The sequence below is a fragment of the Lissotriton vulgaris genome, chromosome 7 (genome assembly GCF_964263255.1).
Source record: "Lissotriton vulgaris chromosome 7, aLisVul1.2, whole genome shotgun sequence".
In the NCBI taxonomy this organism is placed as follows: Eukaryota; Metazoa; Chordata; class Amphibia; order Caudata; family Salamandridae; genus Lissotriton; species Lissotriton vulgaris.
Genome location: NC_141695.1, coordinates 431051044 through 431123132, shown reverse-complemented (window position 1 = coordinate 431123132; position 72089 = coordinate 431051044).

Genomic DNA, 72089 nt, shown 5'->3' with positions numbered 1-72089 from the left:
TATTACAGATATTCACCGCCTTCAGATTGCTTATAACATGTATTCGAATACCTTCCCCTATTAGATCGGGTGCACAAAAATGAAGAGTCTTACGTGTCCGTAATTACTCCTCCAATTGTTTGCTTCTTGCTGGCAAGATAGCTCGGAGGGTGCATTTCCTCCAGGGAATCGATCTGTGTAACATGGTGTTCGAATACCAGCGCGGTCGAGCAAGTATTTCAGAAAAAACTTGTGTTTTCCAGTGAGTAATGCGTGTTAATGGCAGTGCATGCCAATACAGCGCCTAGGGACTTCAAGTGCTTAGACCTTCTAAGTACAAGACATTATTAATGTGATCCAACTCATGGCCAAGTTGATCTTTCAGTTTAGTGTGCAGAGCCTCTGTCTTTTCTCTCACTTTCATATTCTTTCTCTAAAACACTTGCATAACAGTTCCCACATTGGTCATCAGTGTTTCTGGACTAATCCTCATCTCTCGTGCTTTTATGGTTTTTAAGGGCGGTGCACGCTGCCGCACCATTACTGTCCTGTGCTCGTGTCGGCTAGGACAGTGCTTGGGTGACGCATTGGGGAGCAGCTCATAATGGAGAATGCAATTTTGCGATCACACATTACGCAGATCACATCATTTAAACTGTTCATGGTCCACATGTAGCGCGCTAAAGGCGACCACGGATAAAGTACAAGTAGAGGTAACGTACTGCAATACAGGTTAGACACTCAAACACAAGAACAAACGTTACGTAGGCAATGCTGGTGCTTGTGCAAGTATCGAAAGGAAACACAATGTAGGAGGTAGCAAACAGTGTGTTACAAGAAAAAAGTGACGTGTGCATGTTACAAAAGAGTACCTAACACAGGGAAAAGGGTAATACGGCAATAAGTGGCAGACTCTCAAACAACGAGAACACACTGGAAAGACACTTCCATAGTCAAGGAGTATAGAATTTTCTATAATAAAAGGTCTTACTTCAGATAATAGAGAGGGCATGAATTTCATTGGGAAGTGTCCTTGAAGGACGAGAACTTTGAGGTCAGTTTGGAAGGCCTGAGAGGAGGAGGTGGTTCTGGGAGGAAAAGTAAGGGAACGAGCAGAGCAGTGGTGATCAGCTTGTAGTTCCCTAACGTGCACAAATTTCTGTTGATGCGGAGGAACCGGGTTCGAGTCTAGTATTGACGCTCCGCATCCCGCTGCAGTTCACAATCATGTATTCACTCTTATTCATGCCTTTAGATAGCGTGGACTTTACCCGAAGGTGTCGGAGCGCTTCTCAATAAAAACAGAACGGATACATGAGGGCACGATAAGGGAACAGTTACAAAAGCAAATGCACATGAAGCAAAGTGACAAACGTGAGCAAACACTAAGAGGTAGCAAACGGGGCATTACAGGAGTAAAAAGTGACAGGTGTGCAATTTACAAAAGCGTTTAAGTACAAGTAGAGGTAAAATACTGCAATACATGGCAGACAGTCAATCAAAAGAAGGAGGAGAACTTTGAGGTCAGTTTGAAGGCCGGGGAGGAGGAGGTGTGTGTAGGTAGAATGGTAGGGGACGAGTTAAGATGTGGTTCTAAATCACACGCACCAAATTGCAATGGTCATTATCGGACTGTGCATTTGAATAATTGACTTAGTTTCAAGCCACTACACTACTGCATCTGGCGCTGGAGGTACGCAAGTATTTGCCCCACCCAACTCCTTACGAGAATGTAATGTGGACAATCTAGTTTTCGTAACTGACAAACAGGCTTGGCCTTGGTAGCGTGGGAGGCATTGATGGCCCCTGTCTCATTGCAGAGAATACATATTGGTATATGAGTGGGGCAGGGCTTCTAATGGCTGTTTTATGTCTCAAATGCAGAAACCGCGTGGAGCACCGCCCTACTCACATGGGGGGCCACCTGAACTATCAACAGGTATAAGGGTCATAGCACACTGGGGGCAGTGTGCTAGGGTCTGGGACACTCAGGTTCTCCCCAGGTGTCATTACTGTCCCTGTTGTGGGGCACGCAGGTTACACCCCATGGAAGTAATACATTGGTAGTCAACTGGTGAGTCTGAGCACAGCAGGTAGCTCCTGTGCAATAATGGGATGTTTTCTCTTGTAAAACAACTGATGAGTCTGGGCAATTTGTTGATTTACTGGGCAATAATTGGGGTGTTCTCTCAGTAAGCAGTGGCAGAGTAGGGGCAAATCTTGCATCCCCTGTGACAAAATTGAAATGCGTTTTCTTTTGAACAAACGGTGTGCCTGGACAGATCATGCATCCCATGTCTGGGCAGATCATGCATCCCATGTGCAGTAATGGAATGTGTTCTTTTGTACAGCAACTGGGGCGCAAGTAAGGGGCTCTGATTCTGGCAACCGAGTTAGCAATAGGCTTGCCTGCCAATGCTGTTTCCATGGGTTTGTTCTCTATTCCAGATACGCACGGGTTTCGTTCTATAATGGTCAAACCACGCCTAGAATGCTGGCCTGCCAGGGCTTGGAGCAGGTGCAGGGGAAGAACACACTGGGACCAGGGCGTGGGGTTCTGGGTCAGCACGTCCAGGATTGGCGTGTAACCTTTTTCTAATTTCAGGACAATCGGATCAAATACACAGACACCACTCTGAGAAGGACAGGTGGGAACGGAAGCAGGAATGGCCGGGGCATGCTCCTGGGCCGGAGCCTGAATGCTGTTCCTGGTTAAGTGCTCTTGCGGGGCAAGGTGGCAACCCGGTTCAGACTTCTTGTAGGGGAGAGTAGAAGCAGTGTTAAGTGTAGCGGTTGTGCAATTACCATGACATCCTTACACATCAGCCCCAGTTGTGCTCAATTACCTTATGCATCTACTGGCCTCAGCGCTTAGGTGGCAGGAGGGGTAACCACAAGGGTAGATGGGCAGAAGACTGGTATGGTAATCATCAGGGGGGGTGCCCAGGTGTCTTTCCAGAAGTTATCTGAAGGTCAGTACTTATGACACACTATAGGATTTGCAGACAGCAGGGGAGAGGGCCTGTCCAGGTGGTAAGGGGCAACGGTATTATCAAAGTCTGGATTTCCGTAAGCACGGCTAGGGCCCGCCCAAAACAATTTTTAACCAGGAGTTCTCCTGTGATATAGTTAGCTAGGGGGTTGAATCAATGTTGTTCACTCGGTAAGTCAAGATCATGGAGGACAACTGCCTTCGGCTCAGGGCATCCTTTTAGCCTTAAGGTGCCTGGTTCGCTTCTTCTGACACCCTGCGAGTTGGACACAGATGGGTCAGTTCTGTTGGGTGAAGGCTGCGTAATTAAGTGAGCTCTTTAGGATAAGGCGTGTGCAGCAGGGACCTGGGGTAGCCAGCTCAGGCTTGCTCCTGGGCTTGTCAAGTTGATGTATTGGACCAATTGGTGCTGCACCATGAGTGAATGATATAGTACAGCATATCGTTTACCGATCCTGGATGGGACCATCATTAGCAACAGCAGCTGCGCACCTGGGTAACAGTATAACTTCTTTTAGTTCACCCAGGGTTGGGGCAGGCAAGGTCATCAGCATGGCGGCCGGAAACGGAGTAGGAAAATTCATATCCACGAAGGTGTAATACGGACTCGCCAGTCAAGAAAGCTAAGTTTCAGCAGAACCCTGATATATTGTCGGGAATAAATGAAAGTTTATGGGCTACACATAGATAGGCCTTTCAGTGAGCAGGGTGTGTGAGGGAGCCATTCTCAGGAGGGTGCGACTGGCCTTGATGGTGCTGAAATGGAAGGGATGGAGTACTAATACGGACAACTCCAGAGCATAGTTTACAGTCATAGTTGAGAGGAGCAGGGACAGTACTGATACAGTTCACGGCCTGTAGAGCGTGATCAATTTGCACAGAATTTGGGCCTGCTTTAGCCACATATACCTCCTCCAGTCTGACCCCATTAGGACCTTCTAGTCTGGCTCCGCTTCGGGTCTGGCGGATACAATAACGCCTCTAACTTGTCTAATCTCTCTGGACACAGGTTGGTGCGTTTATGGCCATGTAGGCAATTGTTTTGGCTGATTTTACTTGAAGGGTCCGGATGTGGGCAGGCAAAATTTTAGCAGTCAAAAATTCAACAACTTGGGTTGACACGCAGTGGAGGGCTTTTAGCTAAGTCCACTGGTAAGCTTTCAACTGGGCAGTATTTTATTTGATGGTTAGGTACTAAAGTAGGGGTTTCCTTTTGCTGTTGTCACATGCCAGGAAGTACGAGTGATAAAGTAATAGTTCCCCTAGTTCCCCTAGTTGCACAACATGTATATACTGTTGTATAGGGTGCTTGCTAAAAGCTTCATAGGGTCCAACTAGTGCCAGGCAAAGGGGGACGACTTGTACAAGTGATAAACATGAGGAGATACTCTACACAGTGTTAGAAGGGATGTTGCCTAAGCATACCTCAAACTGGCCTTATACTCATGATGAAAAAGCTTGCGGCCAGGCAGTGGGCTGTCCAACTGATGTAATATGTTAAAGGTTGCAAGCATGCACGAAGAGATGGATACTCGAGATCATCCAAGACAGACAAAAAAGACCCGCCCTATAGCCAGGCTTTTGTGGGTTGCGGAGCCATAAGGTGAGGGGAACATGGGGTCAGAGCTTTTATTGGCTACAACGATTGAAGAAGGATTGTTTTGGCGTTCCCACTGCTCAAGAAGGGGCAAGTATTTGTTTATGTTTTCCCCCCTCTTACATGGCAGGTACACAGGGACACCCGTGCATGTGTCACATATCCCATGGCAAGACAGTCACCTAAAGGTGGGAACGGCCATTGACATGTCTAGCCAGGACGGGGATAGCCGCTAACAATAACTGGCAACTCTAAGGAAGATAAATGTTACAAACACTGACTGGATGTGCTGGGCTCAAAGCTTTTCACCAAAGCTGCGAGGGGGCATCAGGCTGTCAGATGTCTTTGAGGGACGAGGAAGGGCATCAAAGGGCCATAGTGCGTGACGCAGTATTTGCAGGGATACAGAAGGGTCCCAGCGGATCCACCAAATGGACTACCGCGAAACAGGTGACACAGAATCTGGTAGTCCGACACCATTGCTGGTGGAAGTATCAAAGCACTCACAGGTGGATAGCAGGGTCCGGGCATCGGGACCGGTCGAAGGTTCAGCAAGCAGGGTAGGCTGCGTGAGTTGGCTCTTCTTGAAAGATTGCAGGGGCATTTTACCAAGGAATAGCGATATTTATCTCAAAATGCGCTTAGCGCATTTTTTTAATGCTGCCTATCGCTGGATATGTTAGCGGAGAAAACATGCTATTAGCAACGTTTTTCTCCATTGTACTAAAATATCCAGCGATAGCTGCGAAATGCGTGAATATCGCTGAAAATACAGCGATATTCACGCATTAGTGATGAAATGCTCTTAGCCAAGTTATCCACCTCCCATTGGATAACATGGCTAAGAACTGGTCTGGGCAGGTGTTAGTATTTGGAGATATTCGCGCTTAGCGTGAATATTTCCATCGCTAGGCCTGCCTTGCTAATAGGCGATAGCGACGTTAGCGACTGCTTTCAGTCCCTAACTGGTTGGGTACACCCACTTTGCATGTCATTCGCGATAAACATCGCTGACATGCAAAGCGGGCCCTAAACCGCTCGCTATCGCCTAAAAGCGACAGCTTGCTAATAGGGCGATAGAATTATCGCCGCTTAGCGGCCGAAAACTGCTGCTAAAGCGGCGATAATTGCCTATCGCCCTGCTTGATAATATGCCCCGCAGTGTCTATTAACAGGCACCATACACTCATTACCTCCAACAGGTTGTGACACCAGGCTATGTTCGCCAGGGATCAATCGAAAAGAACTGTGAACTTGTCTGGTCAATGGGGCAAAGTAATGCACCCTAGAAGAAGACCACAAGGTGCAATTGGCAACCAGTTGGGGACAGGTGAACTTTAGTGGTCTGAAGTCACCCCCTGCTCCTGTGGCATGGAGCTCTGTTGGGGGAGGTGAGGCAGTCAGCGCGCAGGAGGTTCATCGGTGCGATACGTAAATTTATTGAGAAGAGATTTGGGATTACTAGACATGAGGCTACATGCCAAATTCGCAGGGTGTTTTCAGGATGAAGGGGTACAGCTGTCCAGTACATGCATGGACCTGTTTCTTGCTAGGATAGGGGTGAGTCCCTCGAATTAGCACGTAAGAAATAGTAAGGAGGAATGCCAGCCTTGGTGGGGGGCCCTGGCTGCGACGGTCCACACACCCAGGGCTGTGGCTGAGTTACAGGGCGATCCAGAAGCGGAAAGGTACTCAGGGGTACCCTCTTCAGGAGCACAAAGGGTGCTGAGGCCTAATATCCCCAGGAAGTCTGAGCGGTGGACCCTGGGGTGCAACGGCGCCCTGTCTGTCCTACGGGCAGTTGGAAACCTCTACAACCGGGGGTCGCTGGAACGCTCCGCCCCTCGTAGGGGGGGCATGAGCAAGAGGGTGGACCGAGGGTTCACGGGAAGTGGGAGTGGCTATCCCCTCACCACAACCGCTAAGCACCGCTTGGCTAAGGCCACGATGTAAGTTTGGCCCATCAGGTGGTAGGCCGCGAGGGGTCGCTTGCCTTTGGATCGCCTGTAAGATAACCCACCATGTTGGCATATTTGTATGCTAATAAACCTGCAGCAATTTTCTCCACCAAACAAGTTGTCTTGTCTGCTTATTTATGCTACATGTATGTTGCTGAGGGAGGGCCGGTCAGTGGGGCCGATATTGGCACTATGCGGGCTGACTGACACGTCCCCGCAGTGGACCCTCATAAGAGGGCGGCCCCTTTAGTGCCACAGGATGGCACACGGAGCAGCCTAGTGTTCCGAGATGCCTGTAGGGTCCCGCTCGTCACTTCCAGCTGGGGTGGGGGGCGGGGAGAAGTATAAATTCCTCCCCGCCCACCTGGCGGCCTCTTTGTCCCCTCACCCTGACGCCGTTTTCCTCCCCACCGCTTACCAGGCGTTTTCAGGGTGGGGGGGAAATATGTTCTAATCTTTCTATTTGTGTTGCAGGTGGAGTTACAGGGCGATCCAGAGGCGGTAAGATACTCAGGGGTACCCTCTTCAGGAGCACAAAGGGTGCTGAGGCCTAATATCCCCAGGAAGTCTGTGCGGTGGACCCTGGGGTGTGACGGCGTCCCGTCTGTCCTACGGGCGGCTGGAAACCTGTACAGCCGGAGGGCGCTTGAACGCTCCGCCCCTCGTAGGGGGGGGGCGCGAGCAAGAGGGTGGGCCGATGGTTCACCGGAAGTGGGAGTGGCTATCCCCTCACCACAACCGCTAAGCACTGATTGGCTAAGGCCACGATGCAAGTTTGGCCCATCAGGTGGTAGTCCGCAAGGGGCGGCTTGCCTTTGGATCGCCTGTAAGATAACCCACCATGTTGGCATATTCGTATGCTAATAAACCTGCAGCAGTTTTCTCCACCAAACAAGTTGTCTTGTCTGCTTATTTATGCTACATGTATTTTGCTGCGGGAGGGCTGGTCAGTGGGGCCAATATTGGCACTAAGGATGGTGGACAGACTGTGACACGCCTTTTCACAGCCTCAAAGAAATGTTCCATCTTCTGGACTTGAGGTGTATAATCGTGGAACAACATGCCTTCTGCGCCTACTTTTTGGATAGTTTTCCACCACATCCCTAGCTCTATGAATCAGAAGCCAAAATATGACAGCCGCCGGGTGCGCCCCTGGGTGTGGGGTGCATGCAGGAAGCCTGTGCAGACTCTTTCTCTGACATTTCAGGATCTTCGTACGCCATTCAAGGGCTTCAACTAGCCCCCTCAGAGTCTCCATCGCCCCATTCATTCCCACAGCTTTGTCTTCCCCCCATGAGACTCTGCCTGTCAGATTGCGTAGATCCGCCTGCACTCGACCCAGATCCATGGCCACCACATCTACCTTTGCCTCGAAGGAAAGTCTTGGGTCCCTGGTGGCTTTGATCACATTGAGGAGCGTGGGGGACGCCAGAGCCAGCTCATCCCCCTATAAGTCCATTCCCTCACAGGGCAATTGATTGACATACTTCTCTGTGCTCAATTGGGTGGTTGCAGAGCAGTGATGTCTGTCCTTTCCCATGGTGCCGGTCAGGACTCGAGTCGGGGTACCACGTGGGTGGACGGCGTCCCCCCACTTATTTTACCGGGTTTTTACCGTGTGGACGCTGTCCCCCCTGCCTCACTGTTTTTTCCTGGAAGAAGAGCTGGATGCCTAAGGCTCCGGAGCTAGTCCGGAACAACCCGTGAGATGGAGAAACACCAACAAATGCATCCATGCCACAATTGGTGAGATCGCGACCTGTAGGGTGGGCAGAATTTGCGTAATCGCGTTACGCAAATCTTCGCGAAACGGTAAAAAATCTCCGCGAACATGCAGAAATTCCGCGAACATGCGGAATTGCTTGTTCGCGATGCTTTTTACTGTTCGCAATCCCTGCTTGCGTGCTCAGGGGAAAATATCTTACGAACACGCATTTGAGAACGCGAACAAGCAAAAAATTTCGTGAAGTCGCGGAACGCAGATTTTTTGGGCAATTTCGCGCACTCCGCGAAACGCAAAATTACCCAAATTCCGCAAATTCCGCGAACGGTACGGAATTTACCGCCCAGGCCTAGAAATTATGCAAGAGTTATAAGGCTGCGGGTGCTAATTGTGGTTTAAAACCAATAGCATAGAGCAGAGAGGTGCCTGTCGCTGTTGAAATGGGTGAAGCTAAGAAATCACAAAGGGCAGCCGGGCTAGCTCAGTGTGACAGAGGGTCAAAGTGAAGGACTACCTGTAATGAGGGGACTACCTTTCATGACATCACTTGATATCGTGACGTCACTTCCGGTGACCACCTAACTTGGAGCGTCCCCCCACTTCTTTTTTTCAGGACTTGTGCCCTGGTGCAGGTCACCAATGCCACATGGGGTATGTACTGCAGCTATCCCATTCCTCTCTCCAAGTGAACGCATAGTGCAAGTCAGTGTGGTAAGGGAGGATGAAGTTAGGCTCCGCCGTCCCAGGGCCCCCCACCATATACAAACCTTTTACCTACAACCTGCTGTTACCAATGCTTCGCCTAAATCTAGCAGAAATAGATCCATGCCCACTTTGGATAGTTGTATCCCATCGACTTCAAAGCACTCCGTGCATTTCGCATGCAGCAACCCATGCCTGACAAAACCAAAACCTCTGTGCCCCGTGAATTTGCGCATCGCGCTGTTCACCCGCCTGCGCGAGGTCTTCATGGCATCCCCTGACCGTGCGCCCCGCCAAACCAGCCTGAGCGTAATGTTAGACCACCATAGTTCACAGGACCCCAGCATGTTACCCAATTCACACAAGATGCCCCTCATCTCTTGAAGCAGGATCCTACTCCCTAAGGGAACCAACTCATCACCTCCTAGGTGTATCACTAATAAATCAGGTGGCGAGTCCCCCCGCTCAGTCTCTGAAGAACTTTCCGCTTCAAGCTATTCCAATGTAAGTCGGGTGTCCCCAGCCAAATTATCCTCATTGTCGTGAACCCGTGTTTCCATTTTCTGCTATCAGCCCACTGAGATACCCTCAGGATTCCAGAATGTCCCATCACCAAGACCGTTTTACCTGGTAAATAAAGATGCAGAAGTTTGACACATTGTTGATATGATATGATATGAAGAAAGCTTTATTCGATTTTGTTTGTTAAAATCATAAAAGCGTACAAAAAATGACAGTCATTAAAAATAAATATATACATTCAACAATAACATAACTTCACGTTCAAAAAAGACGTAACCCCAGCCTCAGAATTCAGTGGTGACACATGTTATTCAAGGGGTTTATCCCTATCTGGAGTAAAGATACACGGGTTTGTCCTTTAAAATGAGTAGACTCAAAAATTACGACAGTTGTGCAATGAATCAAATCTGTTGGCAGCAGAGAAACTAATACCACTGGGTACCTGGACTTCCCCACCCAGCGGGTGGTGGTAGGCTATTGTTGTTCTTGACCGGGGGATATTTGGCATACAGGGATAAAAATCATGTAGATCCCAAATCTGTATTGGCCCATCCCCTTCTTGGGCTGGACAAGATCTTAAATATGGAGCGATGTTTCGGTTCCTGAATCTAACCAGTACCAAGTCCCCTGAAATGTTTTTTGGTAGTGGACCCAACCAGCCCACCCTTCTCACACTCAGGATTCCGCCGTCATTGTCCGGCGGTAGGGGTCTATTTCTTCCCATCCAGAATATAACTTTGTTCATTAGGTCCTGCTGTCTTTCAGCTTTTTCCAACGCAGGTGGTGGTACTCCTGAGAGGACGGACACATATGGCGCGGCTTCTGGCGGGAGGTGTATGTATGGTGCATTGCGTACTGTCTTGACCTCTGAGGGCCTTGATATGACAGGTTTGAAAGGAGCTTTGGAAGTAGTTGAAACTGGGATTGTAGGGGATTGTGGAGTGACTTGCTTGCTTTTGAGGATGGCAGTTAGCTTAGCTGTTGGGAAAGTGGTGGTTGGCTGGGGTCGGTTCGATGTTACAGGATTATCGGTGGGTTTCAGGATAGCCGTGATTTTGTTCTCGAGACCCAAGAGCCTTTCCCCTATAGCGTTGATTTTTTCTGTTAGTGGGGAAATGATGGTTTTAACAAGTTGTTCAATCTGAGTCAGAAGAGAGATCTGGGAATAAGATGTTGATTCATCCAGTTTGACATCGGTCTCCATGGTGGTAGGGAGATTATGAACAGACAAAGCGGGGCTTACACTTGATTTGTGAGATTTGGATTGAGTCATTTCGGCATTGTACTCATCATGGTCTCTATTGGCGGGTAATAACCATGAAAGTACAGAGGCTTGTGTGTTGACTTTGTTGACTTTGTTCAATAAAAAGGGGGTTTCTTGTGTACTGCCTTTAGTATTTGTAGTGCGGGTGCCTTTAGCGAAAGAGGGTGCATCCACACTGACATACTTTGTTTTGCATAGACTGTTTAGTTCATCCCACTGTGACAGGCTATGCATTCTTGGGGAGTTTAGTGGAGGGGATAGCATACTAGATGGGGAGTAACAAGGACAGATTATGTCTGTGACATGCACAGTAGGCCGGGAGCTTGTGATAAGCGTTTGGTGCATTTGCACCACATGACACCCCTGCGCAGCTGAGCTTGTTCCCCCCTTATAGGGCATGATGACAGTGGAGATAGTGATGTAGCAGACAAAAGTTACAATAGAGTGTGTACACTATACCTCCTTTTGCAGATGTTACAAGGGGGGTGGCCCGTCCCGTCCTGATCGGTCCACTGAGGGCCACAGAGGGCCCGCCCTTTGCCCGGGCGCTCCCGCGCGCGACTCGCGATGCGAGAGGTTCTACTGGCTTTTACCCTCGGCTCCGGCCGCTCCGCTGACGTCACCCGACCGCCGGGGCTCCTGGGGGATGTAGTTCCCTTGCCCTCGCGGCGGTCGGTATGCTGGCGATATTATGTCCACAGCCGTTCCCCTCACGACAACAGGGTAATGCAGGTCCTCCCCCGGGCGTCCTCCTCGCTAGTGACAGCCTCCCCAGCAGCGCTCACATTGTTTATTAACAACAACAAAACTCAATTCTTCAACATCACATTTACACCGACTCTTATGTCGCACAATAATTAGCACTGGACCATCGTTTAATCAAAAACTCCTACGAACGTATGTATTTCCTGTAATAATTTGACTCCCAACACCCTACTTGTTTGATGTTTTCCACCGGTAAGCAATCCTGGAAGGCATTGGTTGCTGCCCCTATTCTGAATAAGTTGCTGCAAAACGCTTTCCCTGTACCTTATTGCCTGAGAGTTCTAAACACACATCCATTATGCGCTGCACCTGAAATTCGGTCAAGGGGGTACAATCTGCGTGTATCAGGAGGTAACCCTCGCTAGCGGGGCGCAGCGCTATGTATTTTGCCACTAGGCGCACTGGACAATACTTGGCAATCTCCAGTCTGTTCAACACTATCACTTTCCCTGCTCCTGCCTGGTCCGTTTTCGATCTCCGCAGCATTAAGGTCAGGACTTCTTCTGTCAGTACTGCATCCTGTCTGGACAAAGCTAACCCTGATGAGTCCTGTTTGAAATGATTTCGCTACCAGCTCCCCCATTCGAAACACTCCGAAGAAAGCCAACCCAAAAGTAGCCGAAAAAAGAGCTGCTTCAAAAACTGAGTGAGTGGCCCTGTCCCCCCAATCCAGCATCCCCTGTAGAGTTCCATAGTCTATGGTGTAGTATGCGCTCTAGTCTATGAGCGTGTACGCGATGACGCGTCACGCCATAGACTGGAGCGCGAGGCGCGCGCATGCGCGGGCGGAGCTGGGGGAAAGGCGCGAACGGGGAAAACGGAGTTGGCGACTAGAGCTGGTGGAAGATAGACGCTCGGCGCCCTATGTTCATATTACCTTGCAATTATATTAAATAAAGAAGTCTACACCTACAGTGGCTCAGTGCATAGTGTGGGGGCAAGGAGGCAACATCACATTGGCGACGAGGCTGGGATCAAGAACACAAGTGAGCACAGTGGACAGGAGCAGGCACCCTTCTACAGCCCCACACCAGCCAGAAGGACAGAACAGCAACAAGGATGAGCAGAGGGCGTGGCAGCAGCGCAACAGCACGAATATAAACGAGAAGATAAGCCCAGACACTCAGGTCAGTGCTGCCCTAGGGAATAGAGCTCACAGCCAGCACCCTGGCAGCCAAAGGCACCACCCCCAAGCCAGAGGAAGGGGCGCAGACTGACAACCCCACGCAGGCTATAAGGGACAATACCCCAGGTAGTCCCAGAGGGCAAAGTGACACGGCAGGGAGTGCAGGAGCATCCGGTGTAACCGCCCAACACAGTGCCCAGGCAGTAGACCCCAGAGGCGAGGCTAAGATGGCGAATCAAGCGTCGGCCCTGATGGCCCCCGTCCCATTCCTGCCCAGACCGGGTGAACCACAGTTAAAATGGGAGGATTGGAAGGAATACTTTCAAAATTACATAGAGGCACTTGAGGATGAAAATGACGGGGCATACACCCCGGAAAGAAAAAAGAGACTGTTACTACACAACTTAGGCCCGGAAGGGGTGAGAGTGTTCAAAAACCTGGTGCCCAAGGAAAGGGACGCGACTGAGACAGATGTCTTCAAAAATGCACTAGACGACTTGGACAGCCATTACCGTCCAGCAGTTTGTGTCTCCATAGACCGTTATAACTTTCAACAGAGGAAACAAGAGACTGGCGAATCCATTGATGACTATGTGGCAGCGCTCCGACGTCTGGCCATCACGTGCCAGTACGGTACTCTACAGGATGAGTACATAAAAGACCAGATCGTCATGCATACCACCAGCAGGGCCGTCCAAGACAAATTATGGGCGCAGAACGAGACATCACTCAAGGAAGTCGTGGCGATGGTCAAAAAGGCAGAAATGTCGAAACGCGGTGCAGATGCAGCCAAACGTGAGGGCGCACCGAGGCAGATGATTAACAAGATCGATGAGGCGTCACAGTCCAGTAGACCCAAGGGGACGTATGGAGACCAGAGGAAGGATTCGAGATGGACTGGGAAACAGACAGCCCGCCCCAGCACAGACAATAAGTTCGCGTGTTACAGATGTGGCAGCACGGCGCATTCGGCCCAGGATAAACGCTGTCCCGCGTTCCGCGCCAGATGCGCGTTTTGTGGCCTGGTCGGCCATTTTGAAAAGGTATGCCGCAAGAAGGGGAAGAAGTCCACGGTCAAGTGCGTCGATTCAGCCACCGCGGACATCAGCGAGGAAGAGGACCTGGAAGATGGCGATTTGGTGCTATGCATTGAGGACCAAGTGCTGGAGGTGGCTGGGAAGCGAAGAGATAAGCCTCGCACGGACATGCTGATAGGGGGAGTGAAGGTACACGTGGCTGTCGATTCAGGATCTCCCTGGACCATCGTACAAAGATCCATATGGGAAGAAGACTTCGCACCGGTAGTGGGGCCAGACTTATGGCCGCCGGACATCAAACCCATCTCGTACACAGAGAACGCCATTCCTCTCGTGGGGTGCCGAGACTTCACATTTGAATTCAGAGGAAGGTCGGCCACATGCACCCTGTACGTGGCGGAGAAGGGCCCATCAGTGCTGGGATGGAGAGACGCAGGGGATCTAGGAATCATACTCAACCCAGGAGGGAGAGAGCAGATACTATTAACGGATGAGTGGCCCCTCACGACAGAAGAAGACTGGAAATCTGCATACCCCAAGGTTTTTGATGGCACAGTCGGTAAGCTGGACAAGTTCGTTCACAGAATGGTCCTCAAGGAGGGAGCAGTACCAGTGGTACACAAAGTCAGGAACATACCCATATCCACAAGCGGGGCGGTACAACAAGAACTTCTGAAGCTGGAGGAGCAAGGCATCATAGAGCCGGTGGACAGTGCGGAGTGGCTGTCCCCCTTGGTGGTGGTCAAGAAACCCAATGGAAAGGTTCGTCTCTGTGTTGACCTCCGCGAGCTCAACAAAAACCTCATAGTGGAGAGATTTCCTCTTCCCAGGATCGAGGAGATGCTGGCAAGGACAAAGGGTGTAACCCACTTCTCCACCATAGATCTCACGTCGGCGTACTATCAGATTGAGCTGCATCCTTTGAGTAGGAAGTACACCGCCTTCATTACGCCCTTTGGGTGCTACCAGTTCCGGAGGATGCCCTTTGGCCTGGCATCTGCAGCGGCCGTATTTCAGAAGCTGATGCATCGGCTGTTCAAGGACATCTCGGGGGTACAGTACTTTCAGGATGACATCTTGGTGATGGGCTCCTCCAAGGGAGATCACGACAGGAAGCTACATAGAGTCCTGGGAGTGCTACAAAGTAAAGGGTTGACTGCGGAATGGAGCAAATGTAAGATTGGAACTCACTCAGTGACATACTTGGGCCATGAAATCGGCACGCTAGGAATATCACCCAAGGAACAAAATGTGAGGGCCATCAGGAATGCCAAAGCTCCTAGCACCAAGGAGGAAGTGCGGTCATTCCTCGGAATGGCCGAGTATTATAGCAAGTTCGTGAGGCACTTCGCCACCAGAACATTCAGAATGAGGGAACTCATCAGAAACAAGACGAAATTCGATTGGGACTCAGAAGCGCAAGTGGAATTTGACACAATAAAGGACTGCATCAGCCAAGCTGTTCCACTGCAAGGGTATGTCCCCACGGGCAAGACCATAGTGACGACAGATGCAAGCGATAAGGGCTTAGGGGCGGTCTTGGCACAGGAAAGAGAGGATGGATCCACTGAAACCATCAGCTTTGCTTCACGCGCGCTGTCCCCGACGGAACAAAGGTACAGCGTCATTGAAAAAGAGATGTTGGCGGTCACTTGGGCCATGGGCAAGTTTCGGCAGTTCGTTTGGGGCACAAGATTCAAGCTTCAAACCGATCACAAACCCCTGATCAAAGTCTTGACGTCCTCGGGCCATGAGACAGCGACCCCGAGAATAGCGAAAATGACCCTGCAGCTACTGGATTACACTTATGACGTGGAGTACCTACCAGGGACGCAAAACAGGGTTGCAGATTACCTCAGCAGGGCTGCGGCGATGGAAGATGCGCCGGAGGATGCCCCGGACAGAGAAGAGATGGTGGCCAGCATGGAGGACCATGAGACGACGATAAGCTGTCAGGAATGGGCGGCAGCGTACGAGCAGGATGGGGAGAAGGTAGAGATAAAGAGACATCTAACGTCTGGCTGGCCTGACAAAAGGAAGCTCACTGAAGGGGTACGGAGATTCTACGAAATAAGAGAGGAACTGTCCCTGAGTGATTCGGGAATTTTCATTTACAGAGGTGAAAGGGTCGTGCCACCAGAATCACTGATACCCAGATTGTTAACACAACTGCATGAAGGACACCTGGGTATTGTAAAGACCAAAGCTCGAGTCAAGCAAATGTATTGGTGGCCAGGCATGGATGTCCACATAGAAAGACAAGTGAGGGAGTGTGGGCAGTGCCAAGGAGCGGACAAAGTGCTACGACCACTCAGACCAGCCTTGGGGAAGTTTGACACACCACAAAGCCCCTGGGAGAACGTGGCTATCGACATACTAGGACCCGTCCTGGACAGCAGAGGGGTGAACAAATATTTATGTGTGGTGATAGACAAGTATTCCAAATGGCCTGAAGTGGACATACAAGAGGCCATGGATACGGATACGATACTGAAATTCCTGACGTCTGTGTTCCTAAGAGAAGGTATACCCAAATGTATCCTCAGTGACAACGGACCGCAGTTTGTCTCGGACAAATGGATTAGGTTTATGAGGAGGAACGGGATTGAGTCAAAACACACGGCAGTCTATCACCCAGCATGCAATGGCCAAGTGGAGCGGTTCAACCGCGTGCTAATGGGCTCCATACAGGCAGCCATCACGCAGGGAAAGGACTGGGAGACCGAAGTGATGAGTATGCTGTGGGCCTACAGGATCACCCCCACGGTGGTGGGGTACAGTCCATTCCAAGTGCTAAGAGGACGACATCCGTTCACCCGGGACAACGTTGTGTGGAGGGAGAAGACCATCACCAGCAAATGGTCCCCCGCGGTGGTCCAGCACAACTTGGAGAAGGCTCAGAGGATTTATGCCGCACACTACGACAAACGTCGCAATGCCAAGGGAACAGAACTGGAAGAAGGAGAATGGGTCAGGGTCAAACTCCCTACCATACAAAAGAAAGGTGAAAGCAAGTATAGCCAGCCCTTACAGGTCAAGGAGGTGCGAGGCAGGGCGGCTCTTCTCAGCGACGGCAAGGTGTGGTCCCAAGACCGCATGGCCAGAGTCAACAAGATTGTAGTGTGGCCCAAGTCCGAGGAGGAAGAGATACAGGTGGACTCCCAAGAAGCAAGACCTCAAACGGGACACAACGCAGGAGAACTGTCGGATGGAATTGGAGAGAACAGCGAAGCGGACAATCCTAACACGGAGTCTACCAACAGAGACGATACACCGGCCGGTGTAGTACAGAGTGAAGATCAGAGAGATGGAGAGAGATCACGAGGAGAGCGAGAGGTGGAAGAGAACATGCCGGTAAGACACACCCGTAGTGGCAGGGCAGTTACCGTGCCCTCTCGATATAGAGACTTTGAAATGAATGGACACTAGTCATAGGCATGGTCGTCTCCGGGCGCCCCCCAGAGACAATGGTTGGGGACCATGGACACACAGTGAGAGTTGGGGAAATGTTGTTTGTTGTTTATATAAAAAAGGGGGAGATATGTAGTATGCGCTCTAGTCTATGAGCGTGTACGCGATGACGCGTCACGCCATAGACTGGAGCGCGAGGCGCGCGCATGCGCGGGCGGAGCTGGGGGAAAGGCGCGAACGGGGAAAACGGAGTTGGCGACCAGAGCTGGTGGAAGATAGACGCTCGGCGCCCTATGTTCATATTACCTTGCAATTATATTAAATAAAGAAGTCTACACCTACAGTGGCTCAGTGCATAGTGTGGGGGCAAGGAGGCAACATCACATATGGCTGACCTGGTGTCAGGAGCTTGCGGCTCGCTCCTAGCCCAGCCATTCAGTGCCGACCTTACTAAGAAGGAATTGGTGGGATCTAACTGCCCCCTTAACCTAACATGGTGGCTGATAGCTGACAAGTGTCCAGCTATCCATGATTGTGGACTTCCCCTGATCTTTAGCCCACAATATGAAGTCTTGAGTCCTGTTCTCCAGGGAAGGCCTCACTTGATCCCAATCACCGGTTACAGCGCAGAACTTCTCCACACCCGCCCGGTACCCCTTAATCGTCCAAGGCGCCATGGACAGCTCACCCACCCCCATCAACTGCCTTTCAGATTCAGTAGGAACCACAGATGTGCTGGGAAAGGGGTCATCACCTCTCGAGCTCGCGGCCACGCCTCCCGAAACCTGTGCCACTGAGAGCGAGAAAGAGCGTCAGCCGCTGTGTTTTGCACCCCTTGAATATGTCGTGCTCTACACTCAACGTTGTTCACCAAGCACACCCTCACCAGCTCCCTGAGTAAGTACAAGACTAGCGGGCAGGACGCTGAATGTGAATTGATGGCTTGCGCCACCGGCAAATTGTCTGACCAGAACAAGACCCTACGTGCCGCCAGCACCGCTGGCCGCACGTGGAACGCCGGCAGGTGGAACGTCACTACTATCAGGAAGAGTTCCAGGACCGTAATGTTTGCTATGATCTTCTTCTTATGCCGCACATTGGGCCAACCCTGCGTGCACCACTCTGTGTCTAAGATGACCCCAAAGCACTCTCTCCTTCCTGACGCATCCGTGAACAGAGCAAGTTCCGGAAATCCTGCCCAAGACACCCTCCACACTACTGAACCATTGAAGTCTTCCAAGAAGCTGGCCCACCTTCTTAAGTCCTCCTTCATCCCTCTACTGAGTCTGACTAGGTGGTGCCTCATGGTGACTTTCGCAGTAGCCCTGGTAATTCTCGTGCAAAGACCCTCCCTGCCGGTATGATTCTGGCGGCAAAGTTACGTTTACCTAACAAGCCTTGCAAGAAACCGAGTGACACCTTCTCCTGACCTAAGGTTGTCTGAATGTGCTGCGCAAGGTCACGAACCTTGTCCGCAGGTAACCTTGATTCACCTGCCACTGTATCAATTCCAATCCCTAAAAAAGTCAACACTTGCGCCGGACCCACAGCCTTGCCAGGCGCCAGAGGGACCCCTAGGTGCGCATCCAGTAACTCAAAATCCCACAGGGCCTCGCTACATTCCTGTCACCCACCACTGCGCCGCCACACCATGGCAGCCTCAAAAGCCAAAATCGATCAGCGGAACACATGGTAGTGGTATGAAAATCGGGACTGCATGTCACGTACAATTTGACAAGAAAAAAGGGGGGGACCAACCCTGAGCCATTACTCGAAACCATCACACAGCGGTGAACACGTTACTGTTACCCCTGCATCTGTGTTGCTTCAATGACTCCAACATCTCGAGCTACTCTGCCCCACCCCGATCACAGTACTTACACAGGCATGGTGTCAGACCTTTAAGCTTTGGTGTGTTCGAGTTCCAACACGTAATTCTGCGTGCGAGAAAGGTAGAATGTTAACAAAAGCCCCAGGCACGTCCTGCGACCCCTCCCCAGTGTGTCCAGCATCCGGCACCCCCAAGTGCACTTAACAAGGAACAGCATTCAGGCTTCGATCCCGGAGCGCGTCCTGGCCATTCCTGCTTCCATTCCCACCTGTCCTCCTCTGAGTGGTGCCTGCGTACTTGATCCGGTTCTCCTGAAATTAGAAAAAGGTTACACTCCATTCCTGGACGTGCTGACCCCGAACCCCACACACTGGCTCCAGTGTGCTCTTCCCCTGTACCTGCTCCGAGCCCTGGCAGCCCAGCCTGCTAGGCGCGGCTTCACCATCAGAGAACGAAACCCGTGTGTTTCTGGAAGAGAGAACAAATTCATGAAAACAGCCCATAACCAGCATAAACAGGTAACCATATTGCTAACTCGATCGCCAGGATCAGAGCCCCTTACTTGAGCACCAGTTGCTTTACAAAAGAAGACATTCCATTATTGCACAGGAGATGCATGATTTGCCCCGACTCACCAGTTGCTTAAAAGAAAACACATTCAATTATGGCACAGGGGATGCATGATTTGCCCACACTCAGCCGTTGCTTTCCAAGAGAACACACCAATTATTGCCCAGAAAATAAATAATTTGTCCAGACTCATCAGTTGATTTACCAGAGAAAACATCCACTTATTGCACAGGAGACACCTGCTATGCTCAGACTCCCCAGTTGATTACAATTTGATTACGCCCATGGGGTGGACCCTGCGCATCCCCCCCCCCCCGTTGTATCACAATTACATTTCGCTCATGGGGGGGAACCTGTGCTCTCCCGCACAAAGCGAGGCGCAAGAAGAACGAAACATTTGCGCACCCCCCCATGCAACGGCCAGCAGGGAAGAGCACCAAGATGCTACATAGCGTGGTCTCCGTCAGAGCGCCCCACAACAGGAACAGTAATGACACTTGGGGAGACAACCACAAGTGAACAAATCGCAAAAGCCAAGTCACATGAGGCCAAAGCGACAAATGCGAGCAAACAAAATACAAGAGGTAGCAAACAGTAACTTACAGGAGGAAAAAGAGACATGCGCGCAAGCCACAACAGCGCACTTACATTGAACTCCATGGGGTACTAATTTGGAACTAAAGCCTTCTTTGTATGCTTCTGTCGTCGTCCTCCTATGTGTATCACTTCTAAAATTGAAGACTGCATTAGCACATTAAACTCACTCCCGTTTGCATTGCCAATGCTTGTTTGACTGATACTGAAAATATCCATCAAAAGAAGTTGCTAAACAAGAGATTCCCCAAGACTTCACTTCACCAACCCCAGACTTCCCTTCATCAAGTCTTCTGGCTTCATTTGCCGCTGTGACGTATTCATAGAAGGCTAGTGTGTTGAAAGATGTAATAATATGCACTGTCCTGCGATAAGTATGCTAGTACACAGAGCTCAGTGCAGAATCAATTAAAGCTACACTTTTCAGAAAACAGGACGTACCAGCCGACATTCTTCACGGAAGGCCCTGATGCAAACCGAGCTCTGCGCCAAGGATGATGCTAGAAACAATACAACCATCTACTTGATGGGTGAGAAAATTGGCGGTCAACATCCGGGTCCGATATGGCGCGAGCGGTCATTATTGGCTTAGGTCCATGATGAAAATTAAAACAAAAGGAATTATCTAAGATTATTCAACTTTAGATCAACGTGTTGTTGTTATATATTGTACAATGAGAAACATCTGTGGCGTTTTCGGAATAAGGACCCGGAATTTTATAGAATACAATTACCGATGAAACAATGTGTCACTGCTGAGAATGGTAAAAGCATGCAACGTTATGTAATGTGCATTTAATATGGCACTTACTAATGTGATCGCCCTCCCACCGCCCCGTGCATTGCCCCACAATCCGCAACTGGCGGAGTGCTAAACCCCGCCCGTTCCCCGGGCAAAATGTGAACTGCCGAAGGCTCCGATGGGGGCCAAGCGGGGGGATTGCGAACCCGTCTGGCCGCGGGAAAAGACCAGAGCGGGGGCAAAGGCAGTACTGGCAGATGGAGGTAGGCCGCGTGTGCAGTGCCGTTCCTGGCCGTGACCTGAACTGAGCACATTTACCAGCTTTAATTTTAATTTTTTATTATTTTTTTTAAACAGCACCGGCATTCTAACGCTGAGGTGGTGCCCCTTGACTCCCGATGCGTATGCCTCTGCCCCACGTGGGCCCCTAGGAATGCCAGTTGTAAAGCACATAGACAGGAGTGAAGGAAAGAGCCACACCGCACCCAGGCCCCGAAGGTGCAGGCTGGACCCGGCTGCCTCTGGAGCATGCGACGGCTAGATGCTTGGCGGGATGCGCCTCCTCATGTAAAAGAGCAGCCTTGTGCAGTGAGTTGCCCCGCATCACAGGATGTATGAGTGTCCCTGCGGAGACTCGATCACCGTTCCCCAGCTTCAGGGAGTGCCCTAAGCCATTACGCCAAACCCTCTACCTACAAGGCTGAGTAGAGGGATTACTGCGGTGTTCGATGCATTTCCCCCTTGCGCCATCCGGCCCCGCTACCGGTGCTCGACCCTCAATCTGCTGTGCCTTGGAAGCGGAGGGTGCAATGCGCCCATATATCTTTGCGCTTGTCTGCTCAACAGACTCCGGTGCCTCGCAGCTACAGCATATTTAACAACAAGGGGTGGTGATGGACAGAGTTTCTGAATTAAGCAGAATACTCTCACCCAGTCAAGAGATCAGGGCTAGATCCAACACCGTTTTTTAGCTCACTGCACCATCCCAGCTCAGAACCTGGCTATGTGCAAATTAGTCTGTTCCTGTCCCAGTGCATGATGGGAACAGGGCAAACCAAACTACCAAGCCAATTCTTACACTGGGAAGGAAACAAGCTACCGGGGACCGGTCTCTGGCATTTCAGCCGTCGTCGGCCCGGCTTGCTTGAATCCTGATGGTGCAATGAGCAAGGGACTCACATCTGAGTATACCCTTCCACGCTTAGGGTGGACAAAATATTTAACAACAAGGGGTGGTGATGGACAGAGTTTCTGAATTAAGCAGAATACTCTCACCCAGTCAAGAGATCAGGGCTAGATCCAACACCGTTTTTTAGCTCACTGCACCATCCCAGCTCAGAATCTGGCTATGTGCAAATTAGTCTGTTCCTGTCCCAGTGCATGATGGGAACAGGGCAAACCAAACTACCAAGCCAATTCTTACACTCGGAAGGAAACAAGCTACCGGGGACCGGTTTCTGGCATTTCAGCCGTCGTCGGCCCGGCTTGCTTGAATCCTGATGGTGCAATGAGCAAGGGACTCACATCTGAGTATACCCTTCCACGCTTAGGGTGGACAAAATATTTAACAACAAGGGGTGGTGATGGACAGAGTTTCTGAGATAAGCAGAATACTCTCACCCAGTCAAGAGATCAGGGCTAGATCCAACACCGTTTTTTAGCTCACTGCACCATCCCAGCTCAGAACCTGGCTATGTGCAAATTAGTCTGTTCCTGTCCCAGTGCATGATGGGAACAGGGCAAACCAAACTACCAAGCCAATTCTTACACTGGGAAGGAAATAAGCTACCGGGGACCGGTTTCTGGCATTTCAGCCGTCGTCGGCCCGGCTTGCTTGAATCCTGATGGTGCAATGAGCAAGGGACTCACATCTGAGTATACCCTTCCACGCTTAGGGTGGACAAAATATTTAACAACAAGGGGTGGTGATGGACAGAGTTTCTGAATTAAGCAGAATACTCTCACCCAGTCAAGAGATCAGGGCTAGATCCAACACCGTTTTTTAGCTCACTGCACCATCCCAGCTCAGAACCTGGCTATGTGCAAATTAGTCTGTTCCTGTCCCAGTGCATGATGGGAACAGGGCAAACCAAACTACCAAGCCAATTCTTACACTGGGAAGGAAACAAGCTACCAGGGACCGGTTTCTGGCATTTCAGCCGTCGTCGGCCCGGCTTGCTTGAATCCTGATGGTGCAATGAGCAAGGGACTCACATCTGAGTATACCCTTCCACGCTTAGGGTGGACAAAATATTTAACAACAAGGGGTGGTGATGGACAGAGTTTCTGAATTAAGCAGAATACTCTCACCCAGTCAAGAGATCAGGGCTAGATCCAACACCGTTTTTTAGCTCACTGCACCATCCCAGCTCAGAACCTGGCTATGTGCAAATTAGTCTGTTCCTGTCCCAGTGCATGATGGGAACAGGGCAAACCAAACTGCCAAGCCAATTCTTACACTGGGAAGGAAACAAGCTACCAGGGACCGGTTTCTGGCATTTCAGCCGTCGTCGGCCTGGCTTGCTTGAATCCTGATGGTGCAATGAGCAAGGGACTCACATCTGAGTATACCCTTCCACGCTTAGGGTGGACAAAATATTTAACAACAAGGGGTGGTGATGGACAGAGTTTCTAGTTTGATAGTTTAGTCTGCCCTGTTCCCATGATGCACTGGGCCAGGGACAAACTGATTTGCATTTAGCCAGGTTCTGAGCTGGGATGGTGCAGTGAGCTAAATAACGGTGATGGATCAAGCCCTGATCTTTGGACTGGGTAAGAGTGGTCTGCTTAATTCAGACACTCTGTTCATCACCACCCCCTTTTCTGAATCGTTTTTGGCCACTATAGGTGTGGCAGGGTATACTCAGACATGAGTCCCTTGCTCACTGCACCATCAGGATTCAAGCAAGCCGGGCCGACGATGGCTGAAATGCCAGAAACCGGTCCCCGGAAGCTTGTCTCCTTTCTGGTGAAGAATTGGCTTGGTAGTTTAGTCTGCCCTGTTCCCATGATGCACTGGGCCAGGGACAGACTGATTTGCATATAGCCAGGTTCTGAGCTGGGATGGTGCAGTGAGCTAAATAACGGTGATGGATCAAGCCCTGATCTTTGGACTGGGTAAGAGTGGTCTGCTTAATTCAGACACTCTGTTCATCACCACCCCCTTTTCTGAATCGTTTTTGGCCACTATAGGTGTGGCAGGGTATACTCAGACATGAGTCCCTTGCTCACTGCACCATCAGGATTCAAGCAAGCCGAGCCGACGACGGCTGAAATGCCAGAAACCGGTCCCCGGAAGCTTGTCTCCTTTCTGGTGAAGAATTGGCTTGGTAGTTTAGTCTGCCCTGTTCCCATGATGCACTGGGCCAGGGACAGACTGATTTGCATATAGCCAGGTTCTGAGCTGGGATGGTGCAGTGAGCTAAATAACGGTGATGGATCAAGCCCTGATCTTTGGACTGGGTAAGAGTGGTCTGCTTAATTCAGACACTCTGTTCATCACCACCCCCTTTTCTGAATCGTTTTTGGCCACTATAGGTGTCGCAGGGTATACTCAGACATGAGTCCCTTGCTCACTGCACCATCAGGATTCAAGCAAGCTGGGCCGACGACGGCTGAAATGCCAGAAACCGGTCCCCGGAAGTTTGTCTCCTTTCTGGTGAAGAATTGGCTTGGTAGTTTAGTCTGCCCTGTTCCCATGATGCACTGGGCCAGGGACAGACTGATTTGCATATAGCCAGGTTCTGAGCTGGGATGGTGTAGTGAGCTAAATAACGGCGATGGATCAAGCCCTGATCTTTGGACTGGGTAAGAGTGGTCTGCTTAATTCAGACACTCTGTTCATCACCACCCCCTTTTCTGAATCGTTTTTGGCCACTATAGGTGTGGCAGGGTATACTCAGACATGAGTCCCTTGCTCACTGCACCATCAGGATTCAAGCAAGCCGGGCCGACGACGGCTGAAGTGCCAGAAACCGGTCCCCGGAAGCTTGTCTCCTTTCTGGTGAAGAATTGGCTTGGTAGTTTAGTCTGCCCTGTTCCCATGATGCACTGGGCCAGGGACAGACTGATTTGCATATAGCCAGGTTCTGAGCTGGGATGGTGCAGTGAGCTAAATAACGGTGATGGATCAAGCCCTGATCTTTGGGCTGGGTAAGAGTGGTCTGCTTAATTCAGACACTCTGTTCATCACCACCCCCTTTTCTGAATCGTTTTTGGCCACTATAGGTGTGGCAGGGTATACTCAGACATGAGTCCCTTGCTCACTGCACCATCAGGATTCAAGCAAGCTGGGCCGACGACAGCTGAAATGCCAGAAACCGGTCCACGTAAGCTTGTCTCCGTTCTGGTGAAGAATTGGCTTGGTAGTTTAGTTTGCCCTGTTCCCATGATGCACTGGGCCAGGGACAGACTGATTTGCATATAGCCAGGTTCTGAGCTGGGATGGTGCAGTGAGCTAAATAACGGTGATGGATCAAGCCCTGATCTTTGGACTGGGTAAGAGTGGTCTGCTTAATTCAGACACTCTGTTCACCACCACCCCCTTTTCTGAATCGTTTTTGGCCACTATAGGTGTGGCAGGGTATACTCAGACATGAGTCCCTTGCTCACTGCACCATAAGGATTCAAGCAAGCCGGGCCGACGACGGCTGAAATGCCAGAAACCGGTCCCCGGAAGCTTGTCTCCTTTCTGGTGAAGAATCGGCTTGGTAGTTTAGTCTGCCCTGTTCCCATGATGCACTGGGCCAGGGACAGACTGATTTGCATATAGCCAAGTTCTGAGCTGGGATGGTGCAGTGAGCTAAATAACGGTGATGGATCAAGCCCTGATCTTTGGACTGGGTAAGAGTGGTCTGCTTAATTCAGACACTCTGTTCATCACCACCCCCTTTTCTGAATCGCAGCTACAGCAGGCATGGAACGTCAGCAAGGAGAGGCCTCGCACTGCCCACCCCGCATCCTGGCCAAGCAAAAGGCAGCACAGTGTCCCCCCTTCCCCCCCGCTGGCTGAGAGACCACTGCTATCGCCCCACACACCCCCCACTCAGGGACAATTATGCCGAAGCAAGGCCACAAGAAAAGCATGCGACAACATTAAGTAGAAGCTACACATGCCATCCCCCCCGCGAGCCACTAACCCAACACGACTACCCCAAGCCCCCCGCACGCTGAGGCAGCAAGGCCGCCCACACCCCCCACAGCGCTGCGAGGGAAACCACAAATCCAAGGCCAGAACCCGAGCTCCGCCAGCCCCACCGGCCCTCCCACACCGCCAGGCCCCGAAATGGAAAAACCCCCTCCCCTGGCACACAGCCCCACACCCGTAACCCACGGGCTAGGCGTGGAGTTCTGGACTTTTTTGGTTCCGTCCAGAGGTGTCAGGGATAACACCCGAAGACCCCGGAGTTCTACCTGTCTCGGTGCACAAATAAACAGAAACACGGGCTTCTCGATGGTGGCGTCAAAGACCAAATGTTTATTACTGCAGGGACACAGAAGTCACAGAAACTACACACGGGCAGTATCTAGGAGCCTGTTCGATTTGTACAAAAAGGGTTGCTCCTTATATACTAAAATTTGGGCTTGAGGCAAATTCTTTACATGTTACTACATCCCCAAACCTTTGTGTCCTAAACAATAAATATTTGGCGTTGCACAGGAATCGTCGACAATATCTGATGACAAAACATTACGAACGAGGGGTTCCCACTTTTCCATAATAATCTCATGTCAACTTTCCATTCAAGACCCGGACCGCCTCATCGTAAATTTTGTTACCTCCCCCTAATAAAGGCCCAGAAGGAAAGGAGCAGAGCCAGGTGCAGATGATAGAAAAGCAGGATAAGAGATGTTTGTGGGTCGTAAATGGGCAAGGCTACCAGCTTCGGCCGCCTAATCATGATCAGGCCAACGAATCACGAGAACCAGTATAGCAGGACTGGCCTCAGGCAGAGGAGGCAGCCTTTGCTGAGTCATGCAGCCACGGCATGTGCTGCTAAGGTGCACGTGTCACTAGAGAGGTGGATCGTCGGCTAAGCCTACGTGTCCTTAATCGAAATGAAGTAATCAGAGGTCAATGCCTATCCATTGTCTATGTGAGGGCAAGAAACACAAAATGGCTGCCATGATCTAAAATGGATGCCATGGGTAGATCAGAAATGTGTTTGTAACAGGAGTACTCTTGCTTGTAGCATAGCGGAAACACCAGGATATGCTAAATGGATCATTTGCGGTTCGCTGATACCAAAATTATGTATTTACGACAATGTTGAAAACACGGGTTCAAATCGTCACGGAACCTCAGACCCTCCTTTTGCCCTTACATAGGCAATTACTCAGTCTATGTCAGAGTCTAATTCTATGCTCATCAGGTCAGTGACATGCTGTTGTATCATCATCCTTTCTCGTGCCTTTTCTCCAAACGCAGGTGGTTTTCTGAAACAGGTTGCAGCACAGAGACTACACAGAGCTGGACCACACTGGATAATCAGGCAGCATGAGAATAGGAATCCTAAGATGACACCAATGACCATCAGAACCTTCCATCCCCACGCTGATATCAGAGTCCAAAACCACTCCATGAAGGACCAGTTTCCCTTGTCTACGTGTATAGAGTCGGAAATCTCGTGTAGCTTAGAGATCGCCTCATAGACAGTTGGAGCATTATTGGGAATAAAAACACAGCAGCTCGATTGGATCATTCTGCATACCCCACCTCGATCTGCAAGTATTACGTCTAGGACCATACGGTTCTGCAACGTCATGAGTCTATCCGCCTGAAGCTCAGCTGTTAAGTTGTTAAGGGCACCAGCAGTTTCGGTAATAGTAGATTCAACTACCCGTGTTAGCTGACGTATGTTTCTACTATTGGCCATAGGCCCCCAGAACGGGAGGAAACCTTTGAAGAAGTCTCCAGCTTCCTGACCAGCGGTATCTTCCTTGCTGAAGACACCTCTTGCTACTCTGGTCCTGTGATAATCTGGAGAAGCAGTGTACGTTGGAGGCAATAATCGAGCAATATAACATGAACCTGAAAAGTCAGCAGGCAACCATGTATACGCTCTGTCTTGACAGATGAAGTAGGTACCCCTAGCAGTAAGGAAGGCAGGGGAAGAGTTAGACGGAAACACGTAAGTCTCAACGCACTCACTCATCCCTAGCTGAGCTCTCGGATTTCTCCCATTTCCTTGCAAACAGACCTGACCTCGGTGAGGCACGACCCAGATTGGAGTTGAGCTTTTACGCTTGCTTTCTCCCAAACTAAGGCGATACTCTGTGGAGTTCCAACTCAAATATACTCGTAATTCGTCTCTAGGGTAAGATGGAGTATTATTGACGTCCTTGATCATGTCAATAATTCCCTGGACTAAAGCTTTGTTGGCAGAGTTATATTTAGTGGAACGTGGTGGACGCGGAGGATAGGTTTCAAGGGCATAGGCAAAAATGGTCTGAAGGGCCTGAAATGATCCATTATAGCTAAAAGGCAAAACCAGGTAGGGAATGCCTTTATCCATAGTGTGGGGTATCAAGCCACACACCCAGCAGTCTGTAGTGTTAACTACTAGTTGGTGTTGGTGCAAGAGTTGTACGAAAGTGTTGTTAATAAATTCTGAGCGTCGAGCTTGCTCATGTTCAGAAAACGAGTGAAAAGAGTGTATAGAAGAAACAGTAGAAGTAGCAGGATCAAGGGGAGGTACTGTAGTTACTGGCATAAAAATTAAATGCACACTAAAGACAATTCCACCCACCAACGTTATTAAAACAATTAAAAATGTAATAGCACATTGTATCAGAAAACATTTGCTATGAAGAATTCTGTAAAGTCTGTTTCTGCGAACATAAATCACATTTTCTCGTTGCAGCACAGGAAGCTCCATCTTCTACAGTCCGCTCGCGACCACTGATGATGTGTACGTAGATGAAAATGCCTCTATCAGCCCTGGGAGTTCCCAGAACTAACAGAAAGATCGACCTTGTGTCTGACCCCCGCAGATTCAACTAGGCACACAGCCACGACCCTACGGCTACCCAGACGGCAAGGCAATTTAAAACAATAAAACAATAGCAAACTTCCTGGCTGGAGGCAAAAGTGTCAAAATTTCAAATGTGTGAAATAGGCAGTTTCCTGCTTTATTTGTCCATATTGCGAGATCGTAAATTATATCTCAGTTTTGCAGGAGCTGTTTGATCTGGAAACAGTGTGTTATCAGCAGAGGTTGCAGTATTCAAGTTCGCAGATGGCAAAGTTTCTTCTGATGCAGAGGACAAATGTTCAGAATTCAAAGGAACAGTTTCAGGAGGAGAGACAGAGTTCGATGAGTCAGTTACTGGTTCGGCATCGCTGAAAGGGATAAACCTGGGTGTCCGTTCAAACTCAGAGGCACCAATTCCCTTCTTCACCCAGTTATCGTAAGGAAGCGGCAGGGGCACACGTTTGACATGCGTCGTGTGGATCCAGTTTTTGCGACCGGCCACACGAATAGCAGTTCTCGTCGTCAGCAATACTTGATAGGGGCCGGTAAATCTGGGTTGAAGGTTTTTCGTCCTCGCAAAATTCCTGATGACAACGTTATCCCCTGGTTTCAGCTGATGACCTGGGCTCTCCGGTGGCTTTGGTAATGCATCGAAAACCTGTTGGTGAATAAGACTCAATTTAGCAGTCAAGTCGTAAAGGTAGTCAATCAACATTGGGTATTCCAGAGAACAAAATTCTTTTGGCCTAGGCACTCCCCAAATATTAGCGGGACGACCAAAGACTATTTCATAGGGACTAAGCCCTACTCTAGAATGTACAGTCGCTCTCGTAGATAACAATGCCAAGGGTAGTGCGTCTGGCCAGGACAAACCCGTGGATGCCTGTATTTTAGCAAGTTTTAGTTTGAGGGTGCCATTGTAGCCCTCAACTAAACCAGCAGACTGGGGATGGTTTGCACTGTGAAATTTCTGTTTGATCCCTAAACCGGCACACACACTCTGCATAACTTTCCCTACGAACTCACTTCCGTTATCTGACCATACAATCCGTGGCATTCCAAACCTAGGGAAATATTCTTTGAGAAGGATTTTGGCAGTTGATAAGGCAGTGTTGTCCTTCAGTGGATATGCTTCGATCCATCTGGAAAAAGCACAAACTACCACCAGGACGTATTTTAGGTTGTTGCAACGGTCCATGTGAATAAAGTCTAACTGGATCACTTCAAAGGGGCAAGAAGGGGGAGCGAAGTGACCAGCAGGCGTAGGGACTCCCTTGCCAGGATTATGCATCAGGCATACCATACAATTTTTCACCACCCTCTCTGCACACCTACTAATCCCGTCATTCTTCCAGACTGGAGCCAACATCTTACAGATTCCTTTAGAACTAATATGCGCTGCTCCATGCGCCATCGTAACCACTGCAAGCACATACGCATCAGGCAACATCCAACGCTGTTGTTCTGACAGATCAATCCAACATCCACTCGAGTCCAGTTTACCCGTACTCTCTTTCCATGCACGCTTTTCCTCCTCGGTCGCTTCCTTCTGAATTTCTTTCACACTTTCCACTGTGTCCTCACACATTCCAGACTCAGAAATCCATCTTGCAGACGTAGCAACATACATTCTACTCATCATATTTCTAGCCGTCTGTTTAGCGGTCTCATCAGCAAAAGCATTCCCATAACCAACATCATCCGTGATTGCTTTATGAGCACTGCATTTCATAATCGCAACTTCAGTCGGCAAGGTTAGGGATTCCAACAAGTCGTTAACTAGCTGACCATGTTGAATCTTAGTCCCATGGGACGTAATGAAACCTCTTTCTTTCCACAAACGGCCAAAACTATGGGCCACGCCAAATGCGTACTGGCTATCTGTGAACACATTCACTCTCTTTCCCTTTGCTAAAACACACGCTCTCGTTAGAGCGATTAATTCTGCAGCTTGGGCAGAATTCTGACTCACTCTTGCAGTCTCCACAATCGTACTCAAGGTCGTTACTGCATAAGCAGCAGTCACATCACCATTCTCCAATTTAAAACATGACCCATCAACATACAACGTGCCATCTGGATCTGACAATGGAGTGTCTTTTAAATCAATTCGTCCTTTTGTCTCCTCCTTGGTTCTGAAACAACAATCATGGGGTTCAGAATCACTCGACTCCTGATTAGTCGGCAACAATGTTGCTGGATTCAGTACATTACATCTTTTGATCTGTATATGACTTGCTAGCAGTGTCAGCTCGTAGCCGGATAATCTAGCACTGGTAAGGTGTTGTGTCTTAGTTCGATTCATGAGTGTGTCCACAGCATGAGGAACCATGACCACTAGCATGTTATTCATCACCACGCCAGCAGATTGTCGAATGGAGGCCGCAGCTGCTGCTGTAGCTCTTAAACAACTAGGCAATGCTCTAGCTACCGGATCTAGTGTTGATGAAAAATACGCACAAGGGCGTTGTTTATCACCAAATCTCTGTGTCAGAACACTCAACGCGCAACCTTCTCTCGTGGACATAGAGCGTGAATGGCTTGCTGTAGTCGGGTGTACCCAATACAGGAGCTGAACATAGTGCATTTCGTAACTCAGAAAAACTCTCCTGACATTCAGCGGACCATGGCACCGGACTCGGAACATTTTTCCCAGTCAAAGCTACCAATGGTTTTGTTAAAAGAGAAAAATTTGGGATCCACTGCCTACAGTAAGAGGTAATACCTAAAAAAAGGCACGTACTTCTCTCTGTGTGCGAGGAACATTCATCTGTGTAATTGCTTTTATTCTCTCTGGGGTCAGCTTCCTTCCTTCCTTCGACAAGCGATGACCTAGGTAGGTCACTTCTTGGCAACAATATTGCATTTTCGAAGGTGACACCTTGTGATTCAAATTGGACAAATGATGCAATAAAGAAATTGTAGCTGCTTTGCAAGTTTCCTTGTCATCGGCAGCCACTAGGAGATCGTCTACATACTGCACTAAAGCAGAACCGGGAGGAAGTACAAAGGTGTCTAACTGACTTTTTAATGCCTGACTGTAAATGGATGGACTCTCACAATAGCCTTGTGGAGCACGTTTAAATCTGAAGCTTCGACCTCCTAGAGAGAAACCGAAAATATCTCTGCTTTCCTCGGCTATCGGAATGCTGAAAAAGGCATTCTTCAAGTCGATGACTGAAAACCATGTGGCTGTTGCAGGAATCAACGTTAACAATGCAGTGATGTCTGGAACCACAGGGAACTGCGGAATCACAATTTTATTAACCTCTCTGAGATCGATAACAAACCTATATACTGGAGGCTTTGAAGGATCAGTACGCTTCAGAATTGGTAATACAGGACTGTTACAGACATTTCCTCTAGTTTCTTCAACCACGTCTTTCTTAATCAAATCTTGCACAATCAATAAAAGTGCACGCTCACCTTCACTCGAGATTTTGTACTGTGGGATTCGTGGAAATTTTACATTTGCTTTTAAAGTGACTATATATGGTGGAATTTCTAAAAGACCTACATCGTTAGGACCAGTCGCCCAAAGAGTATCAGGGAGAGAACGCAGCTCTGGTGGGAGCGCATCCATCGACAAGTACATTGGAGAGGTGATTCTCCTACCCAACGTAAGCTGTACTCCTTCCGGGGAACAGTACAATGTCGCATATAGGCGTTTTAATAAGTCTAAACCAAGCAGATTTTCATTACAACCGGTCGTCAAAATCAAAGGTGCTTTCAATTGACGGGGTCCAACAGAAATAGACAAAGGACCGGATACGGGGTTGTGAACAGGGGCGCCTGAAAAACCTACAGAAACATTTGTTAAGCCAGACAAAGGTGCGCCAGGGAGTTTCGCATGGATGATAGAACTTTTTGCGGCACCGGTATCCAACAGGAACGGTTCGACTACACCTGATGTTGCTACTGCGACATAAGGCCCACTCTGATCTACTGGAACTGATACTACTCCCTCTCTTTGTCCTTGGCTGTCCTAGTACTCATTTTGCTGAAATCCTTCATCATTTTCACGATAGTCTTCAACATGATACTGCTGAGATCTGTTTTGTTGGGCAGACTGACTATTTCGCTGATCAAAGTAATTAGAAGGGCGATCGTTCGTTTGTGGAGGCATAGCACCTCGTCCTCGACCTCTAGAATTTTGCACAAAACCACCACGACCTCTCTGAGCTGCTGCAGCGTTATTCTGTGCTAAGACTGGACACTCATTCTTATAGTGACCCTCTTTCTTACAGTACGCACATTGATTCCACTGGTATTGCGGTCTTTGAGAACCATAATCTGTCCTTTGATATGGCCCTTGCTGTGTATTAGTCTGATTTGTGCGAGGCGGATATGCTTGTTGCAAAAGAACTTTAGTTTTTAAATCTTTCGTTTTCTTATCTGATTTTTCCTTCTCCTCTTTATCCCTATTTTCATAGTATTGGGCAGTTGCAAGTATTTGCGCAGTCGTAGAGACAGCCCATGCACTCTCGGAATCTTTCAATTTATTACTAAGTTCTGGCAACAGATTGTGCACAAATTTATCAACAAATAGTCTCTGTCCTCCTTCTGTGCTCATATCCTGACCACTGTGATCTACGAAAGTCTCTTCGAACCTCGTGAAAAAGTCGGAGACACTTTCGTCTTTCTTTTGCTTGCATGCGGACAACTTGTCCCAGTTAACGCGCAATGCTGGCATTAGAGTCTTCATTAATTCGATTATTCTGCCTGGTAATTCAGCAATTAGAGGTTCGGGTTTGGAACCACCTATTTGCTGACCATCCGCTGCTATAATAGCTGCCCAATCACCACCTAGGGCAACTGGATGATTCTCTTTACGAATTTTAGCCCAAATTGGTTGCGGAACTACATTTCCAAATAACATGTCAATGTCCGCTAGATTCATCACACAAGCCTCAACTGTCTGCGCTAACTCCTTATAGTATCCGGCAGGATTCTTACGCGGATCTGGCAAGGCCTGTTTCACTGCTAGCACGTCGGCTCGCTTCCACGGAATGTGTATCCACACTCTTTGGAATTGCGCCGGAGCGGCAACAATACCAAGGTTTACATTAGCTTGCACAGCTTCACGCCAAATTGGAGGAACCTCCCTCATCGGATATTGGCGATTCTGCTTTGTACTAATCTTCTCTAACTCCCTTGGTGAACGAAGTGATGGATCATACCTATAACTTAAAATTAGCTCCATCGCTTCTTTTATATCCTGACCAACTATCATACCTGCAGTAAATTCTTTCTGGACATTAATTAAATCTTCTAAATTCGATTCAGAATCATCTTCTTCTAACTCGTCACGTAAAAGGGAGCACATCTCGTCGAACACATACCGTTGTGTTGGTTCTTTCCACTGCATAAATGTATCTAACACATCTCTAGTACTATATCTTCTACTCTTCGAAATCCACCTGAGGGCCGTGGAATCTAAGATTCCCCGTTCTTCAGTACTCGGGAGCTGACTACGTCTCTGTACAGAGTCAGAAGTAGGAGTCTTAATTAAAGATTTATAGAAAGGAGACAGAATGATAGAGACGGAATCAGTGATTCTTCGACGAACAGAAAGCGGAGTCATAATACTAGCAGATGTAGAAAACACAGTAGCAGTTGGAACAGATAGACCAGGAACAGTAGGAGTATCAGGCAAGGTAGCTTGTGAAACAGCAGGTATAAGTGATACAGGTATAGGTAAAGAAGCCGGCAACCCAGGAAGAGGGGGTGCCGAAGGAACATTAACATTGACTACTGGAGGTACAGGAGCCTGATTCAAGGGGGCAGGAGCAGGAACACCAGGTTGTCCAGCAACCGGCAATTGAACATTCAGTAAAGGCGGGACCGTAGCACCCTGTGCATACGGTGGAGGTGACTGTAACAAGTAAGACAACAGAGGATCACTTTCGGGATCCTCTACTATCTTAGCTGTACTCGATGGCAAGGCAGGATAGCACTTGTCTATCGCTAAATTACGCTCTCTAGTAGCCACCTCTATTGCCTTCTCAGACTCGTTGACTTGCAGCTGTTTAGCAGCTTGCTCTAAAGTCAACTCTCGCTCTTTCTGTTCTTTCTTTAACCTTTTAATTTCTCTCTGTTTAGATTCTTTTCGCCAATAGCGGAAAGAATCAAACATTGCCGGCCGGGCTTTCTTCTTGAACAATTTCACTTCCAAATTATCTAGAACTTCAGGTTCAAAACTACCATGCAGTGGCCAACTAAGGACACCGTCTTTTTCCGTGTATCGGACCCACACCTCATTATAAGATATAGGACCCACACCGTGTTTACAATAAAGATCATATAGGGGAGTTCCGATCGGAGGAACCAGACATGAGTCCTCCAACCGGGAATCACTGTTGCAACCAAAGCACGACAACATACAATTTTTCCGACTTACCATTTTATAACCCGGAACACAGAACAAACAAAAACACGAACAGAAATGTGCACTCGAACCAAGAACTTAGGCCTACCAAAGCGAACAAATGTATCGATACCCAAAACTAAACCAATAGATTATCGTAACTAGAATAACCAGTGATAATCTTACGAAACCAAACCAAACCAAGAACTAAAAGGATCTTATCCAAACAGGAACAACCCTTACGAAGTAACCAACTAGCAACCACTTAATACTTAACTGAGGCACTGAAGACGTCACCAAGGAGAAACCCGTCACGTCTCGCCGTACTAAGGACTGCACCTCGGGTCCAAGACAGGGCGACGGTCAAGGCAACGGACCACTGCAGCCGTCCTGAACGGGAACCCTCGTGGAAGAGAACGTCGGGCCACTTTTGCGATATGCCGGGATCGATGAAGTGGGGCGCCTCCCTCAGGAATCTTCACACGAAGCTTCTCGAACTCTTCAGGCTTTTGGACCGGTACCGAATGACGTCGCCCCACGTTGGGCGCCAATTGGAGTTCTGGACTTTTTTGGTTCCGTCCAGAGGTGTCAGGGATAACACCCGAAGACCCCGGAGTTCTACCTGTCTCGGTGCACAAATAAACAGAAACACGGGCTTCTCGATGGTGGCGTCAAAGACCAAATGTTTATTACTGCAGGGACACAGAAGTCACAGAAACTACACACGGGCAGTATCTAGGAGCCTGTTCGATTTGTACAAAAAGGGTTGCTCCTTATATACTAAAATTTGGGCTTGAGGCAAATTCTTTACATGTTACTACATCCCCAAACCTTTGTGTCCTAAACAATAAATATTTGGCGTTGCACAGGAATCGTCGACAATATCTGATGACAAAACATTACGAACGAGGGGTTCCCACTTTTCCATCATAATCTCATGTCAACTTTCCATTCAAGACCCGGACCGCCTCATCGTAAATTTCGTTACCTCCCCCTAATAAAGGCCCAGAAGGAAAGGAGCAGAGCCAGGTGCAGATGATAGAAAAGCAGGATAAGAGATGTTTGTGGGTCGTAAATGGGCAAGGCTACCAGCTTCGGCCGCCTAATCATGATCAGGCCAACGAATCACGAGAACCAGTATAGCAGGACTGGCCTCAGGCAGAGGAGGCAGCCTTTGCTGAGTCATGCAGCCACGGCATGTGCTGCTAAGGTGCACGTGTCACTAGAGAGGTGGATCGTCGGCTAAGCCTACGTGTCCTTAATCGAAATGAAGTAATCAGAGGTCAATGCGTATCCATTGTCTATGTGAGGGCAAGAAACACAAAATGGCTGCCATGATCTAAAATGGATGCCATGGGTAGATCGGAAATGTGTTTGTAACAGGAGTACTCTTGCTTGTAGCATAGCGGAAACACCAGGATATGCTAAATGGATCATTTGCGGTTCGCTGATACCAAAATTATGTATTTACGACAATGTTGAAAACACGGGTTCAAATCGTCACGGAACCTCAGGCGCCCCCGAAGCAGGACCCCACTCCCCCCTACCCACAGCACACCTGAACCAGGGCCGACACACACGCTACAGATACCAGCCCGGAAACTGGACCCCCTACCCCCGGAGCCTGCCCCACACACGAACCGCAACCGGAGAGCAGACAACCCACTCCGGCCCACGTGGAAAGCCAAGCCCCCGAAGCAGGCAAACCCGACCAGGGACACCAGCCAGAAGGCGTGACACCCTCCCCCCCGTGGCGCCAGCCCCGAACAAGGAAAGCAGCGCCAAAACCCAACATAAACACGAGAAAACCCCGGCTGCCGGGAGGGGGGGGAGACAGGAGGGAAATCGACTCACCTTTATAATCAAGCAGCAAAACAGCGATTGTGCAACATGGCTGAGCAAGAGGAGGGGGGCCGTCCTTCCTCGCCGACGACCAGGATCAAAGAGGGCGCTTGGAGGGAGGCGACGCTGCAATACCTCCCCCACCCTCTCCCCTCCTCCTGATCACCAGGGGACCCACACAGTTCCCCAAGACTACTCCGCCAACCGGTGTCTGTGCCATCGTGTGACACTAAGGATGGCCACCCTCCTAGGGGGCCCCCTTCGGTGGCCTGGGGCAGCCTGGCAATCTCTAGGCCAATCTCATTTGCAGCGGCCTAGTCAAAGCCCATCTCGTGGCCATTGTGCACACTGCCCAGCACCCCTGCCATGCTCCGCCTCGCTCTATCGCACTGGAGGTGGACGCACCCAGCTCCCACTAATATTTTCTGATTTCAAATATTTTGTTCTTTTGGAGTCACAGACATGCTCTATGGCTGGACAGCCAATATGTAGATTCCATTGCAAACCAAATGGTGTTCTCTGGTTCCTCAGGTTCCTTATTACTTAACTGTACTGTTCTTTGGTTGAACTGCTGCACAACAATTCATTAAATTTTCATGTGGACCACCATGTCGGTGGGGCTTGCTACCAAAGACTCCCTTATTAAAACCAGTTCACATCTGTGGATTAGGCTGTGGGACATAGCTCAACAGGTTGGTTCTCACAGTACCCAAAATGACTGTACATTCCACATGGGTTCCACAAGCACAAATCTACTGTCTCTATAGATAACTTTCCAGTGGCCACCAGCTGACTATTTTTGGTTGTTAATTTATCTTGATTGCAAGCAACATAACACCCCAATAGATATACCTGATGTCATCACATTAAGTCAAACATTAGGTCAAACACAGATTAAATCACAAATACTGAAATTGCTAGGTATTTTACCCCGATAAACAACAGGAAACGAGGAGGAAAAGATATCAAACTATATCAATTATTAATTTAAAAGAAGCGAAAGAAACTCGGTCACCGAAGTCACACGAGGACCTATAGGTGTTACAGGTGAAATTCCTATTAACCATTAATTGCTGCCTCAATCATCTGTTACATGCCCTTGGGTTCCTTGCTGGATTTTGTCGTAGGGAAATGTTCCATAAAGCTACCAGACACTGCGGCCCTCATTTATAAAAAGTGACGCATTGCTGCGTGCTAACAGCGATGCGTCACTTTTCATTGCGCCCTCCTTGCGACATGCTGGATGTGTCATATTTACAGTATGACATATCATGTCGCAAGGAGTCACAGATACGTCAGTATTTCTGACGTATCGGTAGTCACAAAAATGACGCATTGCCGGAGTGTGTCACAAAAGTGACGCAACTCGAATTAATGGGTCATTTCACACAAGTCCCATTTAAAATTTGCCTGCGTCTGTCTTACGCCTGCTATGAGGCATGTGTAAGATCAGGGCCGGACTGGGAACCACAACCGGCCGTCCCCCCCTCCCCGCTCGGGGGGGGGGGGGGGTTGGAGGTGCCGCCGAGCTCTTTGCCGGGTCCGGTTTTCGGCCGATTTTGGTACAGGGCCGATTTTGCCGAAATTATGCTGCAAAAACAGCCCTGTAACAAAAACGGCCCCCAGGGGCCCAAAACCGGCCCCCACCCATGCGGCACACCAGGGGATTGCCCGGTGCCCGCTATGGCCAGTCCGGCCCTGTGTAAGATATGGACGCATTAGCGTCCTAGAAGTGACGCAGTGAAATCTCATAGATTTCACTTAGTCACTTCTACAAGGCTTACTTGCGTCAGAATGCCCCCCCCCTGCATACATTATACCTGGCGCAGGTATAGTGTGGCGCAGGGGTTTACAAAGTGACGCATCTACCTAGATGTGTCACTGTGTAAATATGACGCAACCTGGGGCATTTTTTACCCTGCTGGTGCGTCACAAAAAGTGGCACATCAGCGGTGCAAAAGTGACGCAAGGACTCATAAATAAGCCCCTAAAGATGGGGTATAAATAAGGGTAGCAGCTGTGACACCTCAAGGTACATAAATGATTTCCATGTCATTCTTTGGTATTCACATTGTAGTTTTAGTCAATGTTGTACTTCTTGGTTGCAGGCAAAATGCTTTATTTTGCTTTTCTTTTTTGAGCTTGCTGTGGCTAGTCAGGTATACTTTGGTGATGGGGTCTAAGAAGTAGGACTAGAGCAACCCAGAAGAGATTCAGGGGCACATTTATGAGGCCCCTTGCAGCACTTTTGTGCCGCTGGAATGTCACTTTTTGAAGTTTCAATGGTGCAATGTGCGGCGGCATATTTATAAAGCCACGTAAAACCATTTTACGTGGCTTTTCATGGCCTTATAAATATGTGTCCCTTTCATGCAGAAAACTGTGAAAGGGGCGTTCCATGGGCGTTGCTAGGGGTGTTCAACGCAACACCCATCGAACCTGATACATTCACAGATTTACGAGAAATTGTAAACCTGGGAATTGGTCAGAACCTAACGCCACCCCAGAGGTGGCATTAGGGAAGCGCAACGAGGAGAAATGTTTTAATTTCTCCTTGTGCTTTCCTTTTTCTATGTGTGCTGCATTCTGCAGCACACAAAGAAAAAAGAAATCGCCTGAATTGATTGCTTTTGTGCAGGAAGGTGCCTCTTCCTGCACAAAATCAATCAGCTCCACAATGCAGGCACCCTTGCACCATGGTACTAGGGTGCCTGCATTGGCGCACAGCAGTCCATTGTGTGCCGGTGCTGGAGAAAAGGACAGGAATGCGCTGTATCACATAGATACAGCGCATTTCTGCCCTTTTGTTTTGACGAAGAGCAGCGCAGCAAGATTCGTTGTGGCGCAGCCCTATGTCAAAACCTCATAAATTAGGCCCTCAGTGGTCAGTTGCTGATCACAGTATGAACTCTGCAGTACAGAAAATCTTCCTTCCAGACTGCATCATTCGAAAGAAGGGGGAGGAAAGGAAATGGGTTAGACAATTATAGGTCGTTGCTATGTTGGTAACAATGCCTTTAGTGTGCCCACTGAGTCATAGGAACAATTACGCACTTCACTGAGTTGCACATCCATTGAATAACCAAACTGTGAATAAGTCATGGTAAGCCTTACTAAAAGCAGTCATTTCATGTCAACATTAAAACACATCTATTAACACAAAAGATCCTCCAGTCTCTCTCTCTCTCTCTCTCTCGCTCTCTCTTTCTCTCTCTATTTAGCAAGGCCAGGTGACATCGTCTGAAACCATACAGAAATCATGAACACTTTCGTCCATCAAGCGCACAGTTTGATGACAAAGTCTAGGTGTAGGAAAGATGAAGCTTATTAAAAGGTCAGGTGGACATGGCACAATGGCCCACTTACAGATATGAGTACCAATGCATTACGAAAACGCTACTGTCTCTCACATGTTAAATGAGCAGAGGTTCTGCCACAAAAACAAACTACAATGAACTTCTTCTTCTATCCCCTCTTAAGGTAGGACTTCAATAAATGATAAACACAGGGCTATGTCTACATGTATTTTTTGTTATATGTAGCATTAGTTATGTTTCAAATGTGTTGTGATGTACGTGTAAAACACTCTTGTTTCACTTCCCTTGTGTCGCACCTATGCAAAAAGTAGAGATGGATAAAATATGTCTTTGTGTGTATATGTCCTGTTCTTTATCAAAAATGTTTTTTCTTATAAACTTTATTCTCATTTTCAAACAGTGCAATTGGTTTGTTCTGCAAAAAACAGTGTTTAGACATAGCCCTGTGTTTATCATTTATTGAAGTCCTCAGTACCACTGAGGACTTCATTCGTGATAGGCAGTAGATGTGAGTGTTGGAGTATGTAAATAACTATATGTGAGAGTGAGTGATTGTGAGAGAGGCTGTATGGATCAGTATGTGCTTGTATCAGTGATTGTATAAGAAAGTAAGTATGTGTTAGTATCTGTGTGAATAACTGAGGTGGTGTGTGTATAGCTGTATAGGTGAGTAAATGGGAGTGTGATAGATTCTTTGCATGACTGACTGGGAGTGTGAGTAACTCTGGATGAGTGGCAGTGTGTGAGTGTCTATATAGGTGTATGAGTGCATGTGATACTGCTGTATTGAGGAGTGACTGCATGTATGAGTGACTGTATGGGTGAATGAGTGGATGTATGTGTAGACCTAGGAATCAGTGAGTGGGTATGTACTAACTGGTATTAGTGTCTCTATGGTTTCCAAAATGGTAGTCTATATTTTAGAGTGGGTGTATCAAAGGTTATATTAGGATGTGAGGAGGTGCATCAGATTATCACGTGGATGATGTCATTTGAGATGTCATCCGTGATGTCATCAGTGATGTCACTGACCAAATCATGAATGATGTAATATGTGACATCCTCAGCAGTGCATTGCGGGGCGCAAGTTATAGTTAGCTCAACTAACTATAACATCCGAATTTCTCTGGTTTTGCACGAGTGAAAAGTCCAACTAACTATAATGTCCCTGAAACCTATGGTTTTTTCAGTGAATTTCTAAGGTTTTTTAAATGAAATTTTTAACTATAACGTCCCTGAAACCTATGTTTTTTTCAGTGATTTGCATAAATACATGCATACTTTTGTACTAAAAAAATAACTGTAAGAGTACTGTGTCATAACTCATAATTAAACCACAATCAAAACTTAGTTCGCACTAATCAAGATATTAAACCATTCTAATGCTAAATGTTTCCTATGATATTTTACATTTTTTGTACTCTCAACCATACTTTATTCACATGTCTTGTATTCAGAATCAAAGCAAGTATTAGGTGTTTTCAGCCACAAGAAAGCAAATGAGCCGCTTTGGCGGTTAACAGTTTTCAACCTCTGCCAACGTGTGCACATGTTAAATAGTTAACACGTGTGAGGATGCAAATGAGAAGCTTTAGCGGTTAACAGTATTCAACCTTTGCCAACATGTGCACATGTCAAACAGTCAAAGCGTGAGCACATGTTAACCGAAATCGTGATATCTACGTGTGTGCACAGCACGTTGCTTCCATAGACTTCTATGTAACCAAAGACTATATAAACCACACTCAGCCCTTTGACAAGAGATGAGTTTTGTTTTTGAGAGTAATTTCCCTGTCTCTAGTCTGCCATCCAGCTTCCCTTCTCCAGCGTCGGATTCTTCTTTTGCGACAACAAAAAAGATTACGGACTTGTAAGTTGTTAGATTGAAGGATAGTAGATATATATAATACATAACTATTTATCCGAATGGTGGAATTAACCATTATAATTGCTTTTTGTGTTCTAGGAAACAACTAACTAAAAGTATTTCTTCAAAGAATCATATTTAGTTTAAACTTTTATTCCATATGTATATAAATAATTATCAAGATATCAAAACTTTAGGTATTTGTATAAAAGATCCTAAAAAGTTCAACGTGTGTTTGATATTCAGTTGTTACATTGTTTGTTTATTTACATTTAAATCTAACGCCAGCAACACCTGTTCACAAACAGACAGAATGCAGGAGAAACTGTTCCATTGCGAAACTCTACATTCCAGAGTCTTTGAAAACAGAAATATTAAAAGAAATAAAACGCTTGATAACATTTCATCATTTATCTATCTCGCTTATCGCCCTTATTCTCCTTCTCCCCTGGGATGATATAATGTGGCCGTGTATATTCTACTAATGCCTTTCCATTTCACTTCAAAGGTGTTGGTGGCCCGTCGGCACCAGGACTCAACCTTTCAAGTCCCAGAGAATAAAAACAGTAAAAATGTTAAACGCTTGATAAAATTTCGTCATTTATCTTTTTCAGTCTTGTCCTTATTCTCCTTCTCCTATGGGGTAATATAGTGTCACCGTGTATATTCTACTACTGTGACCCTGTAGTACCTAAAAGGGATTGGGGGCCTGTCGGAGCCAGGACTAAACATTTTGGAATACAGGTTACTGGCCGTCATAACTTAGTGGCTTACAGTTTCTGACAGTCACACAGTATTGCCAAATAGTACATTAAAAAATGTATGTCTGCATACATAGTTCCTAACTGAATGCCTTCAGAAATCCGACATTTCCGAGTGACATTTCGTCATTTATCTTTTTCTCTCTTATCACCCTTATTCTCCTTCTCCCCTGGGGTGATATAGTGTGGCCGTGTATACTCTACTACTGCCTTTTTATTTCACTTCAAAGGTGTTGGTGGGCCGTCGATGCCAGGACTCAACATTCTCAAGTCCCAGAGAACAAAAACAGTAAAGATGTTAAACGCTTGAAAATATTTCGTCATTTATCTTTTTCTATCTTCTTGTCCTTATTCGCCTTCTCCCATGGGGTAATATAGTGTCGTCATGTATATTCTACTACTGTGACCCTGTAGTCCCTCAAAGGGGTTGGGGGTAAGCATGGGCTGAAAATTCGTTCCGCTCGCAGAATTTGCGGATTTTTCGCGATTTCGCAATCCGCGAATCTCGCGAAATCGCGGAAAAATCCGCGAATCAGCGGGACGAATTTTCAGCCAAGCACTTACAGGGTTACAGCAGCAGGTGCAAAAGTTGAAGCTAATTTTTTGTAACCTTTTACAAAAGGGTTACAAAGAAATTAACTTCAACTTGAGCACCTGTTGTTGTAAGCCTGTAAGTGCTTCCTGGCGCCTCGTTGCCTACTTGCAACTATTCTCTGACCCTGCTCTGACCCTTGAAGCAGGGTCAGAGAATAGTTACAAGTAGGCAATGAGGCGCCTGTCACGAAAATTAATCCTCAACAATAGCACTGACAGATATAAAAACAAGCATTTGCAATGCAATAGGTCTCACATTAGGAAAGTTTGAGCTATTGGTCTTGTAAATGACAATTTTTTTTATTTATGTGTTGGTTTTGAAAATAGCTAAATTAATAGCTTTGTCATTTACAATGCCAATAGTTATAACTTTCGCAAATGTGACACCTATAGCATTTGTAATGCAACATGTTTTGTATTTACGTGACTTAGATGTATTGATATTACAAATTACAATGGCTTTTAATTTTTTTAAATAATTAATACTTAAATAAAAGTGATTTTAATTTATAATGGCAATAGCTTAAACTTTTGTAAATAACTTTTGTGAAGATTATTTTCAGTGTATTTTATTGGGACGAAGTGAAATATTAACATCTTTTTGTGACATTTGTAATAAAGCTTGAAACATTGAGAGAACATATTTGAACCAGTTGTTGTTGAATGGTTGCGCAGACTGATGCTGGGTTTGCACTGAGTGGTGCTGTGGTGGTGCTGAGTGGTGCTGTGGTGATGCTGAGTGGTGCTGTGGTGGTGCTGAGTGATGCTGTGGTGGTGCTGAGTGATAATATGGTGGTGCTGAGTGATGCTGTGGTGGTGCTGAGTGATGCTGTGGTGGCGCTGAGTGGTGCTGTGGTGGTGCTGAGTGGTGCTGTGGTGGTGCTGAGTGATGCTCTGGTGGTGCTGAGTGATGCTGTGGTGGTGCTGAGTGGTGCTGTGGTGGTGCTGAGTGATGCTGTGGTGGCGCTGAGGGGTGCTGTGGTGGTGCTGAGTGGTGCTGTGGTGGTGCTGAGTGTTGCTGTGGTAATGCTGAGTGGTGCTGTGGTGGTGCTGAGTGATGCTGTGGTGGTGCTGAGTGGTGCTGTGGTGGTGCTGAGTGATAATGTGGTGGTGCTGAGTGATGCTGTGGTGGTGCTGAGTGGTGCTGTGGTGGTGCTGAGTGATAATATGGTGGTGCTGAGTGATGCTGTGGTGGTGCTGAGTGATGCTGTGGTGGCGCTGAGTGGTGCTGTGGTGGTGCTGAGTGGTGCTGTGGTGGTGCTGAGTGATGCTGTGGTAGTGCTGAGTGATGCTGTGGTGGTGCTGAGTGGTGCTGTGGTGGTGCTGAGTGATGCTGTGGTGGCGCTGAGGGGTGCTGTGGTGGTGCTGAGTGGTGCTGTGGTGGTGCTGAGTGTTGCTGTGGTAATGCTGAGTGGTGCTGAGTGATGCTGTGGTGGTGCTGAGTGGTGCTGTGGTGGTGCTGAGTGATAATGTGGTGGTGCTGAGTGATGCTGTGGTGGTGCTGAGTGGTGCTGTGGTGGTGCTGAGTGATAATGTGGTGGTGCTGAGTGATAATGTGGTGGTGCTGAGTGATGCTGGGGTAGCGCTGAGTGATGATGTGGTGATGCAGAGGGCAGAAAGGCACAAAAAGCAGTCTAACAAAGGGCAGAAGGGCAGAAAAACAAGGGAAAACGAGTCTAACAGAGGGCAGCAGGGCACAAAAAACCAGTCTAACAGAGGACAGAAGGGTAGAAAAACAAGGGAAAAACAAGTCTAACAGAGGGCAGAAGGGCACAAAAAACGAGTCTAACAGGGGGCAGAAAGGCACAAAAACGAGTCTAACAGAGGGCAGAAGCACACAAAAAACGAGTCTAACAGAGGGCAGAAGGGCAGAAAAACAAGGGAATAACAGAGGGCAGAAGGGCACAAAAAACGAGTCTAACAGAGGGCAGAAAAACAAGGGAAAAATGAGTCTAACAGAGGGCAGAAGGGCACAAAAAAGAGTCTAACAAGGGGCAGAAGGGCAGAAAAACAAGGGAAAAACGAGTCTAACAGAGGGCAGAAGGGCAGATAAACATGGGAAAAACGTGTCTAACAGAGGGCAGAAGAGCACAAAAAACGAGTCTAACAGTGGGCAGAATGAATCCCGCCCTGCGTGTTTGTCCACGAAGATGCCACCGTTTTGTGCAATACCTCTACTCAACTAGAGAACTTTCTACTGTCTAATCAGTAAGTGCTCCCTCGTTGGCTAAATGTATAGGGGCAGATTTACAATAACTGGCGCATTCCCAGGGATGCGCCAGTTATTGTGCGCCGCAGCTCCGCCACCCATGGTCCGCCGCATTTACAATGTGGCGCCCCATGTGGCAAAAATGGCACAGATGCGTCACGCATCTGTGCCATAAAAGCAGCGCATTGCTGGAGCTGCGTCGCAAGCGCGACGTAGCTCCAGCAATGCTCTGGGGCGGCCCTATCTCCCCAATGCTGCGTCAAGCCTTGCGGCTGCTTCAAGCAGGTGCAGGGTTTTGACGCAGCATTGGCCTAAAAGTGACTGAGTGAAATCTTGTAGATTTCACTCAGCCACTTTTAGGAGGTGTTCCTGCGCAGGAACGCCCTCCCCTGCGCCGGAAAGCCTCCTGATGGCGCAGGGCTTTACAACGTGACGCATCTCTCAGATGCGTCACGTTGTTAATACCCAGCACCATGGCGCATCTTTTGTGCGGAGCGACGAAACAGGACCGAAGGCATGCCGTTTATTTCTCCTAACAACTAACCAGCCTTTCGAGAGACGGCGGGTGTGAGAAGGCGAAGATACCGGGTATCCAGAAAGCCACTACGGTACAAGACCTTCGCAGATAGGATTGAAACTTAAGGCACTCTACGAATCCAGAGGACCTAGACGAACATACAGCAAAGCCTTATGACCGGAGGAGCACTATCTTGCAATCTCGGCATTAGAATACAACGTCATAACGGAGACTTAGCTGTGCAGTAAAACAGGAGTAATAATTTGGGACCTATACCCTCCAATTCGGAACACATCAACTGAAATCCTTACAACATGCTCCTTTAGTGAAAATATCGGATCTCACCCCTTACATCAAGAAATACTAACTCCGTCAGAGACGTTTAAAATCTTTGAACCGGACATTCAGCCTTGGTGCATACCTGTGCAGTAAAGCTACTGTTTATGCAAAAAAGGAAAATGCGGAATTCCTGAGGAAGGCAATCGGCCGAAACGCGTTGAAGGGAATATATTCTGTATTTAAGAAATGAAATTATGAACTGTTTAAATTAAGCTATTTTATAAATTAATCAGTGTAAATTTATTGTCATGTGTTATATGTAAAAAAAATTGTAAAAAAAACTAAAATGTTTTGATAAAGTGTATAAATGAAATAAGAAAAAAAAAACTATATACTTTAAAAAAAAAATAGAAACGTTCAACAGAAGCTAGTTGGTGGAAATCAGTCTATTGAAAAACAACGTCTTGCTTACTCTGAAGTAAATGTGCACGTAACCCGGTGTGTACGGTTCACTGTTACAAACAGCATCTTTTGTGCTGCCACTGCGTCACAAAAGTGACTCAACTGCGGCGCAAAAGAGGCGCAAGCGGCTTGTAAATCTGCCCCATAGTGCTTTTACTACACTGTAGCTGCGTAAAGGGCCAGAAGATGTGTCTCCAGTGACCATGTGTGCCTGTGCCTGTGTTACAGGCACACATGGTCACTGGAGACACATCTTCTGGCCCTTTACGCAGCTGCAGTGTAGTAAAAGCACTATACATTTACCCAATGAGGGAGCACTTACTGGATTAGCCAGTAGAAAGTACTCCAGGGCACATCGCAAAAAAATCCACGATTTTGTGGGAAAATACGCAAATTCGCAGATTTTTTTTGCGATTTCGCAGGGAAATCCGCAACTTCGCGGAACGCGAATTCGCAAATTTCGCCCATGCTTAGTTGAGGGCCTGTCAGAGCCAGGACTAAACATTTTGGAATACAGGTTACTGGCCTTCATAACTTAGTGGCTGAAGGTTTCTGACAGTCACACTGTATTGCCAAATAGTACATTAAAAAAGTCATGTCTGCATACATAGTTCCTAACTGAATGCTTTCAGAAACCCTATATTTCCGAGTGACATTTCGTCATTTGTCTTTTTATCTCTTTTAAATCCTATTCTCCGGACATGATACAGTACTGCCGTGTATATTCTACTACTGTCTTTCTATTTCATCTCAAAGGAGCTTGAGGCCTATCGGCCCTAGGACTGAACATTCCTGAGTCCCAAAGAACAGAAACTTGAAAGCAGTAAGACGCTTGATAACACTTTGTCATTTACCTTTTTCTCTCTTGTCCTTATTTTTCTTCTCCCCTGGGGTGATATAGTGTGACTGTGTGTATTCTAATACTCTCACCCTATTTTACCTCAAAAGGATTGAGGATCTGTCAGTGCCTGGACTAAAGAATCTGGAATACAGGTAAGTGGCCCTTATAATATACAATGTTCACAAGGAGCTCATTTATCTAGAGCAGTACACAGTCTCCAACTCAAGTGGTTGCTCTGATTAAATCATAGCTAGAGGTTATTTTATACATTCATGACCCCCTATAGGGTATTATTTGCATTAATATTCTGTTCACACACATTACTTGAAAAAGCCCATACACCTTGGTTTCCGGTCTACCTAACTTCAGCCGAAGTAGGTGATTTTATTATGCAGTTCTAGTCTGTATCACAGACGTATTCCTTATATATGTCAATAAAATATTTACATATCATTACACATTTGGTGTAATGTTGTGAGCCTCAGTGAAGTGACCATAACTTATTTGGTGAATATTGTGTGACATAGTGAACAAAAAAGGGAAAACCGGTTATTGGTGAAGTACAAAAGGATGATCTTAATACAGCTAATTTAGGCTCTCTCTCTCTCAATAGTCAATGTTGCAGTATATGTAGAACCCACTACTTGGCTCCAATGAATAATTCCACAATGCTAGAGATGACTTGATATCACACTGCTTCTGACAGTCACGATCGACTTCAGTCGCTTCTGCCTAAGTAACTATGGGTCATATTCTCAATGAAGTGGCGGAGAGAGGCGTTACATGCTTGGCTTAACGCCTCTCTCCTCCACTATGAAACACGAGGTTGCACCCTATTCTCAAGGACAGGGTGCAGCCTCGTGTTTCCCCCTGCGATGGCGTTAAGCTTCAAAACTTAGCGCCAACGCAGGCACCTTTGCACCATAATACAAGGGTGTCTGCAAGCAGGCAGGTTTTCTTTATGTACAGGAAGGTCTCCTCTAGTAACAGAGACCCACACTTTGCTTTGTTCAATATTCTTTAGTTTATACACAAGTTAAATGAAACTGCAATTCTAACTTTCTGCTCCTAATTTAAAGTTTTTTAAACAAACTCCAGTAGCTGCTGTTAATTCCACACTCAGTGTGCTTTTGAAACATAATTATCTTATTTCAAATAACCGCAAGTGCTCAGACCTACAAGCAGGCGTCCCGTACAGAGCAACTCATTCACAATGTGTAACATGTTCCACCACTGTCTTTTCCACTCCCCCATATGCGGTTGAAGATAGATTGGTCTGGCCTTCCATTCCTACTTTGAAAACATATATTAATAGCGAACACTAACAGAAAACGCTATAGTTTCAACAACAAGCGGGTCTCACATAACCTTGTGTGACCTTCAAATAACAGGTTGCTATAAAAGCAAGTGACATTGACTTAGTCTTCTATGGAAATCTCCCACTACATTTTGCACGATTTATATACCAAATATTTAATCAGTCTGAAACTCAAGGCCTACCACATTTTTATAAACTATCCCACTCCTGCCTTGTTATCTCTTTTCAGATTATTTTTATAGTACTACCGATTTCATTCATTCCAACTTTGCATGCACATTTGGCGGGTCCCTCAGTGCTTCTTCCTTGTTTACGGAAAAGTAGTTCTATAGCTTCTACTATGAAATGGCTGCCCGTCCTCTGCTTCAACCCCATCTATGACAAATGGAGCTATACCGTGGGCGAATGCTACAACTTTCTGAATGCTTGCCATTGGCGATATTTGGCATCAGATATCGCCTGAATTTCCGCTACTGTACTTCATCTGTGTTCAACCTGTTTTTTATTGTTTCCGGTGCCACTATGAATGCGACCTCCCAGTCTGCCTCTCTACTACTTCACATGATCCCCTGGATTATGAACTGTTGCTGTGTCCATTGCTGCCTCATGACCAGGACGGTTCTGGAGACACACGCTTGATGGATGCGTTTCATAATGCAATAAGGGGAAGATGGAGTACATGCACTCATACGGAGAGCCTCTGGCAACAGACTATCATTGAATATCATGCAAGTTGCCCTGAAATTCTCTTGCTTGCTGTAGATTATGATGATGATGTCTGTTCTTTCGACTTGCTAAATTGGATGGCCACCCTCTTTGCTTGGAGAGGTGCAGATGACCTTTTGGAACTGATTGCATATCACGGTGCTTCTAAGTTCTTGAGCTTCAATGAATCTCCATAAGTGCACATGGTAACCGATTTGACGAGCTCTTATTTCTACACTTCACGAATACTGTTTTTTTTTTCATTTTCTCTTTTCGCTTTTCCTTCCTTTTTGGATTTTCAGACATTGACTTTCTTTACAAATTCCCCTTTACAGACTTGGTTACGCTCTTTTGATGTTTCCACTCTGTTTGCCTGGTTGTCACAGAGCTAGTCGAAGAAACGGGCGACTTGGCAGTTGGGGACTTTACTATCTATATTAAAAGTTATGTAGGATGCAGACAATCCTCTGAGATGTTCTATTTTATAATAACAGTTATTTTTAGCTAAGAGAGAAACTTAACTCAAGATGGTCCTTTCTCTATTCTCTTTTTCTGATAACAACACCCTTTATCAGATATTAATTCACTACTATACTGATTATAATTCAATCATACACTTTCTTTTTTGTTATGGCACATATACTGCACATTACTTTAAAATACATTTTTATAAATGTATCATGTCTGTTTCATATGTTACAAACACATTACTGACAGTTAATTCCTTTCCCACCATGTTTTTAACGTCATTTGCCTGCCCCATGTTCAATACCCACCAACTACTAACAATCTTGAGCCTAAGCAAATGCAAACCAGAAACTCTTTTCAAGTTACAGTTGACTGTGTCACCATCTTACTATTACAATGCTTACATCTCCTGTGCCTTTTCCTAGTGGCAGCATACTAAAAAGAGACATCCAACTACATCTATACCTATGTTTTATATCTATCACATCTTCCAATATATAACTCGTATGAAAATACATGTTCAAGAATAGACATACCTTAGCAAAATTAAATGTTAACACCAATCATCGAGCAATGTAAATTGGAGCAATATGTAAGTTGCAACTGTGAGGCATATTAACAAGCCCCTATCGCCACCACAACGTCACTTTCACTGAACGTAGCTTAACACTGCATTGTTAAAAAAATCCCCCTTTCACGTTCTGTTTAGCGTGAAAGGGCCGTCCAGTGGGTAGTGTGAGGGGCATTCCACCTCAACACCCTTTCATTTTGATGCTGCATTCTAACACTAAGGGCAGCATTAATATGCTCCTGTGTGCGGCTTTTTTATATAGCACAGAAATCGATGATGTGTCTGCCCTTCAGATGCCTCCAGCAGCCAAGTAACGGTCAATGCGCACGGGCCACTGTTACCTTCCTTTTACAAAAAACAGGACAGAAACCTTTAGAGACCGGGACGAGGGGGGGGGGGGGAGGGGCTCAGGGGACATGTTATTCTCAGCCTCTCGATCTGCCTCCCATGTGATATACGCAGGTACAGCATGAGCAAAAAGCTTCACAATACCTTAACTTATATTCATATGCGCTTCACAACTCTGCACAAACCAATACACGAAGTGTGGAAACAACATTTTATTTTTATCATCTCTCTGAAGTTATTAAAGCATGTCCATGTTAAAGTCCCCCCCAGTATTTTCACACAAGCTTCAATCTGCAAAAGGACATTTCTTGTACATTACCCCACCCCATATTAAACCCCAATTTATCACTATACTTTACACACTAGACCAAATAACCCTAGTAACATCACAAAGGTGGAAAACAAGCATTTTTTAAGAAATCGATAACTGATTGGGTGATAAACAACATTATGTTGTGTAAACTAATGTGCATATTACTTTCGTGAAAAACTATGTTTCTGATAAAAAATGTTTGAAACGTACGCTACATAGGATAAGATCACACGTGCGGAGCGCAACCACACCTACTATTTCCATTTATAAAGTACTGTTGTAACTTAAAAAATAGTCAACTTCTCACCTGCACATACTGTTGAATGTTCCAGAAACTGTTAGAATAAACTATGGTGAACTTATGACCTGGAAGTGGCATTCAATGTTGCACAAACTGTTGGGATGGCATTTGGTGGACTTGTGACCTGCTGCCTTCTGTTAATGTTACCCAGTATTCCTTTTGAACAAAACCAGCTGCTCCATGCAAGCTCCCTTTGCCCACTTGCAAATCTGCTTCACTTCATAAAGGCAAGAGTAAATTTCCTCCTCTCGCTTCCATCAAACAAAGCAAAAGTTTGCTATAACAGAGCTGCAACTCTGCATAGATCCTGTCTTGCCATAGCAAACTACACTGTCCATGGCGTAGGCACCACAGCTCGTTGTTGCAACCGACCCTCGGACATAACCATACCCAGCGCCATGTAATGCTCCTCAAGAAAAATTGGATGATACGCCTCCATCCAATTTAAAGCCTGTGAACATCGTACTACCAGAGGCCGCCAATCCACAACAGACCCCGCATTTTAATTCATGAATGCCGATACAAGTAGTTCCCCCTGGGACAGTGTGGGGAACCTTCATCCCTCCACACTTTAATTTTACATATACCTCCAAACATGTGCTGCTCCTCGGAGCGGAGGGGCGGGAAAGACACAAACCCCTCTCTCACCCCCCCATATCATTATATTTGCTCCAAGGAAATGGCAGTCCCCGTGACAGAAGTAAACCCTTCTTCATAACTAAACATTGCCCGCAGGAACTAGCCTACCCAGGGGCTTAATTAAAAGAAGCACTCCGCACTGCGCTCCCTTTTTTGTTTTTCCGACGTGATTTAATTTTCCAGGCTCTACGCGAATTCCACCAAAAACATATTAAAATGTTTCTTTACGTTCCGACTCCCTGTGACACCCCTGAGCATCCTAGAAAGTTCATACTGTTCCTACCCTACCCTCTTCTACTTAACAGAGTCACAAAATGACTCCCAAGGCTTCCTAGTTTGAAAAGTTGGCAGCCAATCCCAGGCAAGCTTGTGGTCGTAACGCCTCAGCCCTTCAGATCCCACAATTCTCAAATATTGATACCTCGAAATCTATAAATATCTCAAAAACTACTGAAAGGATTTACACCATTTAAAAAAAGCATGCTTACTGAACCACAAGCTACCTGTTTGTCAAATTTGGTGTAATTCCGTTCTCCAGCTCGGGCTGTAGCAGAGTCTAAAGTTTAATTTGGAAATTAAAATGGAGAAAACTTGTTTTGGGACCCCCCTTTTTTCTCGGCCCTCCTTCACGAATCACTCCCAAATTTTCAAGACAAGAGCTGACCTGAGTGAACAATTAGTTTTCAAAATTTCGTTACAATTCGTCAAACGGCTCCAAAGTTATTGACAAAAAAACGCTTTTCCTAAGAAAACTAAGTTCTAACTATAATAACTACCTACTGGCGACCGCCAGTAGGTAATATGTGTGTGTGTGTGTGTGTGTATATATATATATACATATCCCACACAAAGTGCTCCGATCAGTGAGCCTCAAGCCCTTCAGGGCGGGTCAGGCGCTGCGGCACCGGAGCCATCCGCATTTAGATCCAAAACATGCTTCCCTTCTTTTCAGAGAGGCGCGCCGACACCAGATGCAGTTGGTAAAAATGCTTTTTATTTCATACAGGAAGCCCAACAGGTCATGTACACCCAACGCGTTTCTCCTCATTCAAGGCTTGATCACGGGTGGAAAAGTTTCTGCTTGTGACGCCCAGCGTGATATTCACCTCCGCTTTTATGTCTTTTTGCAGAATGAACTACAAACAGGTGAGTTCGTTTTTTTCTCCTTTCCTTTAAACGTAGCATGGCAAAACTTTATTAGCTCTCCTTGCACAATTGCTACTCCATGTTTAAAAAGGAGATCGTTTGTAGTTGCATAGTTCCTTTAAAGCCTGTTGATTATCCATGGCTGCTTGTGCTAAGCATAATACACGACTTTCATCAGCAAGTGGAAACTCCCTCTCGCACCCTTGCCTGCTCACCTTCGATTTTCATCTTGGTTAATGTCCCATCTTTTACTCTTGGTTTGCAAGGCGGGCTGGGCTCACAGCAAAATTAGTCCCACACAAAGTGCTCCGATCAGTGAGCCTCAAGCCCTTCAGGGCGGGTCAGGCGCTGCGGCACCGGAGCCATCCGCATTTAGATCCAAAACATGCTTCCCTTCTTTTCAGAGAGGCGCGCCGACACCAGATGCAGTTGGTAAAAATGCTTTTTATTTCATACAGGAAGCCCAACAGGTCATGTACACCCAACGCGTTTCTCCTCATTCAAGGCTTGATCACGGGTGGAAAAGTTTCTGCTTGTGACGCCCAGCGTGATATTCACCTCCGCTTTTATGTCTTTTTGCAGAATGAACTACAAACAGGTGAGTTCGTTTTTTTCTCCTTTCCTTTAAACGTAGCATGGCAAAACTTTATTAGCTCTCCTTGCACAATTGCTACTCCATGTTTAAAAAGGAGATCGTTTGTAGTTGCATAGTTCCTTTAAAGCCTGTTGATTATCCATGGCTGCTTGTGCTAAGCATAATACACGACTTTCATCAGCAAGTGGAAACTCCCTCTCGCACCCTTGCCTGCTCACCTTCGATTTTCATCTTGGTTAATGTCCCATCTTTTACTCTTGGTTTGCAAGGCGGGCTGGGCTCACAGCAAAATTAGTCCCACACAAAGTGCTCCGATCAGTGAGCCTCAAGCCCTTCAGGGCGGGTCAGGCGCTGCGGCACCGGAGCCATCCGCATTTAGATCCAAAACATGCTTCCCTTCTTTTCAGAGAGGCGCGCCGACACCAGATGCAGTTGGTAAAAATGCTTTTTATTTCATACAGGAAGCCCAACAGGTCATGTACACCCAACGCGTTTCTCCTCATTCAAGGCTTGATCACGGGTGGAAAAGTTTCTGCTTGTGACGCCCAGCGTGATATTCACCTCCGCTTTTATGTCTTTTTGCAGAATGAACTACAAACAGGTGAGTTCGTTTTTTTCTCCTTTCCTTTAAACGTAGCATGGCAAAACTTTATTAGCTCTCCTTGCACAATTGCTACTCCATGTTTAAAAAGGAGATCGTTTGTAGTTGCATAGTTCCTTTAAAGCCTGTTGATATATATATATTCACTGGAAAAACCTTAGGTTTCAGACATGTTATAGTTAGGAATTAGCATTTCAAAAACCTTAGAAATTCACAAAAAAAACCATAGGTTTTAGGGGTGTTATAGTTAGCTGGACATTTCACTCGTACAAAACATTGAAATTCCTCCGTTATGGTTAGTTGTACTAACTATAACTCGCGCGCCCGCAATTCACTGCTTCATGGGGCACTGTTGTTTTGTCGTTTGTGAACCAACAAACTTTCTTTTTGATTTCATTAAATTGTGAACCATATCTTGTGTTTTGATTCATTGTGAGTATATAACAGGGACGGATTAGTTACTTACCTGTAATCCTAGTTCTCTTCCAGGGGTATCCTCATCAAAGTCATAAGCATTAGAATATTCCCGCCCATGCACGGGACCCCGGAAACACTATATTATATGTGCCCCACATATATATATACACACATATATATATAAACCTATATATATAAAAACATGCAATAGCAGCCAAATAACATCAGAGCTGAAATATGCTGTGAAGAATTTCCACCATACATGAATAATAAGCATTAGAAACATGAGAAACAACACCAAAGATTGTTTAGAAACTGTTTTAATGCTCAGAAAGCAGTAGAAATTCTCATAACTCACTGGAAGCATAGAAAGCTCCCAGGCTGCATTGCAAACACACAGTCTAAAAAGACTGAAAAGCTAACCTGTAGCTGCATAGCAATAAACTGACACCATGCCTTTAAGGCACCCCTGACCCCCTGTATCCCATCATGCCTCAGGGGTGACAGTTAGGTCAGTTGTTCTTTTCGGAGACTGAAAAAAAAACCAGTAACAAATAGGTTAACAATATCTCCTTATTAAAGAGTATCCTTTGCCCGGGGAGGCGGGAGGGTTGCTTATGACTTTGATGAGGATACCCCTGGAAGAGAACTAGGATTACAGGTAAGTAACTAATCCTTCTCTTCCAGGGGATCCTCATCAATAGTCATAAGCATTAGAATAGAATAGTGAGCCTCTCCTCTTCCCTGCGGTCAAAGGAATGATAAGACAGTAATCTCATCAACAAGTCTGAGTAGGTTATAGACTACCCAAACAGATTCCTCAAGGAGGCTTGCCCTGGTCAGCTAGTTAGTTGCAGGAAAAGGCCTCTTGTACCATGTTGTGTCCCTATTGCTTTAACAGCAGGTCAGCCTTATGACCCTTGGAGTCTTCTTCTTGGTCCTGGGTACAAGAAAGAGCAGTTCCAACACTTTGTACCACATACTAGGGACATATAGGTAAGTTAAATATACCAATAGGAAATATGCCATTGTGACCAGGTTGAAGAGGGAGCACATGTACATTGCTACAGATAAGCAGGGGTAAAGTGCATGGAGGTCTAGTGACAGCATAAATAGAAGTTTCGGCAAAAGGGAAAATATGAGGGGTGGCCATGCTGAAAAGGCAGATTTCCTACAACAACTTCACCATTATTGTATAGTGCACATTAATATGTATGTAACATGGCTTGTTTACGCTGACGGAAAGAAAAAAAAAGTTACAAAAAAGCAAAGCTCTCCTCCTTGTGGATACATATCAATAGACTTAGGCTGAAATTGCATGTGTACAGAATCGATTGAATTCTAAAAAGGTAACTACATGTAATACCTGCCATTGTTAAAAAGAATCTGAGCTGCAAAAACGATGTTCTGCCTATTCTGTCAAAAGTGAGCAATCTCTGAAAATCCTTTGTATCAATCGTAATTACTTGCCTCTTAAGTGAATGTAAATTCCATTATTGTTTTAAGCATTAACCATAACAATAAATATGTACAATAACAATATAATAATAGTTATTGAAATAATGGAACCATCAAATTCATATTTCTTCCATATATTACTATTAATGAAAATAATTCTGATACAACAATACACCAGGTGTAATTCTAAACTATCCAACATTGTCTCCATCTCTGGGTAAGATGCTAGATAACAATAACATGAAATAATTACATGAATCATAACATCTCTACTAACCCTTTCTCGGGGTGAGCCAAGCAGAGCATGGGTAAGCAGTTACAGATGAATAGATTATAGCGACATCTGTTTAATAACAAAATATTAAAGTTTCAAAATGAATCGTTCTGATAAAGGATTTAAGTAGCGGATGAGAATTTTTTAGCGAGCAATGTTTCTGTACTAAAAAGCATAAAAATCATTGTCACATGTCTGCCAGGGCACAAGTCCTAAAGAAAGAAGTTTGGGGACTGACCTAGTTAATCAGTATGCAAGTGGTATCACAGCGTGTGACATCACGCCGCATGACATCGAGGCACTCGAGGCGTGTGACATCACAGGAAGTGGCATCACAAGTGACAGCAGATCTTCAGCCCTCACCTACATGTTTAGCAGGTGTATCATGAGTACATTTGAGCACATTTAGAGTATACTTGCAAACTCTCCTGATTTAGGCATAAGATTCACACTTTTGTACGCTACACATAAAACAATGTTGCCATTTGTCAGCGTAAAGCTTCCTCTAGCCATAGTGCTTTAAAAGAAAAAATTGTGATATTTAAACTATTACAATGCCTCCTCAGGGGTAGTAAGCACCATATAAATACTATTTATTTTGGGGAACCGGGTTTGAGTCTCTGCAACGATGCTCAACATCCTGTGATTCTGGGCAAATCACTTAATCTTCCTGTGCCTAACAAAAATGAATGTGTCCATCTGTTATGAAACTGGTGCTCATGTAAAGCGCTCTGATACCCGATGTCTCGGGTCTAGTTTGCGCTATATAAAACTTTAAAAAAAAAATACTGGGAAACATCAACAAATCTGACATTCTTACAGTGCGTGCATATGTCAGAAACAGGGACTGAACACAGTGAAAAACAGCCTCTCTTAAGTATGTGTGAAATGCTAACAAGATGTGAGCCTTTGTTTCCCCTTTGCTGCATTTGCTTCTAGGTGTGAGGTTCCTGACTGCTGCCAGTCAGGAGACTCGAACAAAAGGAAGTCTAATAACACCTCAGATTTGGCCTTTGTTATGGGCCCAGCAGGAGTCAGAAATAAGAGAGCCCTGTCCCCGCCTGCACGTTGTTGCGACGGACCGAAAGCAGATAACAAAGTGCAGGCGCTACTAAAAAAGTCCCGGGGTTTGGTTACACCGGGACGAATTTAGCATCTTTATCAGTGGGGCCCAACTTGTTGGCAGGTGGGACTGCGTCCACTCTGTTAAAAAAGTGGGTGGACGCTGTCCACACACGTGGACCCCCGACTCGTGCCCTGATATCTGCCCAAAAACAAAATGCTCCTTAGGCAACATGTGATTGACTTAAACAGACCTGCCAACTCACATGGTGCCTCTGTCACAAGACATCAGCTCCCTTCACACAGTCACACGGTGAGAAGCCGATATCACACAGTGGAAGGAAAGATGAGCTCAAACCACTACACAGAGTTGTTTTCCAGCACATTTTGAAGGGTTTGGACAGCCGATATCAATTAAGGGGTGTGAAAACACCACAGGACATTGGCAGCAGTCTCAGCAAGCTTTTCTTTTCTTTTTTTTTGGAAGGGGGTTGGATGAAGGGAGGGGCCTCTAAGATAGCTCCTGGCACCTGACCCCTCCCTCTCCAAGGCTGCCCCCCCCCGCATGGTTAAATATTTTTGTAAGCTGTCAGATCTGCTTAAAATAAACAACTAATAATAAATAAACAGACATTCTCAGTCTACTGTTTTTTCGCTTTCTGAAAACTTCATGCAAGCATTTTAAACAAAATGGCGTTTTTTCACAAAATAGGAGATAATTCATTTTTATCATAAAATGTCAGCGAAATTCTGGATTTTTTGTACAACTACAGAAACTAACTACCTCGCCTTTACCTGTGATTCAAATTTCACTTTCTGTGTTTATGGGTATAGCGAGCACAGGAATATTCTGGGAAGATTCATATGTGTACATCCAGTGTAAATAAGTAAGTGTCTTGGTGTTTCGCCCAATAATCCTAAAACCTGAGCCAGAGGTCAAGAAAACCCAAACGTCAGAGAATGGTATTTATTAAAAGTTTCCGACCTCCAGTATTTATTAACCCAATCAGTGGCCTCGATAGAGGTCATTATAAGAAATTTTAATTACACCGGAGTAATCGGAGTAATTTAAGCAATTACGTATTACTTTTGTGATGCGAAATTACAAGTAATTCGGGGAAAGAAATCCTACTGCAGGAGCACAGGAAGAACAAAAAAGGGCAGCTGCTGGTTACTGCTCTTTATGTCCTTGTAATGGCGGGCTTCGCTCGCATTGACTTTCACGTGGGTTTGGCTCGTGGGGTTTGGCTCGTGAGTTCGACTCGCGTCTATTTCACGAGCCAAAGCCCGGAGCTAATATTGTTTCCTTTTGAAATATGTATCCACGAGCCACGGCCCGTGCATACTGTATTGTATTATGTTTTGATTCAAATTGCTTCCCTCGTGCACGGTCGGCTGTGTCTTCCCGTTTGCCATTGCTAATAAAGGCAGAGTTCAACCCAATAAATTTAACCAAAAGAAAAAAACTTACTTTTGCTATAGGTGCGGTTCAAAGGATCACATTGGGAACGCCCCAAATTGCCCTGCTCTCAAAAAACGGTGTTCTATTTGCAAAAAAATTGGACATTTTCAGGGGGTTTGCAGATTCGCAAAGAAACCTCCGAATGTTAATATGGTAGACTTTGATGCATGTACTGAATCTTTTAAGAACATTATTGTAACTCTTGATGCTAATGGTGACATTGATTCTATTAAGGGTCCACTTTGTGCAGCTATTATTGACAATGTACACCTTCAAGTCATGGCGGATTCAGGCTCCCCATACACTATCCTTAGAGATTCAACTTTTTACGAAAAATGGGACAAAAGAGTCGAACTGATTGAATCTGATGTTAATCCACTAGCATTTGGGGAGAAGAACATTAATATGCTAGGGTATTTTGAAGGATTAGTCCAATGCTTGGGGAGGGAGACCGTCACTAAAATTTATGTAGCAGAAAAAGGCAAAGACATCGTGGGCTGGAAAGACTTAGCCAGGATGGGTCTTTATTTAGTTCCAGGTGATGAGAACCCCATCAAAGTTGGGAAGTTACCTACCTTTAAAACTGATTTACCTGTTGCTGTAATTGATGACCATAACGCAAAGGTTCAAGAAATTTTGGCAGAATTTAAACCAGTGTTCATGGAAATGGTAGGGAGTGTCAAAGGATTTGAGCATAAGATTAGACTGATACCCGGGGCACAACCAGTTACTCATAAAGTAAGAGCTGTCCCACTGAGTGTCAGATCTGAATTAAAAATAATGTTGGATGATTTGTGTAAACAAGGTATCATTTCCCCCATCAATTCTTCACAATGGGTCGCACCAATTGTAGTCGCACGCAAAAAGACTGGGGAAATCAGATTGTGTGCGGATTTACGCTCATTAAATAAGAACATTATTGTTGACTGTCACCCGCTACCGAGAATCCACGAGCTTCTGGCTAACATAGGCGACGCTAAATGGTTCTCTTTGATCGATCTGAGGTCAGCGTACCATCAGGTGTCTTTAGCGAAGGAATCCCAAGAACTTACCTCTTTTATTACTCCTTTCGGAGCTTTCAAATTCCTTCGCCTCCCTTTTGGGTTAGCGTCTGCTGGAAGCGTTTTCCAGAAGCTGATGGATGTGATGTTTCAAGGCATAGCGGGTGTGCAGGCATACCTTGATGACATCCTGATTTTTGCCAAATCATTACACGAACATGACGTTATTCTTAGAAATGTACTTTCAATTTTAATGTCTAGGAACATGACTGTTCGCGCAGACAAATGCAAGTTTGCAGTTAACAAGATTGATTATCTGGGACATACAGTATCAGACCAAGGTATCACTCCCAAGTTTTCAGTCATTAGAGCCATTGAAGACGCAAAACCTCCTCCTGATAAGGATGCCTTACGGTCCTTCCTAGGACTTGCAGAATATTACGCAAGGTTTGTCCAGTTGTATTCCCAGATAGTGGAACCTTTAAGGAAACTTTTGAGGAAAGGGTCTAGTTTCGTTTGGACGCAGGAGTTAGACAAGGTTTTTTGTGAGATCAAGAAGATGATTGTTTCTGCTAAAGCCATACATGCCTTCAGAGAAGATGCCACCTCAGTTATCACTGTGGATGCGAGTATTTCTGGTCTAGGGGCAGTTCTTACACAAAAGATGAATGGGCAGGAACAAACTGTGGCGTTTGCATCTAGAGCACTCAAAGAGTTCGAACAGAGGTACAGCACTATCGAAAGGGAAGCTCTAGCTTGCGCTTGGGCGGTCCACAAATTTAAAATGTACATTTGGGGTAGGAGATTTGAGTTGGTCACTGATCACAAACCACTAATTTACATTTTTGATAAATCCAGTTCAACGTCCATGTCAGCTCGACTGATGAGATTAGTCTCAAAATTGCAAGAGTTCAATTTTTCTGTTAAGCATATTGTTGGTGGCAAGAATTTTCGGGCTGATTGCCTATCTAGAATGGCTATGGAGAAGGACGATGAGGAGGATTTTCTTGTGGAGGACGTCGAATGTGTTACCTTTGTGGATGCAGTGGATGAAATTAGTGATGTGATTTCTGAGGGCGATTGGAAGGAAGCCACTGCTTTAGACAATGTGTTGTTAAAAGTGATAGAGTTTACCACACGGTGTTGGCCTGAACCGAGAAGTCTGAATGGCGATCTACGCAGTTTTGCTCAAATTTCTGAGGAACTGTCTGTTGAGAACGGCGTAGTGCGAAGAGGTGAGAAATTTGTCCCTCCTTTTAAACTGAGGGAGTCTATTATTAATAAGGCCCATCAAGGACATCTGGGGACAACTAAAACCTCTATGCGCATTAAGCAGAACTATTGGTGGCCCTCAATTGATGTCCAAGTTAAAAATTTGATTGACTCGTGCCCGGAGTGTTTATTATCCGATAAACATTGGCGCACTCTGAAAGTTCCTCTGCATCCCACGGATTTCCCTAACTCTCCCTGGGAGAAAGTCGGGGTAGACTTTTCGGGGCCATATTCCATTCTTCAACAGGAGAATAAGTACATTATTCTTTTGGTGGACTATTTCTCAAAGTGGATGTACTTTGATTTTGTTAAGACTCCTGATTCAGATTCCACAATAACCTTCCTAAAAAGGGTGTTTGATTTAGAGGGATCTCCCAAGTTTATTGTCACAGATAACGGAACTCATTTTGTTTCGGATAAAATGTCCAAATTTTTGAAACAATTAGACATCAAACAGCTCAAAGTCTCTCTTTATTCCCCAGCTTCGAATGGTCTTGTCGAGAGGGGGAATAAGGTGGTCAAAGAGGGTGTCCAGACGGCGATTTCTTGTGGTTACAATGTGGTCGAATTCGTAAAGCAAAAAGTGTGGCACTACAATACCTCCCCTCACTGCGTAACTGGGGTCTCCCCGTTTTCCTTGCTGAGAGGTAGAGAGAATCGTTCTGTTCTATTTCCTTCCTGGTTGCATCAGGACTCTGCTGGTAAAACTATCGACTTAGATTCTGTTAAGAAATCTGTTCTAGAAAAACAGAACCAAATGAAGTTACAGTTTGATGGTACCTCAGATGGTAAATTGGTGGACCTGCTGGTTGGTGACTGGGTTTTAATCAAAAGTCCAGGTAGGGTAGTGAAAGGACGCTCAAAATTTTTTGCACCCATTCAGGTAGTTAAAGTAAGTAAGGGAGCAGCCTTTCTAGGAAAAAAGGGTTGGTGGAACAAACGCCAACTAGTGAAAGTCTCTGATCACCAAGCAGAGATTATCAAAGGAAGGAAGCATAATGGTAACTCCGGTAATTTGGATTGGAGTTTTTGGATGGATGCTCCTTCTGTTTCCGGTGTTCCTAACCATCCCTGTTCACAAGCTCCTCAGCCTTCGGTGCAACTCTCAGGGGAGGTTTCTCTGGATCCCCCAAACGTTGTTGTTAGCCAGGATGTCCCTTCTCACACAAAAATTTCTTCTTTCTGCAGACACATCAGGGCTCCTGAGAGATATAACGAGTTCATTAAATTTTAGGCATTTCTGTTACTTGTGGTTAGATCCATTTTAATTTCACAATGTTTCTCTTTCCTTTTTATTGACTGTTGTAAGGGGGAAGGTGGTGTAATGGCGGGCTTCGCTCGCATTGACTTTCACGTGGGTTTGGCTCGTGGGGTTTGGCTCGTGAGTTCGACTCGCGTCTATTTCACGAGCCAAAGCCCGGAGCTAATATTGTTTCCTTTTGAAATATGTATCCACGAGCCACGGCCCGTGCATACTGTATTGTATTATGTTTTGATTCAAATTGCTTCCCTCGTGCACGGTCGGCTGTGTCTTCCCGTTTGCCATTGTAACCACCGGCTTAACGGAGACCAGACGTCCATGACGGGTGGAGTCATCTACTTATGAAATAAACTTCACTTACCGGAACCTTCCGCTTCTCCCTTATTTACAACAGTCCTGTAACATTTAATGCTATTTTCTAAATGCTGGATTACTCTACTCATACAATGACTTATAACGAGTAATTTTGTGTTAATTACGAATATTTACACTAGAGAGAATTATGCCACTTACACCCATCCATAATTGTAACCCAGAGAGACTTCTGAATAAGGAATCTGAAAGAAGTCATTTCAGACTACTATACAGTAGTGGCTGCTACGGGGCAGTAGTGGTGAGGCGGGTGGGGGGTTTTAGAAAAAAAGAAGAAAAAAAAGGGGGGCGGGGAGAAAGACAATTTCACTTACCTTGCCAGCAGCCACCTCTCCTCTGTCCTATACAGTTGATGAAGCAGGAAGCACCCAGGCTCCCCTAGCCAATCACGACGTGCATTACAGCAGTGTTGTGATTGGTCATGCACAGGGGGGCTGTGCAAGTTCTCCACCCAGGCTGTTCAACACTGCCGGTGGAGAACATGCAAAGTGTGCATGATGTTTTTGCTGGCCTAAGACAGTCGGCCAAACCATCATGCACACTTAAGAGACTGCCCACCCTGCTCCGAGGGCTGCATAGCCCCGCCTTTACCTTTACAAGGCCGAAAGTGAAAAATACAAGGATAATAACATTGTTATTATCATTTTATTTTTTCTGTGGGATGGCGCTAATCCGCCTCACCGGAGGGGCCGGCGATGCTACTATAGGCAGGTTAGTTGCCTGCCAGGTAAGCTCAACACATAACCCACTGGACCGCAAGGAGAGAATTTAATTATACCACTTACGGCCTACCGATAATGCTCTAGAGGACTGTTGAACGGTCCTTAGGGTTATGGACACAGAGGACCGCAATTGTGGCCTCTACTATTATTGGGCCCCAAGGTGTTTGGAGGGAGCTGCTGTTTTACCTTTGATCTCATCTTCACCTCAAAGCAGCAGTCAAGTCAGAGCAGGAGGAGAGAGACGGGTTTCTCCTCCATCAATCAATCCATCTACCTCCTGTCATAGAACCTTTTAAATGGGGGAGTTTGGTGGGAGGCACAGGGTGGTATAGATGCTTATATAATACCACATGGCAACGTGCCCAATTAGCGGATGTTCCTAGTGCTGATAAAGGTCCAGTTTCCACGGCAACGGGCACCTCGGTAACGGAATGCTTTTGTTCTGCCGCTGGAATCTCTTGTTGCAGCTGCCAGTTATAGGGAGACAAGACAGGGTAAGTGTCAGCTTCAAACTTTATCAACATGTTCCCCTCCAGTCTGTGGGACTCCCCACGGTGCCCGCGTGCCGATGGCGGGAGAGCTGCCGCTTTCGAGGGGCTGTGGCCCTTTCCGACAGTTACGTCCACGCAAGGAGTTGTTATGGTGTGGAGCACGTCATGACGTGTGCATGACAACGTGCGCCGTCTCTTGGCTGAATCAGACCAAGGAGGGCGGCGGAACTAGCGACCTGCTTGTCCTGAATAGAAGTTATGGAGCAAACAACGCACTGTGGTCATGTTCCCCAGTGTACATTTTGGGCGATCAAATCTGGTAAATTATCCTCCTGATGAATTCTGATACGTTGTTGAAATGCTGCAGTGATTCCGCATCTAATTATTCATTTTCAAGGCAAAAAAACTCGGATTGGAAAGCATCAACCGTCAGTGCTGGGATTGGAAAAACTTTACTCCGGGATCCTATACATCGCGGGGCAACGTGTTACAACAAACAGGAGGTGGAGTCATGAAAAGCAGTCTGACAGTCAGTCAACTTATACTTTTCCCCCCGAAAATTGTGCCACAAAGAAATTTGAATCAAGGAAAAACGTGACCGTAAATATATCCTGGTTTAATTGGTTGTAAAGGCTGCATTTAAAAACAAGCATTTGCAATGCAGTAGGTCTCGCATTACTGAAAGTTGGAACTATTGGCGTTGCAAATAATAATGCAACACCAATAGCTCAAACTTTCAGTAATGTGAGACCTATTTAATTGTAAATGCCTATTTTAAACGAACTGCAGCCCTGTCCTGACGAGGCTGCTCAAGCCACTCCAGCCCACTTCCGACCATCCACAACAAGCAATGGCAAAGCCAGCAGGTTTTGTCTTTACATCATTTATTGGCTCTGTCAAGTGTTTTACATATTACACAGCACTTGAGCTGCTGCTCAACATGGCTTATAGTACAAAAAAAGCTCTATGATGCAGTCAATAGTGTGCTCATCATAGCACTTTTATTTTTACAAGAAGTCATGTTTCACAGAAACTCAACTGCTATACAATATGTAAAAAATAACATTGCCAATAGATTTCACACAGGAGAAACCTATTGGCAGTGCCAATGCTTGTTCAAGTTGGCAGGTATTATGGCCTGAGTGAACTTGTTCCCCCTCTACAGCAGAAAGACATACTGGAGGCAGGGCTTTAAGTGGAATCAACTGCTGTAATTACTTTCAGTCATCTTGGGAAAAGCAGGCTAAGTGGCATTGTTTCTTCATCAGCTCTGTAGGAAATCCTCTTTCGATTGCTGTGGCAAGAGCCCTGGAAATGGAATGCTGCTGCTGTTAGCTCCTTGAAGATGGTGAAGCAGACAGAGAAACTTGCAAGAGGGGAAAGAGCACAGAAGCAAATCTGCACTTTCCAACTACCACAAGTACTCTCTCTGCATGTGTGCCAAATGAGGTTAGTGTGACATCTCAAAGCCATTAAGATGGCCCAATGCAAGGACAAACTTGATAATATTGGGAAAACTTTGATAAGTTACGACCTTAGAGTACATACATCTGAGGAAGAGACAATGCGGCTGCCCGCGGCTCATACAGTGGCCAACCTAAAAGGGCGGCTACCTTAGTGCCTCTTAGGCACACCAACACCCCCTCTAGTTTTGGGAACATGGGAGGAGTCCCACAGCCCGACGCGCGGGATGCATCATTTACGGGGCACAGAGGGTTGGGGGAAGGTATTTATACCTGCCCCCGCCTCTAGAGCGCCCTCTTTGCTGGTAGCACTGATTGGATTGGCCACGGTGCAATTTGGCTCTTCAGGCAGGCAAGGCAGCGTAGGTCAGTCACTGCTGCCTGCCCTTGGATCGCACTAAGTTAACCCACCATGTTGCATACTTTTGCATAGAATAAACCTGCATCAGTCTTTTCCCAACCAAAAATTGCGTTGTGTATTTATTTATTCCAATGTGCATGCTAACTTTACAAAGGGTGGGGAGTGTTGCCCATATAGGCACTAATAGCCCTGCACCCTGCTCATTCCACAGTAAAACATCAGACTTTTAATCTTTCACAACAATACTCTTTAGCCATCGGTGGCGGATATTGCACAACCTTTTATGTAACTCAGGAATGTGATGGGAAAGCTCCTATGCAGTTAGTGCTCAGATGCAGCAGATAGGGAGAAGGGCACTATGCAAAAACAAGTAATAGTTAGGCTCACACGAGGGATAGCAAAGAACATTTGCAGGGCTGCAACTGCCGCTAATAACACTTTTTTAACCCTCTAGTCACATAACATTAGTCACATAACATTATACAGATTACATTAGGTAGTTACATGCAGCTCACATACAACATATCTTACTCCACATATGATATTTGTACACCCTGCTCTTGTTGCAAACAGTAATTTAGCACTTTATATTTGAGAACAACTTGGTTTACATCAGCAGAGGGAAACGCAAAGAAAATGGGTATGCCATGAGGTGTCATGGTGAGAAGAAAATAGCACAGAAGGCGCTTTGTCCTTGAAGTCATACTTAAAAGCAATGTTGCTCGAGTCAAACGCGTATCTAGTAAGTTTATGTACATTCCAATACGCATCAGACTCAGAAAGCGTTGCCAAAGCACACACTGAAGCTACAAACACTCCGTGCCATTAAAAGAAGGCAGAGCCCGACACTGAAATGCTGCACCAAACTCTCATACTCATTTCCTCGCTTCAGGAAATGGTGTGAATGGCATGGCTGCAACCCACTTTCTTTCTGCCAAAAGACAGGCTTCTAGGAGCGTTAGCCCATGCCCCTACTAGCACTATAAAAACTATAATGGGTGAGAGGCACCTCCTTCAAAAGATAAAGAGAAAGACCACGGAAGCCTCAGGGGCCGCACAAAAAACCCATCATTCTTCCACATTGAAGAGTAGCATAAAAGAAAAAAAAATGTATGCCGGTTAACCCGTTCTGTGCTCAGGACGGCTCCCGGCCGTCATGAGTCACGGTAATCATGTGCTCACCTACGGATGAAGTGCATCACTGGGAGATGTCCGCAACTCAGGAATCGCAATTAAAGAGTGGTGTGGAAAAACATTGCATTCCTGTTGCAAGTTGCAATATTATGTATCAGTGGTATGGGAGAATGGTCACCATGCCCCTGCGACGCTTACAAACACTATGAAAACTACAGCGGGTTACCAGCAGCTGGTCGGGAGTAGACAGTGGGGAGTGGTGAATTTAAAACTAGTGTCCAAAGAACCTCATAAACAACTACAGGGTAAGTTAACTGTAATTGACCGGTGCTGCTGAACTGAAAAAAACTGAAGTGAAGTTCGGGAGCACCACCAATAAGGAGCCAGGAATTGCAAGTGAGGCGAGACTGACCCAATTGAAGCAGAAAGCGGTATTACACTCTGTATAGAGAGTTTACAGCAGTTCTTGCACACAACGCATGGGCGCTGATGCTCGACCTAAAAAATAATATTGGGTTAAGGCACCTGCAGCTAATAGCTTGCCCAGTAATCTCAGTGAATAATAATAATGGTAAGGTAACTCAGGAGGTTAATGCACTTGCTAGAGAGATCTGCATTTTGTCTAGTCACAGTTTTGACTCATAAAGTAGCGTAGGTGGAGAAGTGTGGCTCAGGGGTTAGAGGCGGCAGACCTGGAGCTTGAGTTCGGCCCTGGACCAGGGTTCAATTCCCCGCCTCGGCGGGTCTTGGGCTCAAAATTCCACGGACTCGTTAATTCTCGCTCCGGTGCCTTCTCGACTCACGGGTTCGCACTCTGCGACTCTGGGCAATAGCTTGCTTAATCTCCACAACGGCCCCTCGCGGTGGGATGCCTGGCTTTCACCTTGTGGATACCCTGCCAGGGTTATCTCACAGGGGAATACCAGGACGGGTTCCCTAAGCAAGCGCGGAGATGCCCCAGGGTAAGTCGTGCGCTATATAAGTTTCATTCATTTCATTTCATTCATTTCATTTCATTTCATAGAGGGTAAATGTGTATCCTGCAAAACACATCATGTAACATGCTATTTTTATTTTATGTAGATAGGTAAATAAGTTACTGCTTTTGACACTGAGATTCTTTTATTGCTTGCAATTCATAAATTGCAGTCATTCTAATAGAGCTCAGTGAGCTACGAACTGGCATCAAGGATCTGCATGCAAACTGCAAGGCATGAGTTTAGATCCTTATCACTTTTCAACTCCAAGCACTGCGTTATGTTTTAAATCCTAACTTTATTTATTTATAAAGTTTTATATAGCGCGAACAAGATCCCGAAGTATATCAGAGCGCTTTACAAAAATGATGGAAGCAAGGACATAAAAGCAATCACGACATTGAGTAAGAATACAAAAAAAACCAAGGAATAATTACAAGGTTACAAGGCAGATTGTGTTGTTTTCGGCCATGCACTTAACATATCATCGCTACCAGTAAAGACAATGTGTGTGACTCATACTTTGAAACCCTCATTGTCTTATGTAACCTCGTGTACATTGATTTGCACACTTGAATAATTTATTTTCACTGTATTACTTGTGCATGTAATATAATGCAACCTGACACCCTACAATGGGATTAGTAGAATTGCAAGAATTAAATAAAAATAACATTAATATGTTCTTTTTTAATTGTTTTAGGCGCGGGAGCCCATTACCGCTGGGGAGTGTTGCTGCATCTCTGGGGACTTCATCCCCCACAGTTCAAAGCGCCAGGAGGCGCCAACTCATTTTTCGCTCCGGGATGTGCTTATAAACCGATCTGGACCCCCGCAGCGTGGGAGCCCATTACCACTGGGGAGTGTTGCTGCATCTCTTGGGACTTCATCCCCCACAGTTCAAAGTGCCAGGAGGTGCCAATGTGTTTTTCGTGCCGGGAGGCGCGCATAAGCAGATCCGGGCCCCCGCAGTGCGGGAGGCCGTTACCGCTGGGGAATGTTGCTGCATCTCTGGGGACTTCATCCTCCACAGTTCAAGGCGCCAGTAGGCGCCAACGTGTTTTTTGTGCTAGGTGGCGCTCACCAGCAGGTCCGGGACCCCGCAGCACGGGAGGCAGTTACCGCTGGGGAGTGTTGCTACATCTCTGGAGACTTCATCCCCCACAGTCCAAAGCGGCAGGATGCGCAAACACATTTTTCATGCCGTTTGCGCCCGTCAGAGTCCAGAGGAGGCCGGGCTGGGCCATCCCTCTGTGGCCTGCTCCTGGAGAACTCTCGACTTGATTCACTAATTCAACACGGGAGCCAAGGTCAGTGCATTAACACTCTGTTTTGATCTATTGCCGCTAAGTCCACGGTAGTTGCTCTCATTTCTCCATGGTCTCCCAAAACCTTGCTTAATACTGACTGCACCAATTCCTCTCCCTTTGTTCTTGGTAGCCACGTATAGCAGGACTTAGTGACAGGACAGAACGTGGCTAAAAGCTTGCAAGGAGGTCTGGACTGTTAAAATGTGTAATCTTTAAATATGGGGAAGCAAGCCTGTGTGGGGAAAAAATGAATGCCACCCCGCAAACTGTAACGTCTTTCCAACCAACCTCGATCGACAGGATGCTCTAGAGGGTAATAGGTGTAGTGGCTACGGAAATTGAATTGGCTGAAAGGCACTTATCACTAACCCAGGATTTAGCCTTACCCCTTATCAACCATAACGCCTCAAGCTCACCATCAGCTTTGGCTTCGGATTCTCCAATGCCCCAGCCAAGGACTTGTGCAATGGGTTGCAAGACATCCCGTGCTGAGCTGCATACTTAGGGTGTTTATCATGGTCCTGCTAGAAAAAGGAAACTCAAGCCAGCTGCAAACATGGGGACTAAACGCAAGAAACGTGCTGTAGAGTATTCGGTGATTGGTGACTCAGGGGAGGCTGGAACAGGGGCTTCTTAACAAGTGGGCAAGGAGCAGCCAGCTTGGGTAACCAACCTGGTGGTGTATCTACAGGTCCAAGTAAGGGTCATTGTTAAGGAAAGTGGAGAAGCGTGGCTCAATGGTTAGAGCGGCAGACCCAGATGCAGAGGTCTGGCCCGGGACCAGGGTTCAATTCCCGCCTCGGCGGCTCTTGGACTCAATCTCCCCGGACCTGATAATTCTCGCCTCGGTGCCTAGTCTAATCATGGGTCCCACTCTGTGACTCTGGGCAATAACTTGCTTAATCTCCACAACGGCCCCAGCAGCGCTTGGATGCCTGGCTTCACCTCGGGGGTGCCCAGGAGTGGACATCTCACAGGAAAGCCAGGAAGGGTTCCACAGCGGTATGAATACAGCGCTACGAGACCTCTGGGTAGAAGGCGCTATATAAATACAATTTCATTTACATTTAAGGATGAACTCAACACTTTGATGAAGCTGGTAGACAAGCTTTCAACCTTGGTCGAGACCTGAACTGGCAAGACAGAGGCAATCTTAAGGAGGATTGAGACTGTAAATGAACTGAAACCACAGGTATCTTCACCCAATACCAGGTTGGAACCCACATCTACAAATAACATGACCCCCACTATTATTACAAACCATACTAACCAGGAGGGTACAAGTAAACATTTGAGTAGCCCAGCCAGGCCAAGAACAGATTATAGCATTTACTGCCAGGGACGTACTCATGGGGTGGAGGCTGGAAGTAATCACAGGGCCCACACAGCAAGGCCACCAGCACGTGACTACCCCCAACAGGGGACTAGTTACAGGGCTGGTGTGAGGTCTGTCTTACGAGCAGAAGTCAACAAAGAAAGGCCAATTTTGCCATGCATCAATCTCCCTCCGTCCTCAACACCCAATGTTATCATTCTAACTGGAGTACCAGAGTTGAACAAGGGTCCTAGGGAATCTCACTCTGAATTTAAATAAATGTCTATTTTGGCTGGCCAAGCACCTACAGTTTTCTACAAAGATGCAGATGAAATTCTTATGACACATAGGGTGGGATGGGTAGGCTGGAGGCCGAAATATGTTCCTGGGGACTGTGTTGTAATAAACTTCAGAAACACAATGGTTGTAGAAGCGCTCCTAGATCGGAATCATCGAAGGCAGGGTGGGGGGCGTACGGTCTTTTCCACTGGGTTATTTCTTTCCCCCAGGGCTTAACCCACACAATAAAAGGTGGGATGACCGTGAGATGGGGGGTGTAGAACCAAATCAAGCAATACACTATCCTTGGCCAGGACCAACCCAGTCCATTATTCTACAACCTATCATTATCAAACAGATTTGAGCCTCTAAAGTCCGTAGATTGACTTGACGCCACTGGGCCCTCGTATGAGAGATTTGATCACCAAGAGGAGACCTTGGGGGCTCAAGCCAACAGGGAGAGCCTTTACAATGGTGTGGGCTCCCAAAGCAGAAAGGGGAACAGGTGAAGGTGTGTGCATGTGGAAAGAGTGGAGTCAAAAGTGGAGGATGGCAGAGGGCTCTTATCAACCAACTTTCACCTGATCTAACCCAAGAGAGCACACAGGCAA